Genomic DNA, 68,644 nt, shown 5'->3' on the forward strand with positions numbered 1-68,644 from the left:
TGGGGTCGCAGAGTCTGACATGACTGAAGTGACTGAACTCAAGTGCTTCCAACTCGTGTGTCCTACTGGATAGGGAAGTGCCCACATTCACAGGACGTAAATCTTATAGTCTTTAATTGTCTGTAAGGGTATCCCTTTTTCCACTTGTATCCAATTCAATAGCTTCTACATGTTTCTAAAATAACTTACATTTTCCTTTTTAATCATTTGGCTCACTGGTGTAACTCCTCACCTCACATCTTTCCATCTTAATGCACAACATACATTAGCTCATTTCCACACAGCAAATTGGCAAATATTTCATGTTAATATTGTTCCCTCTGCTGTGTTTCAAACCTTTGGAAAAATTCTCTGATACCCACACCACCCACACATCCGCACACTTTATTCTTTCATTCTCTATGCCTTTGGCCTCATACTTGCCCCCAGCTCAGTTGTGTGCATGCTAAGTCGCTTCAGTCTTGTTCAGTTCTCTGCGACCCTATGGACTGTAGTCCACCAGGCTCCTCTGTCCATGGGATTCTCCAGGTGACAGGTGAGAATACTAGAGTGGGTTGCCATGCCCTTCTCCAGGGGACCGTCCTGACCCAGGGATTGAACCCGTGTCTCCTGCATTGGCAGGCGGGTTCTTTAGCACGGGTGCCACCTGGGGAGCCCCAACTCAGTTGTGTAGTGGTTACTTATGTTGGAATTGTGTCTCTGACCATTTCAACCTGCTTCAAACACTCTGAGGGTTGTGACTGAGTGAACTTGTGCTGGATTTTCTCCTGGAGTATCCAGTAGATAACTGTCCGCACAGACTGAATGCATTTGGAATGTTAGTCTTAAAGCCTCTGTTAAACCATTTATTGAACAAATTAGGTTTCATGAAAGCAGATTATTTACACTTCTTTTAATTCTCTGTTGTATTTCCCCTAGAATCTCTAGAAAGGATTTTCCTGTATGAGGACATTAGAGCTTTTGGGCATGGGTAGCTGATAAACAGACAAAAAGAGCAGAAATTTCCAGGTCCCACTGAGAGAAAGAGGACAGAGGTGATCATGAGAAAAATGTATTACATACGTGATTTGAAAAGTAGAACTAGGGTTGACATCACTTGTAGGGTTGAGATTAGGATTATTAAATTTAAAATGGGGGTCTACATTGAGATTAAGATACAATCTAATTAGGAGGCCAAGGAGTCAAGAACATTAGTCCATGAAGGCTAAAATGAAGATTAGGATTGAAATAGAGTTAATACTGCTGTGTTGTGCTGATTCCAGAGTAAATATTGAATCAAAGCCTTTTTGTGTTGGGACTAGAATAAAACTAGGCTTTTCCTTTTTCTTATTTTGTCAGCATGTGCCCAAGAGAATTTGGTATTGTCTTTGCCATGGAAAAGCGGCAGACAGCAACTGTGAGATTAGGATCCCAGAACCCTTGACACATTCTTTAGAGACATTTACTCACTCATTCATTTATAGAACTAATTAGGGGCCAACTGTCTGCAACATTATGGTCTGTACTTTTGGGAGTCTGAAATCTAGTGGAGAACTGAGGAACACACCCCATAAGCTGTCCCCAAACTTCCTCCAGGCAGGCTATTGTTTCTTGTTCCCAGGGAACAAGAAGTTCCTTAGAGTTCCTGTAGGATGCTCTTAGGAACTCTCTCTTCCCTCTGCTCTTCCTTTCTCTCTTCCCTTCTCTCTGCTCTTGTTCAGGGAAGCAAACCTCCTTCAGCTGGGGGATCAAATTATTTCTAGATGGGGATATTTTCCTCAGAGTTCACCGAGAGCTTGAGACTTCTCACCTGGGCTAGGGAGACACTATTTGTATCCAACCGCAGGGTTGAGACCACGAGGACTGGAATCAGTCCTCTTGGGTCCACATATCTGACATGGTTCAACTGCTACTTAAACTCTGCATTTGGGAGAGGATGAGATGGCTGGATGGCATCACCAACTCAATGGACATGAGTCTGAGTGAACTCCGGGAGTTGGTGATGGACAGGGAGGCCTGGCATGCTGCAATTCATGGGGTCGCAGAGTCAGACACGACTGAACTGAACTGAATATTATCTGTTTCATAGTGTTGTACCATAGATTAAATGTGTAGGCCACTTTAATTTACCCCTGGGATATCATACTCACTATATAAATACCTAATAATAACAATTATGATAATTATCATCTTTCTGAGCAAGAGCACAGGACTGATAACCACAGTGGACACTGCTAGGTCTTAGGTCAGGAGTCTGGGATGCTAGATGCAATATCACATTATGCCATTAGATGGCACCAAACCCACACTGTCCAAACTGACTCCTGAATCCTTGTTCTCAATCACATTAATAATCGGTTCTGCCTAATGAAGATAAACGGGAGAACTATATAAATACATTGCTGTGTTGGGGGGAAGAAGGTTCTTTCCTGAACAATAAAAATAGAAGATTATAATTTATAATTTAAGAACAGTGAATATGACTTTTAAAATGTTATCCTTATAATGATACCTGTCAGGGACCATGCAGTAGAAAGATTTCTATGTGACTTTGATCTATCACATCACCCATGATGGTTTCTATATCATTAGGAAATTTGATTCAGCATCATCCTGAGAGTTAAAAGTCTTCTGCATCCACTTTTAGTTTGTTTGAAAAATATTTATTGGGACTTCCCTGGTGGTCCAGTGGTTAAGGCCCCATGCTTCCAGTGCAGTGGTTCAGGTTCAATCCCTAGTCAGAGAACTATGATCCCACATGCTTTGTGATGTGGTCAAAAAAATTAAATGAGAAGTATTTATTAAATTACAGCTAGGAACCTCAGAGGTCATCTAGGCTCAAAGTCTTCCTTTTACACATGAAAATATTGAGGTAGAGGGAAATGAAGTGACTTCCTCATATCAAGTCACTGGTCAAACGCAGTTTTGCTAGGTGGAACCCGGGTCTCCTGACTAAGGGTGTTTCCTCTACCCAGATGACTCTGGATTTAAAGGCTGCTACAGATGTGCTCTGCAAAAAGTTGGACACATGTGCTGATCTGTGTTGCTCAAAATCATCACACTAAATGGTAAGCAGGAGTGGCATGGACTTTGGACACAGTCTGGAAGAGAGATTCAGCAGATTAAAATTCAGTAGTCAGCAGTATATTGGGTTGTATTAATAGAGGTAGAGCACCTGACACAAAGAAGGTGATAGTTGTGATCTACCCAGTGTTGGTTATACCAGCCTGGGACATTGCATCTGTTTTCAGGCAGAACACACTTTCAAAGAAGGGGATTGGGAGGCTCAAAGAGAAATCTGTCTTCAAATATCTGAAGGGCTTTCATGTGAGAGGAAGATTAGATTTCTACTTTGGCCCGGAGGAGTACAATCAGAAGCAGGGAAGCAGCAGAAGAGCACTAGTTTGGAAATCAAACAGGCTTGAGTACACAGGGCCACTCACTAGCTATGACTTTGGGATGATTTACCTTATTGAGCCCAAGTTTATTTATTTATAGGAGGGAGATTCTATCTTCCTCATAGAATTTTCTGGTAAATACTTCAACTAGGGTATACTAATATTTGGCTGCCTTCCTAAACTAAGGGTTCAGATCTGTAAATGAGCTCCAGTGGACACCTAAGCATGTGTGTGCTGAGGTCCGTTCTCCTTCCCCACTCCCCATGGTCTGGGTTTTCCTTTGCTTGTAAGGGATACATCACCCTGTGTGTGTTGTCCTTCCCAACTTTCCTGGAATTTCCTGCTTTAGGGCAACCACAGCACAGAGAAGCACTGCCTCCTGCTGGGCTTCTCCAACTGACCCTCCCTGCAGCCTGTCCTTTCCGCCCTCCTCCTCTGCTACCTCCTGATTGTAATTGGCAACTCGGCGCTGGTGCTGCTGGCAGTGTGCGCCCATGTACTACTTCCTCTGCCATCTGTCCCTGGTGGATATAGGCTTCACCACGAGCCTGGTGCCACCCCTGCTGGCCAACGTGCATTGCCAGGTGCTGAGGCTGGAGCGTGGTGGCTGCCTGGCACAGCTGTGTGCATCGCTGGTGCTGGGCTCGGCTGAGTGTGTCCTCCTGGCGGTGATGGCTCTGGACCATGCGGCTGCTGGTGCGGTCTGCCGTCATCCTGGCCTACCTGCAGCCGTGGCCCATGCTGTATGGGGCATGAGGATCAGAGGCAGCTGCAGAAAAGTAGTGGGCACCTGTAGGTTTCACCTGACAACCACCTGCCTGTTCCATTGATCTGCCATCTACCCCTACCTGCAACCCACGCACAGGTACAACCAGCGTTGGACAAATTCATTTCTCTTCTCTACACTGTAGTCACATCCGCCCTCAACCCACTCCTTACCACCCTCAGGAATAAGGAAGTGAAGGGGGCACCGAAGAGGTACCTGGAGGGTGTGGGGAGAGGGCAAGATGCACAGTGAGTCAGGCAGGGAAGGAAGGAGGGGAGTGTTATCCCAGGGCCCAAGGATGGGAATGCCCACTGGAAAGTCGTCAGTTTAGCCTTCAGGCTGTTCATTTCTCCATGAGAATCTGTAAGGTTTGTCCTTAAGCAGCCGATGGTTGATGGGGGAGAGCCCTTCCTCCCATCAGGAAAGGTTCATGTGCTTCTAGGGAAGTGTCTATATCTGTACACATGCAGGTTTAGTGTTGGTGGAGATGGTCCTCAGCCTCTCTCTAAGCCAGTAAGGAGAGAACACATGATTTGAGGAAGAATTTCACCATCCTCAGGGGATGCTATAACCAACCCTCCCACCTCCCCCCGATCCAGAGATTCCATGTGCTAAAAGGATGTACGACTCGATCGCGGCTGTTAGAAGAGACCATGGAAGACCCCGTGGCCTGCTATCAGAGTATCCCCAAATGACAAGAGGGTCATGGATTTTTCCCTGCAAGAGACCCCGTCCAGAAGCATAAGCCCTGGTCTCTCGTCTCAGGGAATCAGTCCAACCAAATGTCCACTTGCCCACTTAAATGGTGCCCACCCCAGGACATTTGATTCATAGTCGTGATGAATAACACCTATGAGTGTGCTTTGTGCTGAGTGGGGTTAAGTTCAGAAACACTTCTGCAGGAAGTGGTTCTTGAGACAGTTATAAAGAAGGGAAGAGACTAGTAGGGGAGAGGGTGAACATATATCAGGTCAAGAGAAAAGCATACATGTGATCAGGAGGGAGACTTGAAGTGGTGACAGAGGAGGAAAAGAAGGGGATGAGATGGAGGAAGCAGAGAGGGGAACACTCCACTAGCCAGACTGTGGGCAGAGTGTTGGGGTCAACCCAGAAACCAATCTCCACCCCCCTCACTCAACCCAGAGAAGACCTGCTAGAGGCCTAAGGCAGGCAGGAAAGAGACTGCTCCCCAATACCCCACCTTTCTGAAAGTGTTCCCACCTCCAGCATATCTATTCCCCAAGAGCTCCCACCAGAGGCATAAAATTTCTAGATCCCCAAGATGAATATCTTGCCATGATCACCATAATCTCCAGAAATAAGAACCATTTAAGTGGGTGTGAGAATAACAGGGGGCTTGGTACCAAGTTTCATTCATACCAAATAGCTTTTAAAGAGTCAAGAGGACTTTTGAATTGAATTTCTAAATTTTTATGAATAAACCTGCAATCATGTCAGAGTAAGTAATAACTCATTTCATAATAAACTATTTCACTCTTCTCTGTGAGTAGAAAGTGAGTTTGGCACAATGTTTATTTACTGATTTGACAGATGGAACACTGGGCTAAACATAGATGCAAATACAAATATGAGTAAAACATGAGACCCCCACCTAAAACTTACTATATTGTTGGATGGAAAAGAAATAGACATTTTGAGATAAATCAGAGGGAACCAAGAAAGGATTAAATTGTAAGCTTCCTTGAATGTTATCTCTAATTTGCCTTAAATTTTCATTTATTAGTTTATAGTATATTATACTTATATGAATTCTGTCATTTAGTCAATTACGTTAGAATCAGAGAATCCCTGAGCTAGAAATATTCTGCAGGTTTCCTCCCTACTCTGTCCACTCTTTGAGTTCTATTTATCTTTCTGATTAATTTTGAGAATTTTTCAAAGGATGTGATTAGTGAGTAAGAATAAAAAGGATAAACGGTCTTTTACTCTGGGTATCACTGCACTCCCAGGATGGTCATCCATCAATGCAGAAAAAGTAAATTATCTTTGCTGTACCCCACAAAAAACTGTGACATTGCAAATCAGTTATACATCAACCATAACAAATTTGGAATCATCCAAATGGACTCTGCTTCCCAGGGCAGAGGCCTACTTGTCCTACTTCATTTCTAATCCCAGCTCCTTGATGAAATAGTTATTCAGCATATCCACCAGCTGCTTCTGCAGGGTCTTACTGCCCATGACTAGCATGGTCAGCTGCTCAACACTTGTCCAGGACAGGTTCCTAAGGATGGCAATGGTATTGATAAAGAGCCTCTTCTGTTTGTCAGCTGGTAGCTCCATTATGATCTGAGGAACTGGCTTAAACTTTCCACTCATCATCCATGAACCTAACAGACCCCCGAGGGCTCCTCCGATGGCTATTCCTGGTGGACCGCCCACCAAACCACCCACAGCAGCCACAGTCCCAGTAACTAGGCCACCCAACAAGGAGTACTTGAAGGCCACCTTTATCTTCCTCTTCTCAGAGACAGGAGCACAGCAGCCTCATGATGTCCTTCACTGCATCATCAATGTTAGGCATGTAGGCCCCATCCTCTCGGGATCCTCTGGGGGTCCTCTGGGGTTTTACGGTCTTCAAACTCCTTGGAAGGACTTTATTTTTCACAGGAACCTGGGCTTCAGATCGAGAGTGGTCACTGATGTTCTTCACTCTGTTCTGTGAGAGGGCAGTGAAGCTCTTTAATTTCCCTTGCTCAGACTGGACGTTCACCGGGACAACGAAGGACAGGAGACAATTACCTACAGTACCTGCTACCATTTGCATCCTTTATTCCCCCTTCTTATTATTCCCACCCTTCAATGCCTGCCTGATCCTCCTCATCCATTCCAACAAGCTGTATCCCTTCCTTCTTTGGAATTTTCCAGGTTATAAGGCAAGAAAAACTGTCCTATTCCTTTGTGATCATACCTGTTATCCATTCCAAAATATTTCAATGATTTCCCACCTCACTTGCCTATTTCCTATCCATACAAAGTTTGTCAGAGGTCAAAATTCACTGCAAATTGGAATTGACATAAAAATAGATACCTAATGAGAACTTACTGTATAGCACAGGGAACTTCTACTCAGTGCTTTGTGTTGAACTAAATGGGAAGAAAATCCAAAAAAACAGGTGCTATATATGCACATATACCTGATTGACTTTGCTGTACAGCAGAAAGTAACACGACGTTGTAAAGACACTGTGTGTGTGTGTGTGTGTGTGTGTGTGTGTGTATACGGGCACGTACACATGTGCTTAGTCGTGTCTGACTCTTTGCAGCCCTATGGACTGTAGTCTGCCAGGCTCTTCTGTCCATGTGATTTTCCAGACAAGAATATTGGACTGTGTTTTCATTTCCTTCTCCAGGGGATCTTCCCAACCCAGGGATGGATCCTGGATTTCTTGTGTCTCCTGCTATGGCAGGCAGTTTCTTTACCACTGAGACACCTGGGAAGCCACCTGGGAAGACATTATATTCCAATAAAATATTTTAAAAAATTAAATACAATCACAAAGTATCCAAAGATGTACACCAGATTTCCAAAAAGAGTTTCTCAGACTTGAGAACCTAATGAAATGCTCACAGGGCTTCCTCCTTGAATATGTTACAAGGAAATCCTGGTTAGAAGATGCATCCTCTGTCCTGTTAGTTTCTTTTTTAATTTCCCAGTGGTTTATAGTAATAGCTCATGTTTTATAAAGACACTATGTTCAATATAGGTGGAATCAATTTAAGAAGGAGAAACATCAACAACCTCAGATATGCAGATGATACCACTATAATGGCAGAAAGCAAAGAGGAACTAAAGAGCCTCTTGATGAGGGTGAAGGAGGAGAGTGAAAGAGCTGGCTTAAAACTCATATTAAAAAAACTAAGACCATGGCATCCGTCCGCATTACTTCATGGCAAATAGAAGGGAAAAAGGTGGAAGTAGTGACAGATTTCCTCTTCTTGGGCTCTAAAATCACTGTGGATGGTGACGCAGCAATGAAATCAGAAGACCTCTGCTTCTTGGCAGGAAAGCTACGACAACCTAGTGTGTTGAAAGGCAGAGACATTACTAGCTGACAAAGGTCCATATAGTCAAGATTCAAGTCTATGGTCTTCCCAGTGGTTACATTCGGTTGTGGGAGCTGGACTGTAAAGGAGGCAGAGCACCAAAGAATTGATGCCTTAGAACTCTGGTGCTGGAGAAGACTCCTGAGAGGACCTTGGAGAGCAAGGAGATCAAACCAGTCAGTCTTAAAGGAAAGTCAGCCCTGAATACTTGTTGGAAGGACTAATCCTGAAGTTTAAACTCCAGTATTTCAGTCATCTGATGTGAACAGCGGACTCATTGGAAAAGTCCCTGATGCTGGGAAAGATTGAGGGCAGAAGGAGAAGAGGGCATCAGAGGATGAGATGGCTGGATGGCATCACTGATGCAATGGACATGAACTTGGGCAAACTCCAGGAGATGGTGAGGGACAGAGAGGCCTGGTGTGCTGCAGTCCATGAGGTTGCATAGAGTCAGACATGACTTGGCAACTGAACAGCAACAAAAATGTTCAATATTTGGGCTTCCCAGGTGGTACTATGGTAAAGAATCTTTCTGCTGTAATACTAGAAACTATAAAACTCTTAGAGGAGAACATAGGCAGAACACTCGATGACATAAATCAAAGCAAGATCCTCTATGACCCACCTCCTAGAGCAATGGAAATAAAAACAAAAGTAAAGATGTGTGACCTGATTAAACGTAAAAGCTTTTGCACAGCAAAGGAAACTATAAGCAAGATGAAAAGACAACCCTTGGAATGGGAGAAAATAATAGCAAATGAAACAACTGACAAAGGATTGACTTCCAAAATATACAAGAAGCTCATACAACTCAATACCAGGAAAACAAACAACCCAATCAAAAAGTGGGAAAAAGACCTAGACAGACATTTCTCCAAAGAAGACATACAGATGGCTAATAACCATGGAAAGATGCTCAACATCACTCATTATTAGAGAAATGCAAATCAAAACCACAATGAGATATCACCTCACAGCAGTCAGAATGGCCATCATCAAAAAGTTTACAAACAATAAATGCTGGAGAGGGTGTGGAGAAAAGGGAATGCCCTTGCACTGTTGGTGGGAATGTAAATTGATACAGCCACTGTTGAAGATGGTATGGAGAATCCTTAAAAAACTAGGAATAAAACCACCATATGACCCAGCAATCCCACTCCTAGGCATATACCTTGAGGAAAATAAGATTGAAAAAGACACATGTATCTCACTGTCCATTGTTGCAGTATTTGCAATAGCTAGAACATGGAAGCAATCTAGATGCCTATCGACAGATGAATGGATAAAGAAGTTGTGGTACATATACACAATGGAATATTACTCAGCCATAAAAAGGAATGCATTTGAGTCAGTTCTGATGAGGTGGATGAACCTAGAACCTATTATACAGAGCGCAGTGAGTCAGAAAGAGAAAGATAAATATCGTATTCTAACACACATATACAGAATCTAGAAAAATGGTTCTGAAGAATTTATTTACAGGGCAGCAATGGAGAAACAGACATAGAGAATAGACTTATGGACATGGGGAGTGAGGAGGAGAGGGTGAGATGTATGGAAAGAGTAACATGGAAACTTACATTACCATATGTAAGATGGATAGTCAATGGGAATTTGCTGTATGGCTCAGGAAACTCAAACAGGGGCTCTGTATCAACCTAGAGCGGTGGGATGGGGAGGGAGATGGGAGGGAGTTTCAAAAGGGACGGGCCTATATGTATACCTATGGCTGATTCATGTTGAGGTTTGACAGAAAACAACAAAAGTCTGTAAAGCAATTATCCTTCAGTAAAAAAATAAATTAAAAAATAAAAGAATCCTTCTGCCAATGCAGGAGACTTAAGAGGCATGGCTTTGGTCCCTAGGTCAGGAAGATCCCCTGAAAGAGGGCATGGAAACACACTCCAGTATTCTTTCCTGGCAAATCCCATGGACAAGGGAGCCTAGTGGGCTACAGTCCATGGGGTCACAAGGAGTCAGATACGACTGAAGTGACTTAGCATGCTCATGTTCAATATCACTTGCTCCTCTGTATTTCCTGTGTTTTTAAATTTACCTGTTGCAGAAAATGATCTCTTCCTTTAATTAAATCAGGGTTCCACTTACAGAAAGTAGGAGGCATATCTTACTTCAAAATTTTGAATGTGGGAACTTTAATCCCTATCTTGTCACTGGAATACTTCAGAGGACCTCTTCCAGGCTTCATTCAAAAATATCTTCCTAATCTAGATGCAACAGATATTTCTTTCCTGAAGTCTCACTCTTCTGTGCTAAGCATTACCGTCATGCCAAGTTCCTTCCAAGTGTTTACATTCTTATGTCAGTTAACAGCTCAGGTCATAAAGAATATAGGATAACAGAGTTATGTGAACCTCTCTCTGGGGACTAAAAGGAGATTTAAGAGCCTTGGATCCCTAAACAGAATAAGGGAAAAGGGAATCAAAACAGTATTTCCATAGTTTGAAGTTTTGCCAGCCCTGCTGAGCACAAAGGCCACTCCCACTTCATACCAGGTACCCTATCAGAGGCCACGCAAGGTCTCAATACCAGAGAACTCAGGGGCCCAACAACCACGTTCTCTTCACAGAAGCTTACTCCACATTGTGTAGGTATCCATGCCTGTCTCCTCCACTTTCAGATGTCTTCCCGGCCGCCCCATCTCCCCAGCACTGTCCCTCATGCACCCCAAGAGCTCCGTCATGTCTCGGAGGTCCTCTCTCTTTCCCCTCCACAGTATCAAATCCCAACTTACACCAGGGGCGGCAGCCATGCGCTCAAGACAGTAGAAATGGGAGAGAGAGCAAAGGACCTGGCCTCCCGTTTATAGAAGCAGCTAAAATCCTCTGCCTGTCTGCTGTGTGTGTGTCAGGCTTTCCTGGACCTTTTGTTCTTGCAAGTGCTGGAGAATTTACTGTCACTTTCTCTACAGTGGATTCTGTAAGCAGAAATGTCATCTAATCAAGCATGTCTCCTCTCAGCCAATCCATTGCCCTCCTTGTTCCTAATGTGAGATGACCCTTTTGTGTTGGAAATTGTTCTGTGCTTAACCACCCACCACTCCCAATCCTGACTTATATGTAGCTCTGGACCCTCAGTGGCTTGAAGACTTTGAACACTTGGTGGTTCTTTCAAGCTGTTATCAGCTGAAATCCTGATAACTTGGGCCTATTATTTAATCTCAATTATCTTCCTTTTTTACTGTATAAAATAGAAGTAGCAATCAATTTCAGATGACTAAGATTAGAATTAATATATGAAAAGCAGTACAAATTTATATTCCAATCTGTCTTTACCTTGTGTAGAACCCTCAAAAAATCTCTTTTCTGATGTGAAATAAGGATAATAGTTATAGTTAATAAGCATAGTTAATAAGGATAAATGCATGAATGAATTATTAAATGAATGAATAAGGAAGTGAATAAAAAGTGAGAAATAACATTTACCTAGTACTTACTATATTTCAGAAGCTGCACAAGATATTATTAAATGGTAACTCATTAAAATTTAGCATTCTAATGAGGTAGGTATTAGTATTTTTGTTGATAAGCACACATCCTATTAGTAGTAGCTGGTAAGCAAGTGTTCAGATGTGAACCTTTATTTCTGCATTCCTTGTCTTCTCCTGTTGCGTCTCAGTGGAAAGAAAAATGAGGCATGTGTACACGTGTATGTTTTTTTATTACAGCACAGGTACAAGTTGAAGGAAGGAATAGAGAGAAAGGAAAGTAGGGGATGCATGGAGCCTTAGGATGAATGAAAGGAAGAAGCATTTAGGAGGTCTCTATGTGGGCCGGAGCATGCCTGGGTGGTGGGCCCTGCCCGGAAAAATCTATGTGTCTCCACTGGGTGGTGGGGAACAAAGAGTCCGTGAGTGCAGGACTCAGAGCCTGGAGGAAGACTGCACCCTGGTGCAAAGGTAGAGAAGAACTGCTCTCCCAGAACCGTGAGTGACAAAAGATAACACTGTAAGGCAATTCCACAGCGCAGTAGAGAAACTGCTGCTGGAGCTGGGAATCTCCAGCTCATACAGGATCTGGATTCCGAGAAATGGTGTCTCTTCAAGGAATGAGAATAACAGATCTGGACTTTGATCTCTCTTTCCCCTCCTCCCTTCTTATGTGAAATTACCTCCCAGCCCAAGTCCAGGAGAAGGGAGTTCTAAACGCCCCAGTGTCGCTTGCTGACCACAGGTTCTTCCTGGGATCTGACTCCTCTTTGTTTTTAACCAGAGCATCCATCTGACATTTTCCCATCAGTGTCACAAGAAACTTTTTCAGAGGCAAAAAGATTTCTTTCCCTTTGCCCCTCTAACAAATCCGGAAAATCAGCCAAGGCCAAAGATCATGCTGTGGAGATCTTGGCAGATTTTAAAATAAATGCCTTGGATATTCACAGCCTCCCAGCTCGGCCCTAGCTGATGGGGTGGTCTAGGGCTCGTCATTGTCCCCTCTGGGACTCCCTGGAGCAGATGTCTCTTTCCCACCTCTTTCATAAATGCCCATGAAAGAGGTTGTAAAACTGCTTTGGGATCAGAAATATTGCTTCAGAAATGCCAAGCAAACTCAATCAAAATGCACCTGGGAATTCTTATATAATGATGGTTAGGGGAAAAGTCTCTGCAGCACTGTCCCTCAGGCACCCTGAGAGCTCCGTCATGTCTCGGAGGTCCTCTCTCTTTCCCCTCCACAGTATCAAATCCCAACTTATACCAGGGGAGGCAGCCATCTCTGTGATCAAGAGAGTAGATATGGGAGAGAGAGCAAAGGAGCTGGCCTCCCATTTATAGAAGCAGCTAGGTTAGAAATCCTCTGCCTGCCTGCTGTATGTGTCAGGCTTTCCTGGACCCTTTGTTCTTGCAAGTGCTGGAGAATTTACTGTCACTTTCTCTACAGTGGATTCCATAAGCAGAAATGTCATCTAATCAAGCATGTCTCCTCTCAGCCAATCCACTGACCTCCTTGTTCCTAAAGTGAGATGACCCTTTTGTGTTGGAAATTGTTGTGTGCTTAACCACATCCTTAACCACTCCCAATCCTGACTTCTATGTAGCCCTGGACCCTCAGTGGCTTGATGACTTTGAACACTTGGTGGTCTTTTCCAGGTCTTTCCATCCTGGAGAACAGGGTTTACAGAAGTGTCCGTGTAATGAATGGGAGCCAAGAACTCATTTCAATATTTTGAAAACCTTAATCATATGTCATGTTCTCCTCTTTGAAGCTCTCACTAGAGAGTGAATCATGTTGGAAAACCTAATACTTATTTGAGTGTATTTTTTGGGGGAAGACATACGTTCTGAAACACATGAGTGTGAAGGGGGGAAGAATGCCAGATGGAATCGAGTGGAAACCTTGACCTGCCTTTTCTCCCTTCTGACAGCTCTCCAGGTCTTTCTCTCCCTGTGTTTAGAAAACATGATTGTGAGCTTTGACTGAGACACAGCAGTAAAGTGCTATCCCAAGTCCACTGTCCAGTAGGACCTGGGGATTCTGAAACCTCACCAGTGGCTAGGCAAAAAAGCTCAGATCAGGTTGAGGGTGATCTGGAAAGAGAAAAGCCCTGCATCAGGACAGGGATGGGGGAGGGACCTGGAAAGAGTAAGGAAGACTGAACAAGGCAGCCTATTTTCAAACTTTACTTGCACTCATTTAATTTCTTAAATCTCCACGCCACTTCTGGAAAGAGAAGAGGAAGTATGGATGCTTAAAACGGCTAAAATGAAATCATGTCTTCTCAAGCCTTTCTGTCTTGCCCTTCTGGCTCCAGGGGCCTGTGCCATGTTGGTGCCTATGTCTGCATTCTCAGGGGAAGCAGGAACCTTGGTCAGAATCTCCAGGATGCTGAGCCCAGAAATGTCATTTACTGGGAATGATATCTGTGTGCCAATACCTCTGAGATCTCTACCCATAGCCCCCGCCCTGAGCTGCAGATCAGTGTATCTAGCCGCTTCCATGCATGGTTCTGTGGACTTCCCTGTGCATCCTTGAACTTGCCTGGCTCTCTGCCACCTGGGCACTGAGCACCCCATTCCCTCCGACTCTACCCTCAACACCTTGGATTTATTAGAATATGCAATGTAAGCAGCATCTCCTCTAGGAAGTCCTCTCTGACTCTCTTCCACCCTCGCCCGGGTTATATGCTCATCTCCTGTCCTTTTCCAGACCCACTGCAAGCCTTCTAGAGCGTGTTCTCCAGCAATCAGGTCATCTGCACACTTGTCCTTTACCTTTAGTCAACAGTGGAAATCTTGAGGGTCATGACTGTGTCTGAATTATCCTATACGTTCAGCACTTCCCAGGCGTGTTGACGGACACAGGATGTACTTACTAACTGGGTACCAAATGCATGAATAGTTAATAAATGAATGAATAAGTGAGTAGAAAAGGAAACATTTCTTGAGTATTGATACCTCAAACTATAGATGCGGGTATACTGTTGATAGTAGTTTGGTACTTGGGTAAAAACAAACATATAGACCAGTGGAACAGAAACAAGAGGCCAAATGCAAGCCCGTGCATATGTGGTCAACACCTATTTCACAAGGGGGCCAAGAATGCTCAATGGGGAGAAGACAGACCTTTTAATAAATAGTGTTGGGAAAATGGGATGTCTGCATGATGAAAAACTGAAACAGATCTCAGTCCCTTCACAATGTTGAATGGAGTAAAGATTAAAATGTAAGACGTTTAAGCATAGAGCTCCTAGAATGAAATACAGAGGAAAAGGCCCTTGACATTGCCAGGGACTGAGGGTTTCAGGAAATGCGGAGGTGGATGTTCTGAGGGTACAAAGTCTCAGGTATGAAATGATAAGTTCTGGGAATCTAATGTTCAGTGTGTTGACCAGTGGTCCCCAACCCCAGGCAATGAACAGGAACCAAACCATGGCCTGTTAGGAGATGGGTTGCCCAGAGAAGGTGAATGGCAGGAGAAATGAAAACCATCCCTACCTTTCCCAGCACCCTGGCCGAGGTCCCTGGAAAAATTCTCTTCCACACAACTAGTCCCTGGTGTCAAAAAGGTTGGGGAGTGCTGGTGTTGACCATAGTTAATATGATTGTATTGGATACTTAAAAGTTGCTGTGAGAATAGAATTTTAATGTTCTCACCACCATCACAATACAAAATGTTGATTATGAGATGAAGAATGTGCTAACCTTTTTGTGGTAAACACTTTGCCATGTATAGGTATATAAGTCGTAATATTATATGCTTTAAACTGACAAGCTGTTAAGTGAAAATTACTTCTCAATAAAACTGCAAAAATATAAAAATGAAGTTAGTGATCATGAATACCATGTGAAATTTCTCAACACAACTATGGCCTTTTCTTCATCCACAATCAACTGAACAGATGCAGGGAAAGGCTAGGATTTTAGCTGGATTTTATCATACACCTGTATAGAATGTGTGGGAAAAAAAAAAGTAATTATAATGACTGCCTAGGGAATCTAAACTGGAGAGAGAGATGTAAAGATATGAGGGAGATGAAGCACAGTGATAAATGTCTAGGGGCGTACTCAGGAAGAAACTGAAAGGAGATGCTACAGAAGTACAGTCTCTGTGGATACTGAATTCTCAGGAATCACAGAGGTAGCTGTGGAGAGAGTGAGAGTGAGTCAGGACAAAGCCCTTCATGGAAAAAAGGGACCAAGAGGGTGAGGTGGGGATGACAGCAGCTAGGAGGGTTAGGGGGCAAAGCTGCAGTCAAAACTGAGGATGATGTCATTTAATCCACAACATCTCCCACAGGGAAGGTATTCTTTTTTTTTTTTTTTTAAGATTTATTTAGTTTTGGCTGCCCTGGGTCTACGTTGCTGTGCACGGGCTTTCTCTTGTTGTGGTATGCAGTTTTCTCATTGCTGTGGCTTCTCTTGTTGCTGAGCACGGGTTCTAGAGCACAGGCACAGTAGTTGTGGGCACTGGCTTTGTTGCTCAGAGGGAATGTGTGCACTTTCCAGATCAGGGATGGTACCTGTGTCTCCTGCACTGGCTGGTGGACTCGTAGGCACCAGACCAACAAAAATCCCCCACAGATGAGGGTTGCAACACATGCATTATAGATGATGACACCAAGCAGTATGAGGCTAAATAGCTGGCCAAGGTCTCTCAGCAGAGATTGAAATCTTAAACCAGTTAAAAATTAAGAGTAGCCATGATGTGAGAAGGAATTGTTCTGCCTCTGGTTTCCACACACTGCCAGGGACAGCCTACCCAAAAGGGCCTTTCTCTCCAATGTTTTCCCTTCGCTACACTGGGGGAGCTCACTCTGAATATTCCATACAAAGACTAATTAAGGGCAAGGGTCGTAGAGTCTCCAGAGCTCCATCTTCTCTCCTAAACACCAAGAGTAGTTGATTCCCTGGTTTCCTCTTCAGTAAGAGGCTCAACACCCTTTCTCATTCTCTACAACTGCTCTGCCCTTTATAACCAGGGAGGACGTTTTTGCTGCCACCACCAGCTCATCCTGATTTGCCATTGCCACAAGGGTCAGGCCCTTGCCTCGTCTACACCTCCTTACAGGGTTCTCTAGGAACCCACATCCTCACCTCTGCTTTCTAGGACTTGGGGAGGATTTCAACGCTTCCCAGGACTTAGGCAGTGCCGGGATCAGCAGCTCCGCCCGTGGCAAAGGTCATGAGGAAGGAAGCTCAGCATTCGCAAAGGCGGAATCGAGCCTCAGGAGTCCCCCTGGAAATTCTCGAGTATCTACCCCCAAAACCAGAGTCTGCCTACTTTCTGCTTTGTGCTCTCACCTACACCTCTGACTTTACCGGGGGCTGTCCCCCACTACCTCTGTCTGAAAAAAAGAGTTAACTTACAGCTCCAGTTAATAAAGTTCCTGGGTGTGATAGTGTTTCAACCTACAAACTCCTTTGGAAGTCCTCTAGCCTGCCTGAATAGGTTTTTCCGGCCACATGTGATTGCTCAGAGCCTCCCAGCTGTCAGAGGCATGAGATGTTCTAAACTGTCTAAATACAGGTTCCTTTGAGCAGTTAAAAGATTGATTAGAAATTGTATTGGTGAAGGGTTTTTCACTTGTTGGGCCAATGTTTGCTGCTAAGTCTCCATATCCCTTACCTGCTGTGTCCCTGGCAGTGTATTGATTGACATAATTGGTGTAAGTAGCAGCTTTAATGTTTGTAACCTTGGACCCTTGAGTTGATTCTTTTTCTTGTTATAGCCCACCACACCTTTGCCCTGTAGGAATGCAACTTTATCTAATGCTTTTGGAGGGTGGCGCCTGACTAATCACCTTTAGAGAAAAATAAGTTTTCTGAAGAAAGGGTCTTAAAATGTTAACAGGCCTCTGGGCCAGAAGATGATGCAAATCACCTAAACTTTTGCATATGATAAGTTTGCAGGAAGAAAGCCTGGCTTACTGCATGACTCTACCCCTTCCCCCATTATCCTCTATGCATAACTTAAGGTATAAAAACTACTTTGGAAAATGAAGTGTGGGCCTTGTTCACTGAAGCTTGGTCCCCCATGTCGTTCTTTCTCTCACCTTTCTGGCTGAATTATTCAGCCTCTTTTCTCCACTGAATTTCCTCACTGAGCTATCCTCATTTCAGCCTCTTTTCTCCACTGAATTTCCTCACTGAGCTATCCTTATTCTATTACTCTTTATATCCTTAATTAACGTTTAATTAAGCAATTGTTTCCTGATCCTCGCCGACGCCGTCCCCGCTTCGAATTCCCTGGATCCACCGGGGCTGGACCCTGGCAAGGGAGCTTCATACTCCCAAGACATTCTATTCATTCTCCTGCTAAACAGAAGGAAGCATGCACCCCAGTTCTTCTGCCCTATGGTTACTGCTCTGATCTCAAGCACCCATTTCAGAAATCAACAGTCGTGTCACTTGGTCTTTCTTGCATCCCGCCATGGCCACTTCAAACCTGGAGAATCCAGAGCAGGAGCAAGAAACCAACTTCTCACCTGGAAACTGAAGGTCTAAATATACTTGCCACAGAATAAGACACCAAGGCGGGCATAGTACACACCACACTTTAAAAAAATGGTCCTACAGATGAGGAGCACATTCTGGAATCCCAAATCATGTGTAGGGACACATTATAGAACATTATTTCAGACAGAGTTGTGTCCCGGATCTTGAGAGTAATTTTGGCGTTCGTCTTTGTATATGTGTCTAAGTATGTCTGAGCTATGTGTTTGGAAATTCATGTGTACCTGCGGTAAAGATGTCTGTGCAGTTTTATCCTTCTGTGCCTGTTTTCAGAGTTTGGCATCTTTGGTTTGGCTTGCCTGTCTTTACTAGTGTGTGGCTATGTAATCACAGAATTAGGTGATTTTAATTTTATAACTCTACATCTCTAGAACCAGTGGTCTATACACCTGAATGTTGTCTCTTGCATTTATTTATGTCCAGTACATCTATAAAATTATTTAGACTTTAAGGTCAGTCCTTGCCTTGTCTTTGTCTTTTATCTTTCACTATCCCTAGCATATTAGAGCCTGGTTCATGAAAAAAGGAAGGACCTTTCAATTAGTCAGATTTGTGTTGAAATCCAGATAAGCATTTACAAACCATGTGACCCTAGGCCTATTATTTAATCTCAATTACCTTCTTTTTTTGCTGTATAAAATAGAAGTAGTAACAAATTTTCAGATGACTAAGATTAGGATTAATATATGAAAAGCGATATAAATTTATACCCCAGTCTGTCTTTACCTTGCGTAGTACCCTCAAAAAATCTGTTTTCTGATGTAAAATAAGGATAATAGTTACCATGTATTAAAATCCTATTATGCTGTCAGGCTGCAGTGCTGGAGACTCTGGGTTCAGTCCTTGGGTGGGGAAGATCACCTGGAGAAAGGAATGGCCCCCCAGTCCAGTATTCTCACCTGGATGATTTGATTGTGAGAGGAGCCTTGTGGGTAATACAGGGTTGCTTCATTAGTCTGACTCATGCTGTCTTCCTGTGAGTTAGCGGAGGTCTCTGCAATGGTTGGATAATCATCCTATAATGGTCAGATATAAAAACATAAGAAATACATACGGCCAAATAATATTGAAAATAGGGTCACTATAATAAACGAATTAATATTATAAAATAAAAGTAAAAACACTATGAGAAGATGTTTTCTAAACAGGGTTTCTTGCTCATTCCATCTTCCAGTTGGTCAGTGAAGGTCTCTGTAATGGGTCAGTTCAGTCACTCAGTCGTGGCCAACTCTTTGGGACCCCATGTATCACAGCATGCCAGGCCTCCCTGTCCATCACCCAAACCAGAGTTTACCCACTCATGTCTATCGAGTTGGAGATGCCATCCAGCCATCTCATCCTCTGTCGTCCCCTTCTCCTCCTGCCCCCAATCCCTCCCAGCATCAGAGTCAACTCTTCCATGATGTGGCCAAAATATTGGAGTTTCAGCTTCAGCATCAGTCCTTCCAAAGAACACCCAGGACTGATCTCCTTTAGGATGGACTGGTTGGAACTCCCTGCAGTCCAAGGGACTCTCAAGAGTCTTCTCCAACACCACAGTTCAAAAGCATCAATTCTTTGGCGCTGAGCACAAAACCCACTCCCACTTCCTCCCAAGTACCCCTACCAGTGACCAGTGTAAGCTCTCGATGCAAGAGAACTCAGGAGCCAAATGACCTGGTTCTCTTCATGGAAACTTTCTTCACATTGAATATGGCACAGTAAATAAATCACTTCATAATAAGTCATTTCACTATTGTCTACAGGCAGAGTGTCACTTTGACTCAATGATTATTGAGTCATATGACAGAAGACACACTGAGCTAAATATAGATGCAACACGGTAATTAGAAGAACATGGGTCACAAGCTATGGTGTTCTATCTTGTTGATTGGGAAAAGAAATAAGAGTTTTTCTATGAATCAGACAGAACCAAGATAGGATGAAACTGCAACTGTCTTTGAATGTCATCTCTAATAGGCCTTCAAATTCTAATATATTCTAACATACCCAATATACGCAATTTCGTCAATTACTCAATCATGCTAGAATGAAGGGATCAATCAGTTAGAAATGTTCTAGTCTTCCTCCCCAATCCACCCCCAATCTTTTGGTTCTCCTACCATTTCTTTCACAGAGTGTCCCCCGCCAATGCAGGGGTATGTCATGAAGAGTAAATGGCCCTTTTTGATGCCATAATCTCCCATGATCTTCCCATCTTCCAGTTTCTTTCCATTGCAGTTCACAATCTGATTCTTCGGGGGTATAGCGGTCTTCATCTTGATCATCTCCTTCACCTGGGTCACTAAGCTGGACCTTCGCACCTGGAGCTCATGCCTCTGCCCCCCCTCACCAGGCTCCACCAAAACCAAGGGCAGCTCCTCATCACTGGGCTTCACCACCTTCAGGGTGAGGTGGATGGTCGTCTCCTTGTCGATGCCATACGATGACAGAGTTCTCTGCGGCTTTAGGGTCTTCGAGCCCAGCTGGAGGACCTGGTCCTGCACGGGAACCCTGGTCTTAGAGCGCACATGTTCCTTGATCTTATTCACTCTGTCTCCCGGATGGGCAGGGAAGGTCATCGGTTTCCATTCCTCAGAATGGACAGTCACCTGGACAAAAAAAAGGCCAAGAGACAGCAGCCTATAATGCCTGCCCTCTTCATCACCCCTTGTGCCCCCTCCTTCATTGCTCCCACCCTTCACTGCCAGTCTGGTGCTCCAGATCCTTTACAACAAGCTGTGTCCTTCCCTTGTTTCAAACTTCTCTTTTGAAATTACCAAGTTATAATGTAAGAAAACCAGTCTTATTCTTTTGTAATCATACCTCTTATCTACCCACAAAATGTTATCAGTGATTTCCCACCTTATTTGCCTTTCTCCTATCCAGATAAAGTTTGTCTAATGTTAAAACCCAAGCATCTAAAAATGTACATCGAAGTTTATAAACACCTCTCAAAGAGAATTTCCAAAACTTGACAGGCTAATGGCAATTTCCTAGGGCTTCCTCCATGACTATCACTATTTTAGATGAAAACCCTGTTTAGGAAACATCTTCTCTATAGTGTTTGTACTTTTTTTTTTTTTTTTTAAATAATGATAATTCATTTATTACAGTGTCCCTATTTTTAGTATCACTTGGCCGTATGTATTTCCTATGTTTTTATATCTACCCATTATTGAATATGATCTCTTCCTTTAACCAAATCAGGGCCCCACTCACAGAAAGTAGGGACTACATCTGAATCTTACTTTTATAATCTGAACACAGAGAATCGCACTCCTGTGCTCTCACTGGAAAGCCTCAGAGGACTTCTTTCAGGCTCCATTCAAAAATATCTTCCCAGTCCAGGTGCCACAGAGATTTCTTCACTGAATCCTCACTCTTCTGTGCTAAGCTTTGTCCTCATTGCAAGTTCTCTTTGTAGAGAATATGGTGTTACAGAAGGTAATGTATCAGGGCATTAACAACTTAGGATGCATGAATTCTGTGAACTTCTCTTTTGGGAAAACAAGAAATCTTAGGTTTAAGAACCCTGGAGGCCTGAACAGGATAAGAGAGAAAGGGACCAAGACAATATTTCCATAGTTTTAATTTAAGTCTTGCCAGTGGTGCTGAGCACAAAACCCACTCCCACTTCCTACCAAGTACCCCTACCAGTGACCAGTGTAAGCTCTTGATGCAAGAGAACTCAGGAGCCAAACAACCTGGTTTTCTTCATGGAAACTTTCTTCACATTGAGTAGGTATCAATACCCATCTCTTCCCCTTCCAGATGCATTTCCAGCATGCCCCCTTCACCTCCTAGCTTGTCTTTCATCCATTCCTGGGACTCTCTCATGTCTCAGAGGTCTTCTCACTTCCCCCAACCCGCTATCAAATCCCAACTGATAGAGGCGGTGTGGGGGGTGGCCATGTGTGCAATCATTGGAGCAGAATCAAGAGACAGAGCAAAAGACTTGTCCTCCAGTTTAAACAAGCTGGTTAGTAGGAAGTGCCCCACCAACCTGCTGTGTTTATCAAGCTTCCTTGTACTCTTGGCCCTTGCATGGTCTCCTGAATTTACTTTCACTTTTGCTATTGGAGAGTCAATAAAAATACCTCTTGCCCAAGCATTTCTTAGGTCAGCCAATCCATTTGCCCTCCTTTTTTGAAACATGGGATGATATTTTTCTGTTGAGAATTTTTCTCTGATTAACAACTGAGAAAAAGGTTAGCCTGCAGCCCTGAACCCTTACTGGCCTGAAGACCTTTAACACTTGGGGTCATTTCCTGCTGCTCTTAAGTGACCCACCCACATTAGCTGGGGACCTTCATGAGAGCAAGGGTACCCAGGAAACGACAGTGAGATTTGCTGTGGGTGATGTGACCAGGAGCAGCCTGTTCACGCTAGCCTGCAGAATATCTGAAGCACACCTGGAGGATAAATAGCCCTGCACTGAGAAGAGCCATGAGTTCCAGTCCCAGCGCTGACACTCAATGAACCTGAGCAAGTCTGTTCACCTCCCTGGATGTTGGTTTTCTGGTCTATAAAATGATATGGTTGGAGAGAATTCCTAGTGTCTTCTAGGCTCTGAAATCTTTGTTCATAAATGCCCTTTACAAAGAACTTTAGATTCCTGGATCTTGAGCTTTCTATCACTTCCTGTGCTGTCTGTGAACCTACAAATCAAACCCACTACTTGAGAACAGCCCCAAACCAACAATCCAATGCTGCCTCCCACCTTCCACAGGGAAAACAATCACTCATCCCTTTCACCCACAGTGCCTCCACTTCCTCACCTTTACTGCTGGACACTCACTAGGAGCTCTTTCCTCCCTGGCTCTTCAGATATGTATGGATTAGGACAAAAGAGAGTACATAAACTGTGAGTGCTCAGGGAAGTTTCCGGATCACTCTGACCTCCTAACATTCCAAATGAATTGCTCTCGTTTCCCAAAGTTTCAGAACATTGCCACATCCCACTTCAAGAAAAGCATTTATTAAAAGTGCTTCAAACGTTTTCAAGTGAAAGGTCTGTAAAAATGCAAGTTGTCATCTTTTGTGTGTTTCCAGTGGTCATTTACTGTACCCTCCCTCACTGATAAATATCAGATGATCCCATTTACTCTAGGAGTTTCTATCCTGGAGAACTTGGGTTACAGAAGTGGCTACACAGAGTTCTGGGATTCAAGAGCTCATTCCAGTATTTTAACAAACTTAACATAAATCACGTATTTGAAACTCTTGTTAGACAGCTAATTGAACTGATTGTTATTTCAATTATTTTGTGGTGTAGACATACTTATTTAAACACACAGGATGAGCATGTGGAAAGAAAAGAACATAGGATGAGTATGTGGAAAGAAAAGAAAAAAGTATAAAGGAAAAGAATGTTTTATGGAATAGACTGGAAATCTTGACCTACTATTCTCCCTTCAGATAATTCTCCAAGTTCTCTGTTTAGAATACAAGTTTGTGATATCTGGTTGCTTCAGAGTAGAAAAGGTTTACCTGTGCTGATCCTGCACCCACTGTTCAATAGGATGTGGGAACTCTGAAACGTCATCAGTGGCCAGGGCAATAGGAAAAGTGAAACCCCTGCAGAAGGATAAGGATGAGGGAATGGGTCTGGAGCAAGAAAGGAGAGCTGTACAAAGCAGAATTGAATAAGCTGCGGTCATCTTAAAATTTTTATTTGTATCTAATACTTTCTTAGGTCTTAACATTATTTCTGAATAAAGAGAAGAGGGACAGTAGATGGTTAAAGCTTCTTATAATCAATGTCTCTCTTGCAGGCTTTCTCTCGCCCTAAGGCATGCAGGATCTTAGTTCTTGGAACCAGGGATTGAACCCGTGCCCCTGAAGTGGGAGCAGGAGTCAACTGCCAAGAAAGTCTATGATACAAGCACCATCCTGGTGCCAATATCTGCATTTTCTGGGGCAGCAGGGAACCTTGGCCAGAGGCTCCCGGAGGGAGAGCCCAGGCATGACATTTCCCAGGGATGATATTTGTCTGTTGATACCCCTCAGATCTGTACCACAGCCAGCCCTGAGTTGCAGATCTGTAGGTCTAGCTGCAGAGAAGGCAATGGCATCCCACTCCAGTACTCTTGCCTGGAAAATCCCTTGGACGGAGGAGCCTGGTGGGCTGCAATCCATGGGGTCGCTAAGAGTCAGACACGACTTCACTTTCACTTTTCACTTTCATGCATTGGAGAAGGAAATGGCAACCCACTCCAGTGTTCTTGCCTGGAGAATCCCAGGGACGGGGGAGCCTGGCGGGCTGCCATCTCTGGGGTCGCACAGATCAGGCACGACTGAAGCGACTTAGCAGCAGCAGGTCTAGCTGCTTCCATGCATGGTTCCTTGGACTCCCTGCATGTCCTTGAACATGCCAGGCTCTCTCTGGCATGAGCTGAGAACTCATTTCAGTATTTTGAAAACCTTAACATATGTCATGTTTCCCTCTTTGAAGCTCTCACTGGAGAGTGAATCATGTTGGAAAACCTAATACTTGTTTTAGTGTGTTTTTGGGGGGAAGACATACATTCTGAAACACATGAGTGTGAAGGGGGAAGAATGCCGGATGGAATTGAGTGGAAATGTTGACCTGCTTTTTCGCCCTTCAGACAGCTCTCCAGGTCTTACTCTCCCTGTGTTTAGAAAACACGATTGTGAGCTTTAACTGAGGCACAGCCGTAAAGAGCTATCCCTAGTCCTCCGTCCAGTAGGATCCGGGGGTTCTGAAACTGCACCAGTAGGCAGGCAGAAAAGCTCAGATTAGGTTGAGGGTGATCTGGAAAGAGAAAGTCCTGTGGCAGGACAGGGATGGGGAGGGACCTGAAAAGAGTAAGGAAGACTGAACAAGGCAGCCTATTTTCAAACTTTACTTGCACTCATTTAATTTCTTAAATCTCCACACCACTTCTGGAAAGAGAAGAGGAAGTATGGATGCTTGAAACTGCTCAAAATTAAATTGTGTCTTCTCAGAGCTTTTCTGTCTTGCCCTTCCGGCTCCAGGGCCCTATGCCATGTTGGTGCCTATGTCTGCATTCTCAAGGGAAGCAGGGAACCTTGGTCAGAATGTCCAGGATGCTGAGCCCAGAAATGTCGTTTGCCAGCAATGATATCTGTGTGCCAATACCTTTGAGTCCTCTGAGTTCTACCCAGAGCCCCCACCTTGAGCTGCAGATCAGTGTATCTAGCTGCTTCCATGCATGGTTCTGCGGACTTCCCTGCATCCTTGAACTTGCCTGGCTCTCTGCCACCTGGGCACTGAGCTCCCCTTTCCCTCTGACTCTACCCTCAACACCTTGGATTTATTAGAATATGCAATGTAAGCAGTATCTCCTCTAGGAAGTCCTCTCTGACTCTGTTCCACCCTCTCCCGGGTTATATGCTCATCTCCTGTCCTTTTCCAGACCCTCTGCAAACCTTCTAGAGCATGTTCTCCAGTGATAAGGTCATCTGCTTGCTTGTTCTTTACCTTTAGTCAACAGTGGAAATCTTGAGGGTCATGACTGTGTCTGAATTATCCTATACGTTCAGCACTTCCCAGGCGTGTGGACGGACACAGGATGTACTTACTAACTGGGTACCAAATGCATGGATAAGTTAATAAAAGAATGAATAAGTGAGTAGAAAAGGAAACATTTCTTGAGTATTGATACCTCAAACTATAGATGCGGCTATACTGCTGATAGTAGTTTGGTACTTGGATAAAAACAGACATATAGACCAGTGGAACAGAAACGAGAGGCCAAATGCAAGCCCGTGCATATGTGGTCAACACCTATTTCACAAGGGGGCCAAGAATGCTCAATGGGGAGAAGACAGACCTTTTAATAAATAGTGTTGGGAAAATGGGATGTCTGCATGATGAAAAACTGAAACAGATCTCAGTCCCACTCCCCCTCACAATGTCGAATGGAGTAAAGATTAAAATGTAGGATGTTTAAGCATAGAGCTCCTAGAATGAAATACAGAGGAAAAGGCCCTTGACATTGCCAGGGACTGAGGGTTTCAGGAAATGCGGAGGTGGATGTTCTGAGGGTACAAAATCTCAGGTATGAAATGATAAGTTCTGGGAATCTAATGTTCAGTGTGTTGACCAGTGGTCCGCAACCCCAGGCAATGAACAGGAACCAAACCGTGGCCTGTTAGGAGATGGGTTGCCCAGAGAAGGTGAATGGCAGGAGAAATGAAAACCATCCCCACCTTTCCCAGCTCCCTGGCCGAGGTCCCTGGAAAAATTCTCTTCCACGCAACTAGTCCCTGGTGTCAAAAAGGTTGGGGAGTGCTGGTGTTGACCATAGTTAATATGATTGTATTGGATACTTAAAAGTTGCTGTGAGAGGAGAATTTTAATTTCTCACCACCATCACAATACAAAATGTTGATTATGAGATGATGAATGTGCTAACCTTGTGGTAAACACTTTGCCATGTATAGGTATATAAGTCATAATATTATATGTTTTAAATTGACGAGCTGTTAAGTGAAAATCACTTCTCAATAAAGCTGCAAAAATATAAAATTGAAGTTAGTGGTCATGAATGCTATGTGAAATTTCTCAACACAACTATGGCCTTTTCTTCATCCACAATCAACTGAACAGATGCAGGGAAAGGCTAGGATTTTAGCTGGATTTTATCATACACCTGTATAGAATGTGTGGAAAAAAAAAAAAGTAATTATAATGACTGCCTAGGGAATCTAAACTGGAGAGAGAGATGTAAAGATATGAGGGAGGTGAAGCACAGTGATAAATGTCTAGGGGCGTACTCAGGAAGAAACTGAAAGGAGATGCTACAGAAGTACAGTCTCCGTGGATACTGAATTCTCAGGAATCACAGAGGTAGCTGTGGAGAGAGTGAGAGTGAGTCAGGACAAAACCCTTCAAGGAAAAAAGGGAGCCAAGGGGTGAGGTGGGGATGACAGCAGCTAGGAGGGTTAGGGGGCAAAGCTGCAGTCAAAACTGAGGATGATGGCATTTAATCTGCAACATCTCATATAGGGAAGGTATTCTTTTTTTTTTTTTTTAAGATTTGTTTAGTTTTGGCTGCCCTGGGTCTACGTTGCTGTGCACGGGCTTTCTCTTGTTGTGGTACGCAGTTTTCTCATTGCTGTGGCTTCTCTTGTTGCTGAGCACGGGTTCTAGAGCACAGGCACAGTAGTTGTGGGCACTGGCTTTGTTGCTCAGAGGGAATGTGTGCACTTTCCAGATCAGGGATGGTACCTGTGTCTCCTGCACTGGCTGGTGGACTCGTAGGCACCAGATCAACAAAAATCCCCCACAGATGAGGGTTGCAACACATGCATTATAGATGATGACACCAAGCAGTATGAGGCTAAATAGCTGGCCAAGGTCTCTCAGCAGAGATTGAAATCTTAAACCAGTTAAAAATTAAGAGTAGCAATGATGTGAGAAGGAATTGTTCTGCCTCTGGCTTCCACACACTGCCAGGGACAGCCTACCCAAAAGGGCCTTTCTCTCCAATGTTTTCCCTTTGCTACACTGGGGGAGCTCACTCTGAATATTCCATATAAAGACTAATTAAGGGCAAGGGTCATAGAGTCTCCAGAGCTCCTTCTCCTCTCCTAAACACCAGGAGTAGTTGATTCCCTGGTTTCCTCTCCAATAAGAGGCTCATCAACACCCTTTCTCATTCTCTACAACTGCTCTGCCCTTTATAACCAGGGAGGACATTTCTGCTGCCACCACCAGCTCATCCTGATTTGCCATTGCCACAAGGGTCAGGCCCTTGCCTTGTCTACACCTCCTTACAGGGTTCTCTAGGAACCCACATCCTCACCTCTGCTTTCCAGGACTTGGGGAGGATTTCAGTGCTTCCCTTCATACTCCCAAGACATTCTATTCATTCTCCTGCTAAACAGCAGGAAGCACGCACCCCAGTTCTTCTGTCCTATGGTAACTGCTCTGATCTCAAGCACCCATTTCAGAAATCAACAGTCGTGTCACTTGGTCTTTCTTGCATCCCGCCATGGCCACTTCAAACCTGGAGAATCCAGAGCAGGAGCAAGAAACCAACTTCTCACCTGGAAACTGAAGGTCTAAATATACTTGCCACAGAACAAGACACAAAGGCGGGCGTAGTACACACCACACTTTAAAAAATGGTCCTACAGATGAGGAGCACATTCTGGAATCCCAAATCATGTGTAGGGACACATTATAGAACATTATTTCAGACAGAGTTGTGTCCCGGGTCTTGAGAGTAATTTTGGCATTCATCTTTGTATATGTGTCTAAGTATGTCTGAGCTATGTGTTTGGAAATTCATGTGTACCTGTGGTAAAGATGTCTGTGCAGTTTTATCCTTCTGTGCCTGTTTTCAGAGTTTGGCATCTTTGGTTTGACTTGCCTGTCTTTACTAGTGTGTGGCTATGTAATCACAGAATTAGGTGATTTTAATTTTATAACTCTACATCTCTAGAACCAGTGGTCTATACACCTGAATGTTGTCTCTTGCATTTATTTATGTCCAGTACATCTATAAAATTATTTAGACTTTAAGGTCAGTCTTTGCCTTGTCTTTGTCTTTTATCTTTCACTATCCCTAGCATATTAGAGCCTGGTTCATGAAAAAAGGAAGGACCTTTCAATTAGTCAGATTTGTGTTGAAATCCTGATAAGCATTTACAAACCATGTGACCCTGGGCCTATTATTTAATCTCAATTACCTTGTTTTTTGCTGTATAAAATAGAAGTAGTAACCAATTTTCAGATGACTAAGCTTAGGATTAATATATGAAAAGTGGTATAAATTTATACCCCAGTCTGTCTTTACCTTGCGTAGTACCCTCAAAAAATCTGTTTTCTGATGTAAAATAAGGATAATAGTTACCATATATTAAAATCCTGTTCTGGTGTCAGGCTGCAGTGCTGGAGACTCTGGGTTCAGTCCTTGGGTCGGGAAGATCACCTGGAGAAAGGAATGGCCCCCCAGTCCAGTATTCTCACCTGGAGGATTGGATTGCGAGAGGAGCCTTGTGGGTAATACAGGGTTGCTTCATTAGTCTGACTCATGCTGTCTTCCTGTGAGTTAGCGGAGGTCTCTGCAATGGTTTGATAATCATCCTATAATGGTCAGATATAAAAACATAAGAAATACATACAGCCAAATAATATTGAAAATAGGGTCACTATAATAAATGAATTAATATTATAAAATAAAAGTAAAAACACTATGAGAAGATGTTTTCTAGACAGGGTTTCTTGCTCATTCCATCTTCCAGTTGGTCAGTGAAGGTCTCTGTAATGGGTCAGTTCAGTCGCTCAGTCGTGGCTGACTCTTTGCAACCCCATGAATCACAGCATGCCAGGCCTCCCTGTCCGTCACCAAAACCAGAGTTTACCCACTCATGTCCATGTAGTTGGTGATGCCATCCAGCCATCTCATCCTCTGTCGTCCCCTTCTCCTCCTGCCCCAATCCCTCCCAGCATCAGAGTCTTTCCAATGAGTCAACTCTTCCATGATGTGGCCAAAATATTGGAGTTTCAGCTTCAGCATCAGTCCTTCCAAAGAACACCCAGGACTGATCTCCTTTAGGATGGACTGGTTGGAACTCCCTGCAGTCCAAGGGACTCTCAAGAGTCTTTTCCAACACCACAGTTCAAAAGCATCAATTCTTTGGCGCTGAGCACAAAACCCACTCCCACTTCCTACCAAGTACCCCTACCAGTGACCAGTGTAAGCTCTCGATGCAAGAGAACTCAGGAGCCAAATGACCTGGTTCTCTTCATGGAAACTTTCTTCACATTGATTAGGTATCAGTACCCATCTCCTCCCCTTCCAGATGCATTTCCAGTATGGCCCCTTCACCTCCTAGCTTGTTCTTCATCCATTCCTGAGACTCTCTCATGTCTCAGAAGTCCTCTCACTTCCCCCAACCCGGTATCAAATCCCAACTCACAGAGGCGGTGTGTGGGGTGCCCATGTCTTGCAATCAGAGAGGCAGAATCAAGAGACAGAGCAAAAGACTTGTCCTCCAGTTTAAACAAGCTGGTTAGTAGGAAATGCCCCACCAACCTGCTGTGTTTATCAAGCTTCCTTGTACTCTTGGCTCTCCCTTGGTCTCCTGAATTTACTTTCACTTTTGCTATAGGAGAGTCAATAACAATACCTCCTGCCCAAGCATTTCTTAGGTCAGCCAATCCATTTGCCCTCCTTTTTCAAAATATGGGATGATATTCTTCTGTTGAGAATTTTTCTGATTAACAACTGAGAAAAAGGTTAGCCTGCAGCCCTGAACCCTTACTGGCCTTAAGACCTTTAACACTTGGGGTCATTTCCTGCTGCTCTTAAGTGACCCGCCCACATTAGCTGGGGACCTTCGTGAGAACAAGGGTACCCAGGAAAAGACCGAGATTTGCTGTGGGTGATGTGACCAGGAGCAGCCTGTTCACGCTAGCCTGCAGAATATCTGAAGCACACCTGGAGGATAAATAGCCCTGCACTGAGAAGAGCCATGAGTTCCAGTCCCAGCGCTGACACTCAATGAACCTGAGCAAGTCTGTTCACCTCCCTGGATGTTGGTTTTCTGGTCTATAAAATGATATGGTTGGAGAGAATTCCTAGTGTCTTCCAGGCTCTGAAATCTTTGTTCATAAATGCCCTTTACAAAGAACTTTAGATTCCTGGATCTTGAGCTTTCTATCACTTCCTGTGCTGTCTGTGAACCTACAAATCAAACCCACTACTTGAGAACAGCCCCAAACCAACAATCCAATGCTGCCTCCCACCTTCCACAGGGAAAACAATCACTCATCCCTTTCACCCACAGTGCCTCCACTTCCTCACCTTTACTGCTGGACACTCACTAGGAGCTCTTTCCTCCCTGGCTCTTCAGATATGTATGGATTAGGACAAAAAGAGAGTACATAAACTGTGAGTGCTCAGGGAAGTTTCCGGATCACTCTGACCTCCTAACATTCCAAATGAATTGCTCTCGTTTCCCAAAGTTTCAGAACATTGCCACATCCCACTTCAAGAAAAGCATTTATTAAAAGTGCTTCAAACGTTTTCAAGTGAAAGGTCTGTAAAAATGCAAGTTGTCATCTTTTGTGTGTTTCCAGTGGTCATTTACTGTACCCTCCCTCACTGATAAATATCAGATGATCCCATTTACTCTAGGAGTTTCCATCCTGGAGAACTTGGGTTACAGAAGTGGCTACACAGAGTTCTGGGATTCAAGAGCTCATTCCAGTATTTTAACAAACTTAACATAAATCACGTATTTGAAACTCTTGTTAGACAGCTAATTGAACTGATTGTTATTTCAATTATTTTGTGGTGTAGACATACTTATTTAAACACACAGGATGAGCATGTGGAAAGAAAAGAACATAGGATGAGTATGTGGAAAGAAAAGAAAAAAGTATAAAGGAAAAGAACGTTTTATGGAATAGACTGGAAATCTTGACCTACTATTCTCCCTTCAGATAATTCTCCAAGTTCTCTGTTTAGAATACAAGTTTGTGATATCTGGTTGCTTCAGAGTAGAAAAGGTTTACCTGTGCTGATCCTGCACCCACTGTTCAATAGGATGTGGGAACTCTGAAACGTCATCAGTGGCCAGGAAGAAAATGTCAGATGAGGTTGAGGGCAATAGGAAAAGTGAAACCCCTGCAGGAGGATAAGGATGAGGGAATGGGTCTGCAGCAAGAAAGGAGAGTTGTACAAAGCAGAGTTGAATAAGCTGCCGTCACCTTCAAAATTTTATTTGTATCTAATACTTTCTTAGGTCTTAATGTTATTTCTGAATAAAGAGAAGAGGGACAGTAGATGGTTAAAGCTTCTTATAATCAATCTCTCTCTTGCAGGCTTTCTCTCACCCTAAGACATGCAGGATCTTAGTTCTTGGAACCAGGGATTGAACCCGTGCCCCTGAAATGGGAGCAGGAGTCAACTGACAAGAAAGTCTATGATACAAGCACCATCCTGGTGCCAATATCTGCATTCTCTGGGGAAGCAGGGAACCTTCACCAGAGGCTCCCGGAGGGAGAGTCCAGGCATGACATTTCCCAGGGATGATATTTGTCTGTTGATACCCTTCAGATCTGTACCCACAGCCAACCCTGAGTTGCAGGTCTGTAGGTCTAGCTATGGAGAGGGCAATGGCACCCCACTCCAGTACTCTTGCCTGGAAAATCCCTTGGACGGAGGAGCCTGGTGGGCTGCAATCCATGGGGTCGCTAAGAGTCAGACACGACTTCACTTTCACTTTTCACTTTCATGCATTGAAGAAGGAAATGGCAACCCACTCCAGTGTTCTTGCCTGGAGAATCCCAGGGACGGGGGAGCCTGGTGGGCTGCGGTCTATGGGGGCGCACAGATTGGACATGACTGAAGCGACTTAGCAGCAGCAGGTCTAGCTGCTTCCATGCATGGTTCCTTGGACTCCCTGCATGTCCTTGAACATGCCAGGCTCTCTCTGGCATGAGCCGAGAACTCATTTCAATATTTTGAAAACCTTAATCCGATGTCATGTTCCCCTCTTTGAAGTTCTCACTGGAGAGTGAATCATGTTGGAAAACCTAATACTTGTTTTAGTGTGTTTTTGGGGGGAAGACATACATTCTGAAACACATGAGTGTGAAGGGGGCAGAATGCCGGATGGAATCGAGTGGAAACCTTGACCTGCCTTTTCTCCCTTCAGACAGCTCCCCAGGTCTTACTCTCCCTGTGTTTAGAAAACAGGATTGTGAGCTTTGACTGAGACACAGCAGTAAAGTGCTATCCCAAGTCCACTGTCCAGTAGGACCTGGGGATTCTGAAACCTCACCAGTGGCTAGGCAAAAAAGCTCAGATTAGGTTGAGGGTGATCTGGAAGGAAAGAGTCCTGTGGCAGGACACGGATGGGAGAGGGACCTGGAAAGAGTAAGGAAGACTGAACAAGGCAGCCTATTTTCAAAGTTTACTTGCACTCATTTAATTTCTTTAATCTCCATGCCACTTCTGGAAAGAGAAGAGGAAGTATGGATGCTTGAAACTGCTCAAAATTAAATCATGTCTTCTCAGAGCCTTTCTGTCTTGCCCTTCTGGCTTCAGGGCCCTATGCTATGTTGGTGCCTATGTCTGCATTCTCAGGGCAGCCTTGGACAGAATCTCCAGGATGCTGAGCCCAGAAATGTCGTTTGCCAGCAATGATATCTGTGTGCCAATACCTCTGAGTCCTCCGAGTTCTACCCAGAGCCCCAACCCTGAGCTGCAGATCAGTGTATCTAGCTGCTTCTATGCATGGTTCTGTGGACTTCCCTGCATCCTTGAACTTGCCTGGCTCTCTGCGACTTGGGCACTGAGCACCCTTTCCCTCTGACTCTACCCTCCACACCTTGGATTTATTAGAATATGCAATGTAAGCAGCATCTCCTCTAGAAAGTCCTCTCTGACTCTGTTCCACCCTCTCCAGGGTTATATGCTCATCTCCTGTCCTTTTCCAGACCCTCTGCAAACCTTCTAGAGCATGTTCTCCAGCGATAAGGTCATCTGCTTGCTTGTCCTTTACCCTTAGTCAACAGTGGAAATCTTGAGGGTCATGACTGTATCTGAATTATCCTATATGTTCAGCACTTCCCAGGCATGTTGACGGACACAGGATGTACTTACCAACTGGGTACCAAATGCATGAATAAGTTAATAAATGAATGAATAAGTGAGTAGAAAAGGAAACATTTCTTGAGTATTGATACCTCAAACTATAGATGCGGCTATACTGTTGATAGTAGTTTGGTACTTGGATAAAAACAGACATATAGACCAGTGGAACAGAAACGAGAGGCCAAATGTAAGCCCATTCATATATGGTCAATGCCTATTTCACAAGGGAGCCAAGAATGCTCAATGGGGAGAAGACAGACCTTTTAATAAATAGTGTTGGGAAAATGGGATGTCTGCATGATGAAAAACTGAAACAGATCTCAGTCCCACTCCCCCTCACAATGTTGAATGGAGTAAAGATTAAAATGTAAGACATTTAAGCATAGAGCTCCTAGAATGAAATACAGAGGAAAAGGCCCTTGACATTGCCAGGGACTGAGGGTTTCAGGAAATGCGGAGGTGGATGTTCTGAGGGTACAAAGTCTCAGGTATGAAATGATAAGGTCTGGGAATCTAATGATCAGTGTGTTGACCAGTGGTCCCCAACCCCAGGCAATGAACAGGAACCAAACCGTGGCCTGTTAGGAGATGGGTTGCCCAGAGAAGGTGAATGGCAGGAGAAATGAAAACCATCCTCACCTTTCCCAGCTCCCTGGCCGAGGTCCCTGGAAAAATTCTCTTCCACGCAACTAGTCCCTGGTGTCAAAAAGGTTGGGGAGTGCTGGTGTTGACCATAGTTAATATGATTGTATTGGATACTTAAAAGTTGCTATGAGAATAGAATTTTAATGTTTTCACCACCATCACAATACAAAATGTTGATTATGAGATGAAGAATGTGCTAACTTTTGTGTGGTAAACACTTTGCCATGTATAGGTATATAAGTCGTAATATTATATGCTTTAAACTGACAAGCTGTTAAGTGAAAATCACTTTTCAATAAAGCTGCAAAAATATAAAAATGAAGTTAGTGGTCATGATGCTATATGAAATTTCTCAACACAACTATGGCCTTTTCTTCATCCACAATCAACTGAACAGATGCAGGGAAAGGCTAGGATTTTAGCTGGATTTTATCATACACCTGTATAGAATATGTGAGAAAAAAAAAAGTAATTATAATGACTGCCTAGGGAATCTAAACTGGAGAGAGAGATGTAAAGATATGAGGGAGATGAAGCACAGTGATAAATGTCTAGGGGCGTACTCAGGAAGAAACTGAAAGGAGATGCTACAGAAGTACAGTCTCTGTGGATACTGAATTCTCAGGAATCACAGAGGTAGCTGTGGAGAGAGTGAGAGTGAGTCAGGACAAAGCCCTTCATGGAAAAAAGGGACCAAGAGGGTGAGGTGGGGATGACAGCAGCTAGGAGGGTTAGGGGGCAAAGCTGCAGTCAAAACTGAGGATGATGTCATTTAATCCACAACATCTCCCACAGGGAAGGTATTCTTTTTTTTTTTTTTTTTAAGATTTATTTAGTTTTGGCTGCCCTGGGTCTACGTTGCTGTGCACGGGCTTTCTCTTGTTGTGGTACGCAGTTTTCTCATTGCTGTGGCTTCTCTTGTTGCTGAGCACGGGTTCTAGAGCACAGGCACAGTAGTTGTGGGCACTGGCTTTGTTGCTCAGAGGGAATGTGTGCACTTTCCAGATCAGGGATGGTACCTGTGTCTCCTGCCCTGGCTGGTGGACTCTTAGCCACCAGACCAACAAAAATCCCCCACAGATGAGGGTTGCAACACATGATGACACCAAGCAGTATGAGGCTAAATAGCTGGCCAAGGTCTCTCAGCAGAGATTGAAATCTTAAACCAGTTAAAAATTAAGAGTAGCCATGATGTGAGAAGGAATTGTTCTGCCTCTGGTTTCCACACACTGCCAGGGACAGCCTACCCAAAAGGGCCTTTCTTTCCAATGTTTTCCCTTTGCTACACTGGGGGAGCTCACTCTGAATATTCCATACAAAGACTAATTAAGGGCAAGGGTCGTAGAGTCTCCAGAGCTCCATCTTCTCTCCTAAACACCAAGAGTAGTTGATTCCCTGGTTTCCTCTTCAGTAAGAGGCTCAACACCCTTTCTCATTCTCTACAACTGCTCTGCCCTTTATAACCAGGGAGGACGATTTTGCTGCCACCACCAGCTCATCCTGATTTGCCATTGCCACAAGGGTCAGGCCCTTGCCTTGTCTACACCTCCTTACAGGGTTCTCTAGGAACCCACATCCTCACCTCTGCTTTCCAGGACTTGGGGAGGATTTCAATGCTTCCCAGGACTTAGGGAGTGCTTGGAGCAGGAGCTCCGCCCATGACAAAGGTCATGAGGAAGGAGGCTCTGGATAGGCAAAGGCAGGATTGAGCCTCAGGAGTCTCCCTGGAAATTCTCGAGCATCTACCCCCAAAACCAGAGTCTGCCTACTTTCTGCTTTGTGCTCTCACCTACACCTCTGACTTTACCGGGGGCTGTCCCCCACTACCTCTGTCTGAAAAAAAGAGTTAACTTACAGCTCCAGTTAATAAAATTCCTGGGTGTGATAGTGTTTCAACCTACAAACTCCTTTGGAAGTCCTCTAGCCTGCCTGAATAGGTTTTTCCGGCCACATGTGATTGCTCAGAGCCTCCCAACTGTCAGAGGCATGAGATGTTCTAAACTGTCTAAATACAGGTTCCTTTGAGCAGTTAAAAGATTGATTAGAAATTGTATTGGTGAAGGGTTTTTCACTTGTTGGGCCAATGTTTGCTGCTAAGTCTCCATATCCCTTACCTGCTGTGTCCCTGGCAGTGTATTGATTGACATAATTGGTGTAAGTAGCAGCTTTAATGTTTGTAACCTTGGACCCTTGAGTTAATTCTTTTTCTTGTTATAGCCCACCACACCTTTGCCCTGTAGGAATGCAACTTTATCTAATGCTTTTGGAGGGTGGCGCCTGACTAATCACCTTTAGAGAAAAATAAGTTTTCTGAAGAAAGGGTCTTAAAATGTTAACAGGCCTCTGGGCCAGAAGATGATGCAAATCACCTAAACTTTTGCATATGATAAGTTTGCAGGAAGAAAGCCTGGCTTACTGCATGACTCTACCCCTTCCCCCATTATCCTCTATGCATAACTTAAGGTATAAAAACTACTTTGGAAAATGAAGTGCGGGCCTTGTTCACCGAAGCTTGGTCCCCCATGTCGTTCTTTCTCTCACCTTTCTGGCTGAATTATTCAGCCTCTTTTCTCCACTGAATTTCCTCACTGAGCTATCCTCATTTCAGCCTCTTTTCTCCACTGAATTTCCTCACTGAGCTATCCTTATTCTATTACTCTTTATATCCTTAATTAACGTTTAATTAAGCAATTGTTTCCTGATCCTCGCCGACGCCGTCCCCGCTTCGAATTCCCTGGATCCACCGGGGCTGGACCCTGGCAAGGGAGCTTCATACTCCCAAGACATTCTATTCATTCTCCTGCTAAACAGAAGGAAGCATGCACCCCAGTTCTTCTGCCCTATGGTTACTGCTCTGAGCTCAAGCACCCATTTCAGAAATCAACAGTCGTGTCACTTGGTCTTTCTTGCATCCCGCCATGGCCACTTCAAACCTGGAGAATCCAGAGCAGGAGCAAGAAACCAACTTCTCACCTGGAAACTGAAGGTCTAAATATACTTGCCACAGAATAAGACACCAAGGCGGGCGTAGTACACACCACACTTTAAAAAAATGGTCCTACAGATGAGGAGCACATTCTGGAATCCCAAATCATGTGTAGGGACACATTATAGAACATTATTTCAGACAGAGTTGTGTCCTGGATCTTGAGAGTAATTTTGGCGTTCGTTTTTGTATACGTGTCTAAGTATGTCTGAGCTATGTGTTTGGAAATTCATGTGTACCTGTGGTAAAGATGTCTGTGCAGTTTTATCCTTCTGTGCCTGTTTTCAGAGTTTGGCATCTTTGGTTTGGCTTGCCTGTCTGAACTAGTGTGTGGCTATGTAATCACAGAATAAGGTGATTTTAATTTTATAACTCTACATCTCTAGAACCAGTGGTCTATACACCTGAATGTTGTCTCTTGCATTTATTTATCTCCAGTATGACTATAAAATTATTTAGACTTTAAGGTCAGTCTTTGCCTTGTCTTTGTCTTTTATCTCTCACTATCCCTAGCATATTAGAGCCTGGTTCATGAAAAAAGGAAGGACCTTTCAATTAGTCAGATTTGTGTTGAAATCCTGATAAGCATTTACAAACCATGTGACCCTGGGCCTATTATTTAATCTCAATTACCTTGTTTTTTTGCTGTATAAAATAGAAGTAGTAACCAATTTTCAGATGACTAAGCTTAGGATTAATATATGAAAAGTGGTATAAATTTATACCCCAGTCTGTCTTTACCTTGCGTAGTACCCGGATTCATTTTGATATTTGGCAAAACTAATACAATTATGTAAAGTTTAAAAATAAAATAAAATTAAAAAAAAATCTCTTTTCTGATGTGAAATAAGGATAATAGTTACCATGTATTAAAATCCTATTATGCTGTCAGGCTGCAGTGCTGGAGACGCTGGGTTCAGTCCTTGGGTGGGGAAGATCACCTAGAGAAGAGAATGGCCCCCCAGTCCAGTATTCTCACCTGGACGATTGGATTGCGAGAGGAGCCTTGTGGGTAATACAGGGTTGCTTCATTAGTCTGACTCATGCTGTCTTCCTGTGAGTTATCGGAGGTCTCTGCAATGGTTGGATAATCATCCTATAATGGTCAGATATAAAAACATAAGAAATACATACGGCCAAATAATATTGAAAATAGGGTCACTATAATAAACGAATTAATATTATAAAATAAAAGTAAAAACACTATGAGAAGATGTTTTCTAAACAGGGTTTCTTGCTCATTCCATCTTCCAGTTGGTCAGTGAAGGTCTCTGTAATGGGTCAGTTCAGTCGCTCCGTCGTGGCTGACTCTTTGCGACCCCATGAATCACAGCATGCCAGGCTGCCCTGTCCATCACCAAAACCAGAGTTTACCCACTCATGTCCATCGAGTTGGTGATGCCATCCAGCCATCTCATCCTCTGTCGTCCCCTTCTCCTCCTGCCCCCAATCCCTCCCAGCATCAGAGTCTTTCCAATGAGTCAACTCTTCCATGATGTGGCCAAAATATTGGAGTTTCAGCTTCAGTGTCAGTCCTTCCAAAGAACACCCAGGACTGATCTCCTTTAGGATGGACTGGTTTGAACTCCTTGCAGTTCAAAGGACTCTCAAGAGTCTTCTCCAACACCACAGTTTAAAAGCATCAATTCTTTGGCGCTGAGCACAAAACCCACTCCCACTTCCTCCCAAGTACCCCTACCAGTGACGAGTGTAAGCTCTCGATGCAAGAGAACTCAGGAGCCAAATGATCTGGTTCTCTTCATGGAAACTTTCTTCACATTGAATAGGGATCAATACCCATCTCCTCCCCTTCCAGATGCATTTCCAGCATGGCCCCTTCACCTCCTAGCTTGTTCTTCATCCATTCCTGAGACTCTCTCATGTCTCAGAAGTCCTCTCACTTCCCCCAACCCAGTATCAAATCCCAACTCACAGAGGCAGTGTCCCGGGCGGCCATGTCTGCAATCAGAGAGGCAGAATCAAGAGACAGAGCAAAAGACTTGTCCTCCAGTTTAAACAAGCTGGTTAGTAGGAAATGCCCCGCCCACCTGCTGTGTTTATCAAGCTTCCTTATACTCTTGGCCCTTGCATGGTCTCCTGAATTTACTTTCACTTTTGCTATAGGAGAGTCAATACAAATACTTCCTGCCCAAGCATTTGCTCTCCTTTTTCGAAACATGGGATGATATTTTTCTGTTGAGAATTTTTCTGATTAACAACTGAGAAAAAGGTTAGCCTGCAGCCTTGAACCCTTACTGGTCTTAAGACCTTTAACACTTGGGGTCATTTCCTGCTGCTCTTAAGTGACCCGCCCACATTAGCTGGGGACCTTTGTGAGAGCAAGGGTACCCAGGAAACGACAGTGAGATTTGCTGTGGGTGATGTGACCAGGAGCAGCCTGTTCACGCTAGCCTGCAGAATATCTGAAGCACACCTGGAGGATAAATAGCCCTGCACTGAGAAGAGCCATGAGTTCCAGTCCCAGTGCTGACACTCAATGAACCTGACCAAGTCTGTTCACCTCCCTGGATGTTGGTTTTCTGGTCTATAAAATGATATGGTTGGAGAGAATTCCTAGTGTCTTCCAGGCTCTGAAATCTTTGTTCATAAATGCCCTTTACAAAGAACTTTAGATTCCTGGATCTTGAGCTTTCTATCACTTCCTGTGCTGTCTGTGAACCTGCAAATCAAACCCACTACTTGAGAACAGCCCCAAACCAACAATCCAACACTGCCTCCCACCTTCCACAGAGAAAACAATCACTCATCCCTTTCACCCACAGTGGCTCCACTTCCTCACCTTTACTGCTGGACACTCACTAGGAGCTCTTTCCTCCCTGGCTCTTCAGATATGTATGGATTAGGACAAAAAGAGAGTACATAAACTGTGAGTGCTCAGTGAAGTTTCCGGATCACTCTGATCTCCTAACATTCCAAATGAATTGCTCTCGTTTCCCAAATTCTCAGAATATCGCCACATCCCACTTCAAGAAAAGCATTTATTAAAAGTGCCTCAAACGTTTTCAAGTGAAACATCTGTAAAAATGCAAGTTGTCATCTTTTGTGTGTTTCCAGTGGTCATTTATTGTACCTTCACTCACTGATAAATATCAGATGATCCCATTTATTCTAGGAGTTTCCATCCTGCAGAACTTGGGTTACAGAAGTGGCTACACAGAGTTCTGGGACTCAAGAGCTCATTCCAGTATTTTAACAAACAACATAAATCACATATTTGAAACTCTTATTAGACAGCTTATTAAACTGAAAAAACTGATTGTTGTTTCAATTATTTTGTGGTGCAGTCATACTTATTTAAACACACAGGATGAGTATGAAGGGAAAAGAACATTTGATGGAAGACTGTAAATCTTGACCTACTATTCTCTCTTCAGATAATTCTCCAAGTTCTCTGTTTAGAATACAAGTTTGTGATATCTGGTTGCTTCAGAGTAGAAAAGGTTTACCTGTACTGATCCTGCATCCACAGTTCAATAGGATTTGGGAACTCTGTAAGGTCATCAGTGGCCAGGTAGAATATGTCAGATGAGGCTGAGGGCAATAGGAAAAGTGAGACCCCTGCAGCAGGATAAGCATGAGGGAATGGGTCTGGAGCAAGAAAGGAGAGCTGTACAAAGCAGAGTTGAATAAGCTGCCGTCACCTTCAAAATTTTATTTGTATCTAATACTTTCTTAGGTCTTAATGTTATTTCTGAATAAAGAGAAGAGGGACAGTAGATGGTTAAAGCTTCTTATAATTAAATCTCTCTCTTGCAGGCTTTCTCTCACCCTAAGGCATGCAGGATCTTAGTTCTTGGAACCAGGGATTGAACCCATGCCCCTGAAGTGGGAGCAGGAGTCAACTGCCAAGAAAGTCTATTGTACAAGCACCATCCTGGTGCCAATATCTGCATTCTCTGGGGAAGCAGGGAACCTTGGCCAGAGGCTCCCAGAGGGAGAGTCCAGGCATGACATTTCCCAGGGATGATATTTGTCCATTGATACCCCTCAGATCTGTATCCACAGTCAGCCCTGAGTTGCAGATCTGTAGGTCTAGCTGCTTCCATGCATAATTTCCTGGACTCCCTGTGTGTCCTTGAACTTGTCAAGCTCTCTCTGTCACTGAGTCATTGAGCACACCGTTCCGTCCCACTGTATCCCCAACACTGTGGATGTACTAGAATATGCAACACAAGCAGCATCTCCTCCAGGAAGGCCTCCTGACTCTCTTGCATCCTATGCCATAGTATTCAGGGTTACATGCCCATCTTCTGTCCTTTTATACTTCTTCTACAAACCTCTCAGAGGCCATTTCTTCAGCCACAAGTTCATCAGTTTACTTACCCTTCACCCTCAGTCAATAGTAGGAATCTTGAAGGTCATAATTGTGTCTCTCTTTTTGTTTTTGGCTGGACCATGTAGCAAATGGGACCACAGTTCCCTGACCAAGGATCTAACCTGGGGCCCCTGCACTGGAAGTGGGGCATTTTAACGTCTGGACCACCAAGGAAGTCCTTCATAATTGGGTCTTAATTGTCTTGCATTTTCAGCACTCCTCAGGCATGCTGTCTGGCACACTAAATAAACAAATATTTAGTAAAGGCATGAATGAATTATGAAATGCATGAATAAGGAAGTGAATAAAAAGTGAGAAATAACATTTACCTAGTACTTACTATATTTCAGAAGCTGCACAAGGTATTATTAAATGATACTTAATTAAAATTTTAGCATTCTAATGAGGTAGGTATTAGTATTTTTGTTGATAAGCAGAAGTCCTATTAGTAGTAGCTGGTAAGCAAGTGTTCAGATGTGAACCTCTATTTCTGCATTCCTTGTCTTCTCCTGTTGTGCCTCAGTGGAAAGAAAAGTGAGGAGTGTGTACACGTGCATGTTTTTTTATTACAGCACAGGTACAAGTTGAAGGAAGGAATAGAGAGAAAGGAAAGTAGGGGATGCATGGAGCCTTAGGATGAATGAAAGGAAGAAGCGTTTGGGAGGTCTCTGTGTGGGCAGGAGCATGCCTGGGTGGTGGGCCCCGCCTGGAAAAATCTATGTGTCTCCATTGGGTGGTGGGGAACAAAGAGTCTGTGAGTGCAGGACTCAGGCCTGGAGGAAGACTGCACCCTGGTGCAAAGGTAGAGAAGAACTGCTCTCCCAGAACCGTGAGTGACAAAAGATAACACTGTAAGGCAATTCCACAGCGCAGTAGAGAAACTGCTGCTGGAGCTGGGAATCTCCAGCTCACACAGGATCTGGATTCCGAGAAATGGTGTCTCTTCAAGGAATGAGAATAACAGATCTGGACTTTGATCTCTCTTTCCCCTCCTCCCTTCTTATGTGAAATTACCTCCCAGCCCAAGTCCGGGAGAAGGGGAGTTCTAAACGCCCCAATGTCGCTTGCTGACCACAGGTTCTTCCTGGGATCTGACTCTTCTTTGTTTTTAACTACAGCGTCCATCTGACATTTTCCCATCAATGTCACAAGAAACTTTTTCAGAGGCAAAAAGATCTCTTTTCATTTGCCCCTCTAACAAATCCGGAGAATCAGCCAAGGTCAAAGATCATGCTGTGGAGATTTTGGCAGGTTTTAAAGCAAATGTCTCAGATATCAACAGCCTCCCAGCTTGGCCCTAGCTGACAGGGTGGTCTAGGGCTCGTCACTGTCCCCTCTGGGACTCCCTGGAGCAGACGTCTCTTTCCCATCTCTTTCATAAATGCCCATGAAAGAGGTTGTAAAACTGCTTTGGGATCAGAAATATTGCTTCAGAAATGCCAAGCAAACTCAATCAAAATGCACCTGGGAATTCTTATATAATGATGGTTAGGGGAAAAGTCTCTGCAGCACTGTCCCTCAGGCACCCCTGAGAGCTCCATTATGTCTCGGAGGTCCTCTTTCTTTCCCCTCCACAGTATCAAATCCCAACTTACACTAGGGGAGGCAGCCATCTCTGTGATCAAGAGAGTAGATATGGGAGAGAGAGCAAAGGAGCTGGCCTCCCGTTTATAGAAGCAGCTAAGCTGGAAATCTCCTATCTGCCTGCTGTGTGTGTCAGGCTTTCCTGGACCCTTTGTTCTTGCAAGTGCTGGAGAATTTACTGTCACTTTCTCTACAGTGGATTCCGTAAGCAGAAATGTCATCTAATCAAGCATGTCTCCTCTCAGCCAATCCATTGTCCTCCTTGTTCCTAACATGAGAGACCCTTTTGTGTAGGAAATTGTTCTGTGCTTAACCACCCACCACCCCCAATCCTGACTTCTATGTAGCCCTGGACCCTGAGTGTCTTGAAGACTTTGAACACTTGGTGGTTCTTTCCAGGTCTTTCCACCCTGGAGAACATGGTTTTACAGAAGTGTCCGTGTAATGAAAGGAATGGGAGCCAAGAACTCATTTCAATATTTTGAAAACCTTAATCAGATGTCATGTTCTCCTCTTTGAAGCTCTCACTAGAGAGTGAATCATATTCGAAAACCTAATACTTATTTTGAATGTATTTTGTTGGGGGACACATATATTCTGAAATACGTGGAATGAGTGTGAAGGGGGAAGAATGCCTGATGGAATTGAGTGGAGATCTTGACCTTCCTTTTCTCTCTTCAGATAGCTCTCCAGGGTCATACTGTCCCTGTGTTTAAAAAACAAGATTGTGACCTTTGGTTGAAGTACAGCAGCAAAATGGTGCCCCTGTGTGTGCACTGTCCAACAGTGCACTGTCCAACAGGATCGGGGGATTCTGAAACCTCACCAGTGGCCAGGCAGAAAAGCTCAGATCAGATTGAGGGTGATCTGTAAAGAGTAAACCCTGCATCAGGATAGGGATGGGGGATGGGCCAGGAAAGAGTAAGGAACACTGAACAGGGCAGCCTGGAGTAAAGTGTTTTCAACTGAACTTTCCATTCAGTTCAGTCTCTCAGTCGTGTCTGAGTCTTTGCGACCCCATGCATCACAGCTCGCCAGGCCTCCCTGTTCATCACCAACTGCTGGAGTTTACCCAAACTCATGTTCATTGAGTCGGTGATGCCATTCAGGTATCCCATCCTCTGTTGTCCCCTTCTCCTCCTGCCCTCATTCCCTCCCAGCATAAGGGTCTTTCCCAATGAGTCAACTCTTCACATGAGGTGGCCAAAATATTGGAGTTTCAGCTTCAGGATTAGTCCTTCCAATGAACACCCAGGACTGATCTTCTTTAGGAAGGACTAGTTGGATGTCCTTGCAGTCTAAGGGACTCTCCAGAGTCTTCCCCAACACCACAGTTCAAAAGCATCAATTCTTCAGTGCTCAGCTTTCTTCACAGTCCAGCTCTCTCGTCCATACATGACCACTGAAAAAACCATAGCCTTGACTAGATGGGCCCTTGTTGGCAAAGTAATGTCTCTGCTTTTGAATATGCTATCTAGGTTGGTCATAATTTTCCTTCCAAGGAGTAAGCGTCTTTTAATTTCACGGCTGCAGTCACCATCTGCAGTCATTTTGAAGCCCCACCCCAAATAAAGTCTGACACTGTTTGCACTGTTTCCCCTGTTTCCCCATCTATTTCAAACTTTACTTGCATCCACTTAATTTCTTAACTCTTCATGACACTTCTGGAAAGAGCAGAGACAGTGTGGATGGTTGCTGCTGCTGCTAAGTCACTTCAGTCGTGTCTGACTCTGTTCGACCCCATAGATGGAAGCCAATCAGGCTCCCCCGTCCCTGGGATTCTCCAGGCAAGAACACTGGTGTGGGCTGCCATTTCCTTCTCCAATGCATGAAGGTGAAAAGTAAAATTGAAGTCGCTCAGTCATGTCCGACTCTTAGCGACTCCATGGGCTGCAGCCTACCTGGCTCCTCTCTCCATGGGATTTTCCAGGCAGGAGTACTGGAGTGGGGTGCCATTGCTGCTTAAAAGTAAATCACATTTTCTCAGAGGCTTTCTGTCTTGCCCTTCTGGCTCCAGGGACCTATGCCATGTTGGTGCCTATGTCTGCATTCTCAGGGGAAGCAGGCAACCTTGGTCAGAATCTCCAGGATGCTGAGCCCAGAAATGTCATTTGACAGCGATGATATCTGTGTGCCAATATCCCTGAGATCTCTATCCACAGCCCCGCCATGAGCTGCAGATCTGTGGATCTAGCTGCTTCCATGCATGGTTCCATGGACTTCCCTGTGTGTCCTTGAACTTTCCTGGCACTCTGCCACCTGGAAACCGAGCACACCTTTCCCAACGACTCTACCCTCAACACCTTGGATTTATTAGAATATGCAATGTGAGCAACATCTCCTCCTGGAAGTCCTCCCTGACAGTCCTCCACCCTCTCTTGGGTTATATCCTCATCTCCTGTCCTTTTCCAGCCCCTCTGCAATGCTCTCCAGCGATAAGTTCATCTGCTTACTTGTCCTTTACATTTAGTCAACAATGGAAAACTTGAGGGTCATGACTATGTCTGCATTACCCTATACCTTCAGCACTTTCTTGGCATGTTTTCGGGCACAGGATGTATTTACTAACTAGACTAGTTACCAAATGCATTAATGAATGAATTAATGAATGAATAATTGAGTAAAAATAGGAAGCAAAATTTCTTGAGTACTTCAGTTCAGTTCAGTCGCTCAGTCATGTCTGACTCTTCGTGACTCCATGGACTACAGTGTGCCAGGCTTCCCTGTCCATCACCAACTGCTGGAGCCTGCTCAAATTCATGTCCATCAAGTCGATGATGCCATCCAACCATCTCATCCTCTGTCATCCCCTTCTCCTCCTGCTTTCAATCTTTCCCAGCATCAGGGTCTTTTCCAATGAGTCAGTTCTTCACATCAGGTGGCCAAAATATTGGAGTTTCAGCTTCAGCATCAGTCCTTCCAATGAATATTCAGGGATGATTTCCTTTAGGATGGACTGGTTGGATCTCCTTGCAGTCCAAGGGACTCTCAAGAGTCTTCTCCAACACCACACTTCAAAAGCATCAATTCTTTGGCGCTCAGCTTTCTTCACAGTCCAACTCTCACATCCATACATGACCACTGGAAAAACCATAGCCTTGACTAGATGGACCTTTGTTGGCAAAGTAATGTCTCTGCTTTTTAATATGCTATCTAGGTTGATCATAACTTTCCTTCCAAGGAGTAAGCGTCTTTTAATTTCATGGCTGCAATCACCATCTGCAATGATTTTGGAGCCCCCCAAAATAAAGTCTGACACTGTTTCCACTATTTGCCATGAAGTGATGGGACCGGATGCCATGATCTTAGTTTTCTGAATGTTGAGTTTTAAGCCAACTTTTTCACTCACCTCTTTCACTTTCATCAATATATCAAACTATGAGACAAAGCTATCGTATTGAAAAAGTTTGGTACTTGGATGAAAAACAGACATATAGACCAGTGGACCAGAACTGAGAGGTCAGATTTAAGCCCATGCTGCTGCTGCTGCTGCTAAGTCGCTTCAGTCATGTCCGACTCTGTGTGACCCCCTAGACGGCAGCCCATCAGGCTCCTCTGTCCCTGGGATTCTCTAGGCAAGATCACTGGAGTTGGTTGCCATTTCCTTCTCCATAAGCCCATGCAAATGGAGTTAACTCATATTTCCCAAGGGAGCCAAGAATGCTCAATGGGGAAAGATAGAATTTTTAGTAAATCTTGTTGGGAAAACTAGGTATCTGCATGCTGAAAAATGAAAAAGGATCTCTATCTCATTCCCATTCACAACAATTCACATGGAGTTGAGTAAAGATTCTCTTGTAATGTGTTTATGCATAGAACTCTTAGAATGAAACATGGGCAAAAAGTCCCTTGACATGGGTGCAGGCACGAGTCTTGGTACTGCGCTTCAAGTTCAATCAATAAAACCCATTTTCAACAAGCCACAATCAGTTTCTTAGGCGTTACAGCTCTCTGAGTCGGAAACACCTGTCTCACCTGGGCCACTGAGCTGGACCTTCGTACCTGGAGGTCGTGCCTCTGCTCCTCATCACCAGGCTCCACCAAAACCCAGGGCAGCTGCTCATCAGTGGGCTTCACCACCTTCAGGGTGAAGTGGATCGTTGTCTCCTTGTCGATGCCATAAGATGACAGAGTTCTCTGGGACTTCAGGGTCTTTGAGCCCAGCTGGAGGACCTGGTCCTGCATGGGAACCTTGGTCTTATGCCACACTTGTTCAGTGATCTCCTTTGCTCTTTGTCTCAAGTTGACTTTGAAGGTCATGCATCCCACGGTCTCACAAAGGACATTCACCTGGACAGCAAAGGCCAGGAGACTGGTACTCAGAATGCCTGCCCCATTTTACATCCTTTGTGCCACTGCCTTAATTGCTCCCACCTTTCACTGCCAGTCTGGTTCTCCACTTTCTTTACAACAATCTCTGTCCCTTCCATCTGTGGTGCTGCTTTTTCTGAATTTTCAAAGTTATAATGTCAGAAAAGCGGTGATATTCCTTTATTACCATATCTCTTACCCATCTTAAAATGTTATTAATGATTTCCTACCTTATTTCCCTGTTTCTTGTTTAGATAAACTTTGTCAACTGTCAAAAGTATATACAGCTACCAAGCATCCAAAGATGTTCTTGACATTCCAAACAACTCCCAAAGAGAGTTTCCAGCACTTGACAGCCTAGTGTAATACTGACAGGGCTGTCTTCCATGATTATGTGAGGAGGCGATCCTGGTTAGGACACATATTTTCTGTGCTGTAAGTTTCCTTTTAATGTCCCACTGCTATATAGTAACAACCTACATGTTCTGGTGATGGTATGTTCAATATCTCTCATTCACCTTTATTTTCTATGTTTTTTTTTAAATTTTAAATTTATTTATTTTAATTGGAGGCTAATTACTTTACAATATTGTACTGGTTTTGCCATACATCAACATGAATCCACCATGGGTGCACACGTGTTCCCCATCCTGAACCCCCCATCCCACCTCCCTCCCCATACCATCCCTCTGGGTCATCCCAGTGCACCAGCCCCAAGCATCCTGTATCCTGCATCGAACCTGGAGTGGCAATTCATTTCTTATATGATATTATACATGTTTCAATGCCATTCTCCCAAATCATCCCACCCTCTCCCTCTCCCACAGAGTCCAAAAGACTGTTCTATACATCAGTGTCTCTTTTGCTGTCTCGTATACAGGGTTATTGTTAACATCTTTCTAAATTCCATATGTATATATATGCGTTAGTATACTGTATTGGTATTTTTATTTCTGGCTTAGTTTACTGTGTATAATAGGCTCCAGTTTCATCCACCTCATTAGAACTTGTTCAAATGTATTCTTTTTAACATTTCCTATGTTTTAATATCAGAGAAGGCAATGGCACCCCACTCCAGTACTCTTGCCTGGAAAATCCATGGACAGAGGAGCCTGGTGGGCTGCAATCCACGGGGTTGCTAAGAGTTGGACGTGACTGAACGACTTTACTTTCACTTTTCTCTTTCATGCATTGGAGAAGGAAATGGAAACCCACTCCAGTATTCTTGCCTGGAGAATCCCAGGGACGGTGGAGCCTGGTGGGCTGCCATCTATGGGGTCGCACAGAGTCGGACACGACTGAAGCGACTTAACATGTTTTAATATCACCTAGTATAGAATATAGTCTCCTCCTAGTCAAATAAAGGTTCCACTCACAGAAAGTAGGGAGTATATCTAAGTCTTACTTCAATATTCTGAACATAGGGATGCTCACTCCTGTGTTGCATGAATATGGACAATTATATGCCAACAAATTTATAACTTAGTAGAAATGGATAAATTGCTAGCAATATAATATAACCTACCATGTCTGAAATCATGATGAATTGGAAAATCTGAGCAGACCAATAACAAGGAAGGCAATTGAATCAGTAATCAAAAGCCTCCCAATAAGGAAAAGCTCGGGACTACATTGTTTTGAAATGAATGCCACCAAAATTTTAAAGACGAATTAAAACCAATTCTTCTCAAAACCTTCCCTCAAATTGAAGAGGGCAGAACACTGCTAAACTCTTTTTATGAGGCAGCAGTACCTTGATGGTGGGCCTTAGGAAGCATCACTATGAACAAAGCTAGTGGAGGTGATGGAATTCCAGTTGAGCTTTTTCAAATCCTAAAAGATGACGTTGTGAATGTGCTGCACTCAATATGCCAGCAAATTTGGAAAACACAGCAGTGGCCACAAAACTGGAAAAGGTCAGTTTGCATTCCAATCCCAAAGAAAAGCAATGCCAGAGAATGTTCAAACTACTGCACAATTGCACTCATGTCACACACTAACAAAGTAAGGTAAAATCCTCCAAGCCAGGCTTCAACAGTACATGAACTGTGAACTTCCAGATGTTCAAGCTGGATTTAGAAAAGGCAGAGGAACTAGAGATCAAATTGCCAACATCCACTGGATGATCAAAAAAGCAAATGAGTTCCTGAAAAACATCTACTTCTGCTTTATTAACTATGCCAAAGCCTTTGACTGTGTGGACCACAACAAACTGTGGAAAATTCTGAAAGAGATGGGAATACCAGACCACCTGACCTGCCTCCTGAGAAATCTGTATGCAGGTCAAGAAACAACAGGCAGAACTGGACATGGAACAACAGACTGGATCCAAATAGGAAAAGGAGTACGTCAAGGTTGTATATTGTCACCCTGCTTATTTAACTTATATGCAGAGTACATCATGCAAAATGCTGGGCTTGATGAAGCATAAGCTGGAATCAAGATTGCTGGAAGAAATATCAATAACCTCAGATATGCAGATGACACCACCCTTATGGCAGAAAGTGAAGAGGAACTCAAAAGCGTCCTGTTGAAAGTGAAAGAGGAGAGTGAAAAAGTTGGCTTAAAGCTCAACATTCAGAAAACTAAGATCATGGCATCTGGTCCAGTCACTACCTGGCAAGTAGATGGGGAAACAACGGAAACAGTGAGAAAGTTTATTTTGGGGGGCTCCAAACTCTCTGCAGATGGTGACTGCCGCCATGAAATTAAAAGACCCTTGCTCTTTGGAAGAAAAGCTATGACCAACCTAGACAGCATATTAAAAAGCAGAGACATTACTTTGCCAATAAAGGTCCATCTAGTGAAAGCTATGGTTTTTCCAGTAGTCATGTATGGATGTGAGATCTGGACTGTAAAGAAAGTTGAGCACCAAAGAATTGATGCTTTTGAACTGTGGTGTTGGAGAAGACTCTTGAGAGTCCCTTGGACTGCACAGACATCCAACCAGTCCATCCTAAAGGAAATCATCCCTGAATATTCATTGGAAGGACTGAGGTTGAAGCTGAAACTCCAAAATTTTGGCCACCTGATGCGAAGAACTGACTCATTGGAGAAGACCCTGATGCTGGGAAAGATTGAGGCAGGAGGAGAAGGGGACCACAGAGGATGAGATGGTTGAACGGCACCACCGACTCAATGGACATGAGTTTGAGTAGGCTCCAGCAGTTGGTGATGGACAGGGAGGCCTGGTGTGCTGCAGTCCATGGGGTTGCAAAGAGTTGGACAGGACTGAGCGACTGAACTGAACTGAACTAATCCCTATCTTGTCACTGGAATGCCTCAGAGGACCTCTTTCAGTCTTCATTCAAAAATATCTTCCTAATCTAGATGCAACAGACATTTCTTTCCTGAAGTCTCACTCTTCTGTGCTAAGCATTGCCCTCATGCCAAGTTCCTTCCGAGTGTTTATATTCTTACGTCAGTTAACAGCTCAGGTCATAAAGAATATAGGATAACAGAGTTATGTGAACCTCTCTCTGGGGACTAGAAGGAGGTTTAAGAGCCCTGGACCCCTAAACAAGATAAGGGAAATGGGAATCTAAACAGTATTTCCATGGTTTGAAGTTTTGCCAGCCCTGCTGAGCACAAAGGCCACTCCCACTTCATACCACGTACCCTATCAGAGGCCATGGCATGGTCTCAATACCAGAGAACTTAAGGGCCCGATAACCGGGTCCTCTTCTCCTCTTCACAGAAGCTTACTCCACATTGTGTAGGTATCCATGCCTGTCTGCTCCACTTCCAGATGTCTTCCCAGTGGCCCCATCTCAGCACTGTCCGTCATGCACCCCGAGAGCTCCGTCATGTCTCGGAGGTCCTCTCTCTTTCCCCTCCACAGTATCAGATCCCAACTTACACCAGGGGCGGCAGCCATCTCTGCATTCAAGGGAGTAGAAACAGTAGAGAGAGCAAAGGAGCTGCCCTCCCATTTACAGAAGCAGCTAAGTTGGAAATCTCCTATCTGCCTGCTGTGTGTGTCAGGATTTCCTGCACCCTTTGTTCTTGCAAGTGCTAGAGAATTTTCTGTCACTTTCTGTACAGTGGATTCCCTAAACAGAAATGTCATCTAATCATGCATGTCTCGTCTCAGCCAATCCATTGTCCTCCTTGTTCCTAACGTGAGAGACCCTTTTGTGTAGGAAATTGTTCTGTGCTTAACCACGCACCAGTCCCAATCCTGACTTCTATGTAGCCCTGGACCCTCAGTGGCTTGACTTTGAACACTTGGTGGTCCTTTCCAGGTCTTTCCATCCTGGAGAACATGGTTTTACAGAAGTGTCCATGTAATGAAAGGAATGGGAGCAGAGAACTCATTTCAATATTTTTGAAACCTTAATCAGATGTCATGTTCTCCTCTTTGAAGCTCTCACCAGAGAGTGAATCATGTTGGAAAACCTAATACTTGTTTGAGTGTATTTTGTGTAGGGAGACATACATTCTGAAACACATAGAATGAGTGTGAAGGGGGAAGAATGCCTGATGGGATAGAGTGGAAACCTTGATCTGCCTTTTCTCCCTTCAGACAGCTCTCCGGGGTCTTACTGCCCCTGTGTTTAGAAAACACGATTGTGAGCTTTGACTGACGCACAGCCGTAAAGGGCTATCCCAAGTCCACTGTCCAGTAGGATCCAGGGATTCTGAAACTTCACCAGTGGGCAGGCAGAAAAGCTCAGATTAGCTTGAGGGTGATCTGGAAAGAGAAAGTCCTGCTGCAGGACAGGGATGGGGGAGGGGCCTGGAAAGAGTAAGGAAGACTGGACAAGGCAGCCTGGAGTAAACTGTTTTCAATTTCCAAACTTTACTGGCACTCATTTAATTTCTTAAATCTCCACGCCACTTCTGGAAAGAGAAGAGGAAGTGTGGATGGTTAAAGCACCTCAAAATTAAATCACGTCTTCTCAGAGCTTTTTGTCTTGCCCTTCTGGCTCCAGGGGCCTATGCCATGTTGGTGCCTAAGTCTGCATTCTCAGGGGAAGCAGGGAACCTTGGTCAGAATGTCCAGGATGCTGAGCCCAGAAATGTCATTTGCCAGCAATGATATCTGTATGCCAATACCCCTGAGATCTCTACCCATAGCCCGACCCTGAGCTGCAGATCTGTGGATCTAGCTCCTTCCAAGCATGGTTTTGTGGTTCTTTCCTGGGAAATACCCTGTATAGAAGAGCCTGGAAAGCTATACACAGTCCATGGGGTCACAAAGGGTTGGACTGGACTGAGAGACTAACATACACACACACACACACACACACACACACACACGTTGTCAGGCACAATTTTAAGAGCTCTGAATGTTTGACTAGTTAACAAATATTATTTTCAAGTCAAGAAACAGGTGTGGAAGGTTAAGCAACATTGCGTAAGGATGCTCATCTAGGAATTGGCAGAGCAACACTGAATCTCTGAAGGCTGACTTCCAAACATGTATTCTTAATCACAATATTAATATTTGGTCTACCTATTGGGACTAGACAACCATGTATACATACAGGGATGAAAAGAGTTCCTTACTGAAAAATTAATAAAAAATTGCAAGATTATTATTTCAAATGAAGAACAGTAAAAATGATGTTGAAAATAGGTTATCTATAAAAGATACCCATTGGCAAAATTGCAGTAGAAAGGTTCCATTAACTTTATCCATCACATCAACTACGATGGTTTCCATACCACTGATTCAGCATCACAGTCAAGAGTTAAAGACTTTGAATCCACATTCATTTGTTTGAAAAATACTGATCAATCTGAGATCCAGGAAAGTAGTACAGGAATCTCAGCAGTCATCTAGTCATCTAGATGACCATTTATACATGAAAATATTGAGATGAAGGGAAATGAGGTGACTTCCTCATATCAAATCGCTGGACCAAGAGGGTTCTGTTAGGTGGAACCCAGGTCTCCTGACTAATGAGTTTTCCTCTACCCAGAAGACTCTGTATTTAAAGGCTGTTACATGTGCCCATCTGTGTTGCTCATGATCATTGCACTAGATGGTAAGCAGGAGTGGCATGGACATTGGACAGAGCCTAGAAAAGAAATTCACCACAGATTAAAATTCAGCATTCAGCAGTATATTGGCTGTATTAATGGAGATAGAGCACCTGAAACAAAGAAGGTGACAGTTCTGATCTACCCAGTGTTAGTTATACTAACCTGGCCTACTGCACCCATTTTCAGTTCAGTTCAGTTGCTCAGTCATGTCTGACTCTTTGTGACCCCATGAACCACAGTACGCCAGGCCGCCCTCTCCATAACTAACTGCCAGAGCCTACTCAAACTCATGTCCATTGAGTTGGTGAAGACATCCAACCATCTCATCCTCTCTCGTCCCCTTCTCGTCCTGCCCTCAACCTTTCCCAGCATCAGGGTCTTTTCAAATGAGTCAGCTCATCACATCAGGTGGCCAAAGTGTTGGAGTTTCAGCTTCAGCATCAGTTCTTCCAATGAATATTCAGGGATGATTTCCTTTAGGATGGACTGGTTGGATCTCCGGCAGTCCAAGGGACTCTCAAGAGTTTCCTCCAACACCACAGTTCAGCACTCAGCTTTCTTTATAGTCCAACTCTCCCATCCGGATATGACTACTGGAAAAACCATAGCCTTGACTAGACGGACCTTTGTTGACAAAGTAATATCTCCCCTTTTTAATATGCTGTCTAGGTTGGTCATAACTTTCCTTCCAAGGAGTAAGTGTCTTTTAATTTCATGGCTACAGTCACCATCTGCAGTGATTTTGGAGCCCCCCAAATAAAGTCAGCCACTGTTTCCCCATCTATTTGCCATGAAGTGATAGGGCTGGATGCCATGATCTTAGTTTTCTGAATTTGAGCTTTAAGCCAACATTCTCACTCTCCTCTTTCACTTTCATCAAGAGGCTCTTTAGTTCTTCTTCACTTTCTGCCATAAGGGTGGTATCATCTGGATATGTGAGGTTATTGATATTTCTCCTGGCAATCTTGATTCTAGCTTGTGCTTCATGCAATCCAGCGTTTCTCATGATGTACTCTGCATATAAGTTAAATAAGCAAGGTGACAATATATAGCCTTGGTGTACTCCTTTTCCTATTTGGAAACAGTCTGTTGTTCTATGTTCAGTTCTAACTGTTGCTTCTTGACCTGCATATAGGTTTCTTAGGAGGCAGGTCAGGTGGACTGGTAGCACCTATTTTTAGACACTACATATTTTCAAAGAAGGGGATTGGGAGGCTCAAAGAGAGATCGGACTTCAAATATCTGAAGGGCTATCATGTGAGAGGAAGGTTAGATCTCTACTTTGGCTTCTATAAGTTTAACCAGAAGCAGGGAAGCCACAAAGGGCACTTGTTTGGAAATCAAACAGGCCTGAGTACACGTCCACAGGGCCACTCACTAGCTATGACCTTGGGATGACTTACTCCATTAAGACCAGAGATAGAGATTTCTCTTTCATAGAATTTTGTGGAAATACATCATTAGGGTATACTTAAACATGGCTGCTTTCCTAAACTAAAGGTTCGGAAGTGTAAATGAGCTCCAATGGACATTAAGCATGTGTGTGCTGCCATCCATTCCCTCACCCACCACCAACCATGGTCCTGATTTTTCTTTGCTTGTAAGGGATACATCACCCTCTGTGGGTCGTCCTTCCCAACCTTCTGCAACTTTCCCCTTTTAGGGCAACCACAGCACAGAGAAGCACTTCCTCCTGCTGGGTTTCTTCAACTGGCCTTCCCTGCAGTCTGTCCTGTTCGTCCTCGTCCTCCTGTGCTACCTCCTGACTATGATGGGCAACTTAGCACTGGCTGCTGGTGGTGCTAGCCTTCACATGCGCCTGCACACACCCATGTACTGCTTCCTCTGCCATCTGACTCTGATGGATGTGGGCTTCACCACAAGTATGGTGCCACCCCTGCTGGCCAACCTGTGCAGCTGGACGCTGGGGTTGGAGTGCAGTGGCTGCCTGGAACAGCTGTGTGCATCGCTGGCGCTGGGCTCTGCTGAGTGCGTCCTCCCAGTGATGATGGCTCTGGACTGCATTTTCATCCTGTTACTTCCATCCGCCATCATCCTGATCTCTTATGGCACCGTGTCCCATGCTGTATTCGGCATGAGGACCGGAGGCTGTCTCAGGAAAGCGGTGGGCACCTGAGGGTCTCACCTGAGAGTCGTCTGCATGTTCCATTCATCCACCATCTACCCCTACCTACAACCCACTCACAGCTACAACCAACATTGGGCAAGTTCATTTCTCTTTTCTACACTGTAGTCACACCCACTCTCAACCCACTCCTCTCCACCCTAAGGAATAATGAAGTGAAGGGGGGCAGTGAGGAATTCCTGAGGGGTCAGGCGAGAGGGCAAGATGCACAGTGAGTCAATCAGGGAGGGAAGGAGGGGAGTGTTACCCCAGAGCCCAAGGATGGGAACGTCCTTTGGAAAGTCAGTCAGTTTAGCCTTCAGGCTGTTCATTTCTCCATGAGAATCTGCAGGATCTGTCCTTAAAGAGCCCATGGTTAATGGGAAGGTCCTTTCCTCTCATCAGGAAAGGGTCATGTGCTATAAGTAAAAAACCCCACATCCTTTATCTGTGCAGGTTTAGCGAGGGGGAAATGGCCCTTGGGCTTTCTCCTAAGCTGATTAAAAAAAATGATTTTTGGAGGACTTTTGGGGGGATAACGTATCCCTCAGTCAAGAGACCAAATTCTGGTAAGAGATGCATGACGATCCCAGTCTGATGGAAAACACCATGGAAGATGCCATGGTGTCTGATATCAGAAAAATCCCAAGTGACAATAAAATAGACTCTACCCTGAAGGAGACTCCATTCAAAAAAAAATCAGTGCAACTGAATGTCTACCTTTCCAGTTAAATAGTACCCACCCCAGAGTACACCACTCATAATTGTAATGAGCAATACCTATGAGTGTGCCTTGTGCTGAGTGGGGTTACGTTCAGAAACACTTCTGCAGGAAGTGGTTCTTGAGACAGTTATAAAGAAGGGAAGAGACTAGTGTGGGAGAGGGTGGACATATTTCAGGCTGAGAGAAAAACATAATGTTATCAGGAGGGAGACATGAGGTGGTGACATGGAGGAGGAAAGGAAGGGAATGAGACGGAGGAGGCTGAGAGGAAAAAGTTCCACTAGGCAGACTTTGGACAGAGTGTTGGGGTCAACCCAGAAACCGATCCCCACCCCCTTAACTCAACCCAGAGAAGACCTGCTAGAGCCTAAGGCAGGCAGGACAGAGACTGCTCCCCAATACCCCACCTTTCTGAAAGTGTTCCCACCTATAGCACATCTATTCCCAAAGACCCCCATGAGAGGCATAAAATCTCTAGATCCCTAAGGTGAGTATCTTGCCATGATTGCCATCATCCCCAGAAATAGGAACCATTTACATGGATGTGACCTAAGAAATGCTTGGTCAGGAGGTATTTTTATTGACTCTCCAATAGCAAAAGTGAAAGTAAATTCAGGAGACCATGCAAGAGCCAGGACTTGTACTTGGACTCTCCATTGCCTAAAAGAATATGCTAATTATCTCTGTAACAGAACAAAGTTGTAAATTCCATTATGTTTATCGGGATATGATCACAGTCCTATTGATAAATGTCCACTGTTTATCTAGTCATGTGACACATGAATCATGGGTTAACTTTGATCGTATCTCTCTTTTACCTCGTCCAGAGTAGTTTCAAGGAATCTGGGGAGGTGGGTTTCAGCAAGAACACTCAGGGTATATAAGGTTTTCACAAAAACTGGTTGGGGTCCTTGGCTAAGAGGAGACTCTGCCTTGGGCCCGCCAGTGTAATAAACTGCACTCCAGTATCTGCATTGTCCTTCTGAGTGAGTTTGTTTCCCAGAATGTGTGGCTACAACAGTCCCACATACCCTATCAGTGGACCCTGCAAGGTCTCAATGCAAGAGGACTCAGGAGCCCAATGACCAGGTCCTCTTCACAGAAACTTTCTTCACATTGGGTAGGTATCTATGCCCATCTCCTTCCCTTCCAGATATCTTCCTTGCCACCCCATCTCCCCAGCACTGTCCCTCATGTACCCCTGAGAGTTCCACCATGTCTCAGAGGTTCTCTCTCTTTCCCCTCTGCAGTATAGAATCCTAACTTATGAAACTGGTGGCAGCCATCTCTGCACTCAAGATAGTAAAAACAGGAGAGAGAGCAAAGGAGCTGGCCTCCCATTTATAGAAGCGGCTAAGTTGGAAATCCCCTGCCTGCCTGCTGTTTGTATCAGGCTTTCCTGGACCCTTTGTTCTTGCAAGTGCTTTCACTTTCTCTACAGAGGCTTCTGTAAGCAGAAATGTCACCTAATCAAGCATGTCTCCTTTCAGTCAATCCATTGCCCTTCTTGTTCTTAATGTGACATGACCCTTTTGTGTTGGAAATTGTTGTGTGCTTAACCACCCATCACTCCCAATCCTGACTTCTATGTAGTCCTGGACCCTCAGTGGCTGGAAGAATTTGAACACTTGGTGATCCTCTCCAGTGCTTTTAATAACCCTAGATAGCATATTGAAAAGCAGAGACATTACTTTGCCAACAAAGGTTCGTCTAGTCAAGGCTATGGTTTTTCCTGTGGTCATGTATGGATGTGAGAGTTGGACTGTGAAGAAGGCTGAGCGCCGAAGAATTGATGCTTTTGAACTGTGGTGTTGGAGAAGACTCTTGAGAGTCCCTTGGATTGCAAGGAGATCCAACCAGTCCATTCTGAAGGAGGTCAGCCCTGGGATTTCTTTGGAAGGAATGATGCTAAAGCTGAAACTCAGTACTTTGGCCACCTTATGCGAAGAGTTGACTCATTGGAAAAGACTCTGATGCTGGGAGGGATTGGGGGCAAGAGGAGAAGGGGACGACAGAGGATGAGATGGCTGGATGGCATCACTGACTCGATGCATATGAGTTTGGGTGAACTCCAGGAGTTGGTGATGGACAGGGAGGCCTGGTGTGCTGCGATTCATAGGGATCGCAAAGAGTCAGACACGACTGAGTGACTGATCTGATCTGATCTGACTGGCCCATGACCCCTCCTCCTCCTGCCAGTATTTAGGGGTCTTTCTGAGAGGAAGAGTGCCCTGGACATGACAGTGAGAGTTGCTGTGGGTGATGTGACCAGGAGCAGCCTGTTCACACCAGCCTGACAGAATGTGTAAAATACACTAGGAGAAGCAGACATAAGACACATAAACCTGCACTGAGAAGAGACATGATTCCAGTCCAGGGATGCCACTTGCTGAATTAACTTGGGCAAATCTGTTCATCTCCCAAGATGTTGGTTTTCTGGTCTATAAATGACATGATTGGAGAGAAGTCCTAAGGGTCTTCAGGCTCAAGAAACTTTCTTTATATACTGTCCCTTACAAAGAATTTTAGATTCCCGATTCTTGAGCTTCCTAGCACTCTTCCTCTCCTGTGGAGAACCTGCAAACGAAATCCACTACCTGAGAACTATCCGAACTACCAGTCAAACGCTGACTCTCACCTTCTAGATGTCAAAACAATCACACATCCACTCTCACACCATAGTTCCACTACTTCTTGGCCTTTCCTCCTGGAGACTCACTAGTGTCATCTCACACGTTCCTAAGGTGCTTCTTACTCTGTGCCTCTTTGGATTGGATCAGGATGACAAGGGAGTACATAAGCTGTGTGTTCTCCTGGAATTTTTTTCCTTACCCTGATCTCCTAACTTCCCAGATTAATCTCTGCCCTCTTCCTAAGGCTCAGGATGTTTCTACACCCTCCTCTCCCCTTTTCTGAGAGTGATTACTAAAAGTTCCTCCTAAAGTTCAATGTAAAAAGTCTTCAGAAATGCCAGGTATTCATCTTTGTTTGCTGTGTTTCAGTGACCCTTTAGTGCACCTTCACTCCCTGACAGGTTTCAAATGATCCCATTTTACTTCCAGCTCTTTCCATCCTGGAGAATATGATTTTACAGAAGTGCCTGTGTAATGAAAGTAATGGGAGCTGAGAACTCATTCCAATACTTTAAAAACCTTAACATAAATCATGTTCTCCTCTTTGAAGCTCTCGTTAGGAGAGAATCAATTTGGAAAACCTAATACTTATTTAAGCATATTTCATGCATGTGTGGGGAAAAACATATATTCTGAAATACACAGAATAAGTATGAAGGGGGAAGAATGCCTGATGGAATCAAGTGCAGGATTAAAGTTGCAGGACATAAAATTAACACACAGAAATCCCTTGCATTCCTATACACTAACAGTGAGAAAACAGAGAAATTAAGGAAACAATACCATTCACCACTGCAATGAAAAGAATAAAATACATACGAATATATCTACCTAAAGAAACAAAAGACACATATATAGAAAACTATAAAACACTGATGAAAGAAATCAAAAAGGACACAAATAGATGGAGAAATATACCATGTTCATGGATTGGAAATATCAATATAGTGAAAATGAGTATACTATCCAGTAATCCTTAGATTCAATGCAATCCCTATCAAGCTACCAACGGCATTTTTCAGAGAACTAGAACAAATAATTTCACAATTTGTATGGAAGTACAAAACACCTCAAATAGCCAAAGGCAATCTTGAGAAAGAAGAATGGAACTGGAGGAATCAACCTGCCTGACTTCAGGCTGTACTACAAAAGCTACAGTCATCATGACAGTATGGTACTGGCACAAAGACAGAAACATAGATCAATGGAACAAAATAGAAAGCCCAGAGATAAATCCACACACCTATGGACACCTTATCTTTGCCTAATAAGGCAAGAATATACAATGGAGGAAAGACAATGTCTTTAACAACTGGTGCTGGGAAAACTGGTCAAGCACTTGTAAAAGAATGAAACTAGAACACTTTTTAACACCATACACAAAAATAAAATCAAAATGGATTATAGATCTAAATGTAAGACCAGAAACTATAAAACTCCTAGAGGAAAACATAGGCAAAACACTCTCCAACATAGATCATGGCAGGATCCTCTATAACCCACCTCCCAGAGTAATGGAAATAAAATAAAAAATAAACAAGTGAGACCTAATTAAACTTAAAAGTTTTTGCACAAGGAAGGAAACCATAAGCAAGGTGAAAAGACATCCTTCAGAATGGGAGAAAAAAATAGCAACTGAAGCAACTGACAAAGAATTAATCTCAAAAATATACAAGCAACTCTGTAGCTCAATTCCAGAAAAATAAATGACCCAATCAAAAAATGGGCCAAAGAACTAAACAGGACATTTCTCCAAAGAAGACATACAGATGGCTAACAAACACATGAAAAGATGCTCAACATCACTCATTATCAGAGAAATGCAAATCAAAACCACAGTGAGGTACCATCTCACAGTGGCCAGAATGGCTGCTATCCAAAAGTCTACAAACAATAAATGTTGGAGAGGGTGTGGAGAAAAGGGAACCTGCTTATACTGTTGGTAGGAATGCAAACTAGTACTGCTACTATGGAGAACAGTGTGGAGATTCCTTAAAAAACTGGAAATAGAACTGCCATATGACCCAGCAATCCCACTGCTGGGCATACACACCGAGGAAACCAGAATTGAAACAGACACATGTACTGCAATGTTCATTGCAGCACTGTTTATAACAGCCAGGACATGGAAGCCACCTGGATATCCATCAGCAGATGAATGCATAAGAAAGCAGTGGTACATATACACAATGGGATATTACTCAGCCATTAAAAAGAATACATTTGAATCAGTTCTAATGAGGCGGATGAAACTGGAGCCTATTATACAGAGTGAAGTAAGTCAGAAAAAAATACACCAATACAGTATACTAACGCATGTATATGGAACTTTAGAAAGATGGTAACTATAACCCTATATGTGAGACAGCAAAGAGACACAGATGTAAAGAACAGTCTTTTGGACTCAGCGGGAGAAGGTGAGGGTGGGATGATTTGACAGAATAGCATTGAAACATGTATATTATCAGATGTGAAACAGATTGCCATACCAGGTTCGCTGCATGGGACAGAGTGCTCAGGGCTGATGTACTGGGATGACCCAGAGGGATGAGATGGGGAGGGAAGTGGGAGGGAGGTTCAGGATGGGGAACACATGTACACCCATGGCTGATTCATGGCAATGTATGGCAAAACCACTACAAAACAACAACAACAACAAAGTACTGGGAGCCGAGAACTCATTCGAGTACTTTAAAAACCTTACCATAAATCATGTTCTCCTCTTTGAAGCTCTCACGAGAGAGAGAATCAAGTTTGAAAACCTAATACTTATTTAAGTGTATTTCATGTGTGTGTGGAAAGACATACATTCTGAAACACACAGAATAAGTACGAAGGGGGAAGAATATCTGATGGAATCGAGTGGAAACCTTACCTGCCTTTCCTCCCTTCAGATAGTTCTCCAGGTTCCTATTGTCCCTGAGTTTAGAAGACAAGATTATGACCTTGGGCTGAAGCACAGCAGCAAAGGGCTTCCCCTGACCCTCCCTGAGTTCACTGTTCAATAGGATCGGGGAATTCTGAATCCTCACCGGTGTCCAGGCAGAAAAACTCAGATCAGGTTGAGGTTGATCTGGAAAGAGAAAGTCCTGCAGCAGGACAGGGACTAGGAATGGGCCCGGAGAGATTTAAAGTTTATCTGTCTGAACTAGTGTGTGTCTGTGTAATCACAGAATTAGGTGATTTGACTTTTTATAACTCTACATCTCTAGAACCATGGGTCTATAAGCCTGAATGTCATCTCTTGCATTTATTCATCTCCAGTATGACTATAAAATCATCAAATCACTGGACCAAGGTGGTTCTGTTAGGTGGAACCCAGGTCTGCTGACTTATGTTTTTTCCTGTTACACATGTGCCCATCTGTGTTGCTCATGATTGTCATACTAGATGGTAAACAGGAGTGGCATGGACATTGGACACAGCCTGGAAGAGAGACTCACCACAGATTAAAATTCAGCATTCAGCAGTATATTGGCTGTATTAATGGAGGTAGAGCACATCAAACAAAAGGGTGACAGTTCTGATCTACCCATTTTTAGTTATACTAACCTGGAGAATTGCATCTATTTTTAGGCATTTTTTTACATGCTTCCAAAGAAGGGGGTCAGGAGGCTCAAAAAAGAAATTTGTCTTCAAATATCTGAAGGGCTATCATGTGAGAGGAAGTTTAGGTTTCTACTTTCTACTTTGGCTCCTAGGAATACACCAGAAACAGGGAAGCAGCACAAGTGTATTGGTTCGGAAATCAAACAGGTTGAGTACATGTCCAAAGGACCACTCAGTGGCTATGACCTTTGGACGCTTTATCTTATAGAGCTCAAGTATGTTCATCTTTAGGAGGGAGATTCTATCTTCCTCATCGAATTTTATGGTAAATACATCAACTAGGGTATCCTTATACATGGTTGTTTCCTAAACTAAGGATTCAGATCTGTAAATGAGCTCCCATGGACACCTAAGCATGTGTATGCTGCCATCCATTTCCCCTCTGCACTCCCCATCCCTTTGCTTGTAAGGGATACATCACCCTTGTGTGTCATCCTTCCAAACCTTCTGCGAGTTTGCCCTTTAGGGCAACCACAGCACAGAGAAGCTCTTCCTCCTGTTGGGCTGTTCCGACGGGCCCTGCCTGCAGCCTGTCCTCTTTGCCCTCATCCTCCTCTGCTACCTCCTGACTCTAAGGGGCAACTTGGCACTGGTGCTGCTGGCAGTGCACGACCATGTACTGCTTCCTCTGCCACCTGGCCCTGGTGGATGTGGGCTTCACCACGAGTGTGGTGCCTCTCCTGCTGGCCATCCTGCACAATCCGGTGCTGAGTCTGGAGCCGGTGGGTGCCTGGTGCAGCTGTGCGCATCGTTGGCTCTGGGCTCGGCTGAGTGTGTCCCCCAGGCAGTGATGGCTCTGGATCATGTGGCTGCTCGTGCCCTCTGCCGTGATCCTGGCCTACCTGGCAGCACGGCCCATGCTGTTGTGGCATGAGGGCCAGAGGCAGCCTCAGGAAAGTGGTGGGCACCTGTGGGTCCCACCTGAAAGCCATCTGACTGTTCTGTGGATCCCTCCTCTACAGCTACCTGCAACCCATGCACAGCTACAACCAGTGGCAGGCAAGTTCATTTCTCTTTTCTACACTGTCACACATCCACCCTCATCCCACTCCTCTCCACCCTCAGGAATAAGGAAGAGAAGGAGGCAGCAAGGAGGTTCCTGAGGGATTTGGGGAGAGGGCAAGAGCACAGTGAGTCAGTCAGGGAAGGAAGGAGGGGAATGTTACCCAGGGCCCAAGGATGGGAATGTCCGGTGTAAAGACTAGACTTCAGGCTGTTCATTTCTCTATGAGGATCTGCAAGATTTGTCCCTAAGGAGCCCATGGTTAATGGGGAGGTCTCTTCCTCCCATCAGGAAAGGTTCACGTGCTGTAGGTAAAACCCCCATGTCCTTTATCTGTGCAAGTTTAGTGAGGGAGCATTGGCCCTTGAGCTTTCTCCTAATCTGATGAAAAAAAAACTTTGATTTTGGGAGGATCTTTCCCATCTTCGGGGGTATTATATCTCCCAGTTAATAGCTCATTTGCTGGTAAGAGATGATGAATATCCCAGTCTAGTGGAAGAGACCATGGAAGACCCCATGGTGTCTGACATCAGACATCCCTAAGTGACAATTAGATCATACTCAGCCCTGTAGGAGATTCCATCCAAAAAAAAGAAAAGCTCTGGTCTCTCATCGCAGGGCATCAGTACAACCAAATGCCCTCCTACCAAGTTAAGTAGTGCCCAGCCCAGAGCACTTGACTCATCGTTGTAATGAGCAACATGTATAAGTGTGCTTTGTGCTGAGTGGGGTTACGTTCATAAACGCTTCTACCAGAGGTGGTTCTTGAGACAGTTATAAAGAAGAGGAGACTAGTGGGAAAGAGTGTGGACATGTTTCAGGCTGTGAGAAAACATACAGATGATCACGAGGGAGAAATGAGATGGAGGAAGAAAGGAAGGGAAGGAGATGGAGGACATGGAGAGGGACAAGCTCCACTAGCCAGACTGTGGGCAGAGTGTCGGGGTCAACCCAGAAATCAACCCCCACCCCCAGCACAGAAGTCCTGGCAGAGCCTCAGGCAGGCAGGCCAGAGACTGCTCTCTCACTCACTCACTTTTCTGGAAGTTTGTTCCCACCTAAAGTATATCTATTCCCAAGGAGCCCCCACTGGAGGCATAAAATTTCTAGATCCCCAAGGTGAATATCTTGCCATGACCACCATCATCCCCAGAAATAAGAGTGGTTTAATTGGGTGTGGGAAACAGAGTAAGAAGGGCCATGGTGCCAAGTTTCACTTCATAACAAACAGCTTTAAATAAGGAGAGGGGAAGTAATTTAATTTTTCTAAATTATTTATTAACATTATGTCACAGTAAATAAATCACTTCATAATAAGTCATTTCACTATTGTCTACAGGCAGAGTGTCAGTTTGACTCAATGATTATTGAGTCATATGAGAGAAGAAACACTGAGCTAAATATAGATGAAACACAGTAATTAGAAGAACATCGATCACAATCTATCTTGTTGACTGGGAAAGGAAATAGGAGTTTTTCTATGAATCGGACAGAACCAAGACAGGATGCAGCTGCAACTGTCTTTGAATGTCATCTCTAATAGGCCTTCAAATTCTAATATGTTCTAACATATCAAATATATGCAATTTTGCCAATTATTCAATCACACTAGAATTAAAGAATCGATTGGTTATAAATATTCTAGTCTTCCACCTCAATTCACCCCAAATCTTTTGCTTCTCCTATCACTCCATCTGCAGGATGGTCACCCACCAATGCAGGGGTATGCCATGAAGAGTAAATGGCCCTTTTTGATGCCATAATCTCCCATGATCTTCCCGTCTTCCAGTTTCTTTCCATTGCAGTTCACAATCTGATTCTTAGGGGGTATAGCGGTCCTCATCTTGATCATCTCCTTCACCTGGGTCACTGAGGTGGACCTTCGCACCTGGAGGTTGTGCCTCTGCCCCTCACCAGGCTCCACCAAAACCAAGGGCAGCTCCTCATCACTGGGCTTCACCACCTTCAGGGTGAGGTGGATGGACTTCTCCTTGTCGATGCCATACGATGACAGAGTTCTCTTTGGCTTTAGGGTCTTCGAGCCCAGCTGCAGGACCTGATCCGGCACAGGAACCTTGGTCCTAGAGCGGACACGTTCATTGATCTTATTCACTCTGTCTCCCAGATGGGCAGTGAAGGTCATTGGTTTCCATTTCTCAGAATGGACAGTCACCTGGACAAAAAAAGGCCAAGAGAGAGTTGCCTAGATTTCCTGCCCTCTTCTACACCCCTTGTTCCCCCTCCTTTATTGCTCCCACCCTTCACCGCCAGTCTGGTGCTCCAGATCCTTTACAACAAGCTGTGTCCTTCCCTTGTTTCAAACGTCTCTTTTGAAATTATCAGGTTCTAATGCAAGAAAACCAGTCTGATTCTTTTGTAACCACACTTCTTATCCTTCCCCAAAATGTTATCAATGACTTCCCACCTAATTTACCTGTCTCCTATCCAGGTAAAAGTTGTCAGATGTTAAAAACAAAACATCTAAAAATGTACGCCAGAGTTTATAAACACCTTTCAAAGAGAATTTCGCAGACTTCACATTCTCATGGAATACTCATAGGGCTGTCCTCCATGACGTGACTATTTTAGATGAAAACCCTGTTTAGGAAACATCTTCTCTGTACTATTTGTACTTTTTTTTGGTAACAATAATTCATTTTTTATAGTGTCCCTATTTTCAGTATCACTTGGCCATATGTATTTCCTATGTTTTCCTATCCATCCATTATAGAATATGATCTCTTCCTTTTATCAAATTGGGGCTCCACTCACAGAAAGCAGGGACTACATCTGAGTCTTACTTCAGTAATCTCAACAAAGGGAATCTCATTCCTGCGCTCTTGCTGGAAAGTCTCAGAGGACTTCTTTCAGGCTTCATTCAAAAATATCTTTCCAGTCCAGATGCCACAGAGATTTCTTCACTGAACTCTCACTCTTCTGTGCTAAGCATTGCCCTCATTCCAGGTCCTCTTTGTAGAGAATATAGTCTCACATAAGGTAATGTAACAGGGCATTAACAACTTAAAATAAGTGAATTCTGTCAACCTCTCTTTTAAGAAAAGAAGAAAGCTTAAGTTTAATTGCCCTGGAGGCCTAAACAGGGTAAAAGAGAAAGGGATCAAGACAATATTTTCAGTTTCAAGCTTGCCAGCCCTGCTGAGCACAAAGCCCACTCCTGCTTCCTACCAAGTATCCCTAAGTGTGAACAGTGCAAGGTCTCGATGTAAGAGAACTCAGGAGCCCAAGAACTCTTATAGAAACTTTCTTCACATTCAGTAGGTATTGATGCCCATCTCCTCCCCTTCCAGATGTCTTCCCAGCAACACTCATCCCCCTCTTCATCTCCCAGAACTGTCCCTCATCTATTCCTGAGTCTCTCCCATGATTCAGAGGTCTTCTCCCTTCCCCCACCCCTGGTATCAAATCTCAACTCACAAGGAGGGTGGCAGGCATGTCTTCAATCAGAGGTGCAGAATCAGGAGACAGAGCAAAGGACCGGGCCTCCAGTTTAAATAAGCAGCCGAACGGGAAATACCCTGCCTGACTGCTGTATTTATTAAGCTTCCCCATACCCTTTGCTCTTGCATGGTATGCTGAATTTACTTTCACTTTTGCTACTGGGGAGTCAATAAACAAAAATACCTCCCGACCAAGCACTTCTCAGGTCAGCCAATCCATTTGCCCTCCTTGTTCCAAACATGGGATGGTCTTTCTCTGTTGAGAATTTTTCCCTGATTAATCACCCACCACTCCCAATCCTGACTTGTGACTTCCAGCCTGAAGCTCTGACCCTCACTGGCTTGAAGATCTTTAACACTGGTGATCCTCCCCTTAGCTTTTAAGAGCCCCCTTGCCATTAGTCAGAGAACTTCCTTAGAACAGGGGTACCCAGGAGAGAACAGTGAGAGTTGCCATGTGTGATGTGACCAGGAGCAGCCTGTTAACCCCAGCTTAGCAGAATGTGAGAAGCTGGCCTACAGAAAACATGGGATAAATAACCCTGGACTGAGAAGAGCCATGAGTTCCAGTCCCAGGGCTGACACTCAATTAACCTGGGCAAATCTGTTCACCTCCCTGGATGCTGGCTTTCTGGTCTATAAAATGAGATGATTGGAGAGAGTTTCTAAGTGTATTCCAGGCTCAGAAAATTTTGTTTATAAATATCCTTTACAAAGAACTTTAGATTGCTGGGTCTTGAGCTTTCTAGCACTTCCTACGGTGTCTACAAACCAAACCTACTACTTGAGAGCAACCCAAATCCAGCAGTCAAAAGCTGACTACTGCCTTCCACATGGAAAACAATCACACATCCCTTTCACACAAAGTGCCTCTATTTCCTCACCTTTACTCCTGGATACTCACTAGAAGCTATTTGCTTCCCGGCTCTTCAGATTTGGATTAGGATAAAAAGGGAATACATAACTGTGTGTGCTCAGGGAATTTTCTTGATATCTCCTCCTAACATTCCAAATTAATTGCTGTCTTTGTGCAAAGTCTCAGGTCCATGCCTGCTAAGTCACTTCAGTTGTGTCTGACTCATTGCGACCACATGGATTGCAGGCTGCTCTGTCCATGGGATTCTCCAGGCAAGAATATTGGAGTGGTTTGCTGTGCCCTCCTCCAAGGGATCTTCCTGACCAGGCACCAAACCCGCATCTCTTGTGTCCCTGCATTGGCAGGCGGGTTCTTTACCACTAGCGCCTCCTGGGAATCCCCCAAACCCACTTTAAGAAAAACATTTATTGAAAGTGCTTTAAATGTTTTCAGAATGAACGATCTATAAAAAGGCCAAGTTGTCATCTTTGTTTACTGTGCTTTCAGTGATCGTTTACCATACCTTCACTCACTGAGAAATATCAAATGATCCCATTTATCCCAGGGATTTCCATCCTGGAGAACTTGGCTTTACACAAGTGCCTACACAGAGTAATGGGATCC

General features: G+C 44.1%; 3 protein-coding genes across 3 annotated transcripts; all 3 read right to left on the minus strand.

The window, feature by feature from the left end:
- Positions 1-5,658: 5,658 nt before the first annotated feature.
- On the minus strand, positions 5,659-39,418 carry LOC113881851. Its single transcript, XM_027524980.1, is given in 7 exon segments — positions 5,659-6,636; positions 6,638-6,823; positions 19,075-19,191; positions 20,278-20,766; positions 29,121-29,237; positions 38,370-38,486; positions 39,324-39,418. Coding segments are annotated over 7 exon segments (1,425 nt in total). The 5' UTR covers positions 39,348-39,418; the 3' UTR covers positions 5,659-6,261.
- A 7,804-nt stretch (positions 39,419-47,222) lies between these two features.
- On the minus strand, positions 47,223-47,588 carry LOC113881453 (ubiquitin D-like). Its single transcript, XM_027524483.1, has one exon. The coding sequence runs from the start codon at positions 47,568-47,570 to the stop codon at positions 47,223-47,225; it is 348 nt and encodes a 115-aa protein (XP_027380284.1). The 5' UTR covers positions 47,571-47,588.
- Positions 47,589-64,962: 17,374 nt separating this feature from the next.
- LOC113881853 (ubiquitin D-like) lies at positions 64,963-67,306 on the minus strand. The gene is made up of 2 exons (XM_027524982.1): positions 67,142-67,306; positions 64,963-65,879 (listed from the first exon to the last, which is right to left on the minus strand). Exons 1-2 carry the CDS (start codon positions 67,274-67,276, stop codon positions 65,412-65,414), a joined length of 603 nt encoding a protein of 200 aa, XP_027380783.1. The 5' UTR covers positions 67,277-67,306; the 3' UTR covers positions 64,963-65,411.
- Between the last annotated feature and the right edge of the window lie 1,338 nt (positions 67,307-68,644).

This window comes from Bos indicus x Bos taurus, chromosome 23 (assembly GCF_003369695.1).
Source record: "Bos indicus x Bos taurus breed Angus x Brahman F1 hybrid chromosome 23, Bos_hybrid_MaternalHap_v2.0, whole genome shotgun sequence".
NCBI classification, from domain to species: Eukaryota; Metazoa; Chordata; class Mammalia; order Artiodactyla; family Bovidae; genus Bos; species Bos indicus x Bos taurus.

Coding starts and splice junctions, on each gene's coding strand:
- LOC113881453 (XM_027524483.1), bottom strand. CDS start 47,570: ATGACCTTCAAAGTCAACTTGAGACAAAGAGCAAAGGAGATCACTGAA.
- LOC113881853 (XM_027524982.1), bottom strand. CDS start 67,276: ATGGGGAAGCTTAATAAATACAGCAGTCAGGCAGGGTATTTCCCGTTC. Junction 65,880..67,141: donor ACATGCCTGCCACCCTCCTT/GTGAGTTGAGAT, acceptor TTTTTTGTCCAG/GTGACTGTCCATTCTGAGAA.